We start from the raw sequence: 65,269 nt of genomic DNA, 5'->3' as shown, positions 1-65,269 counted from the left end.
ACCTGGGCCACGTAAAACCCCGTGTTCCAGAACTCACAAATCACCCTCAAGTGCATGCTGGGAGCACAGGAGATGTTGCAAAACAGCACCCTCTAGTGACGGCTACCCTGGTATTGCACCTAGAAAAGCTTCCCTCTCCACAGCATCTCGGCTCGCCTTTCCAGACTGGGCCGAGTGGAGGTGGGGGCTCACCTGGGTGGGGGAGGGGGAGGGGGCGACATACCTCATGGGTCGGGACAGGGTGGGGGGACTCACAGGGATGACCCTATGTAAACAGAACACTCTTAAAACATTTCAACAAAATGAAGGGGGACTCAGAAGGTCAGGGGAATCTGAAGGGGGACTCTGAGGGTCCATTTAACAGACTGAGCCACAGCAACGTGTGGCCAGGCCAGCTAGTGTGTGTGTGTGTGTGTGTGTGTGTGTGTGTGTGTGTGTGTGTATATACACACACACACAGTGTGGTACCTCAGTTTTCAAACATCTCTGTTGATGAATATTTCGGTGTTCAAACGCTGTAAACCCGGAAGTAAATGCTTCGATTTTCGAACACGCCTCAGAAGTTGAACATACCACGTGGCTTCCGTATTGAGTTTTCTGTATTGAGTTTTCCATAATGAAGCTTCCGTATTGAGTTTTCAGTTTTCAAACGTTTCAGGACTTGAACTGTCTTCCGGAATAGATTATGTTTGAAAACCGAGGGGTGTGTGTGTGTGTGTGTGTGTGTGTGTGTGTGTGTTATACAGAAAACAAGCAGCAACAACAGACAGCTGAAAGAAATTCTTACAAAAATACACAGTTGCATATAAAAATGTTACATTAATACAAAGTTGCTAATATATAAAAATCAATATCAATTCATTTTCCTTCTGACATACGCTCTCAGCCTCCGGTTTCTCAGCCAGTGTCCAAACAAACTCTCATCTCACTCACAAAAATCTCACGACAAGAAGAGTTCCTGGAAACAGCGGACATCACCCTAGTCTCCCACACCAGACTTGTTTTTGATGGACAGGCCCAAGGTGGATGGCACTTCCGCAGGCTGCCCACAGCTGTGGCCCATTCAGCTGCACTCTCCACACCCAGTTCCAGGGGCAGCAGGTTTGCTGAGCTTCCCAGAGGGTCCAAAGCATGGGGAAAGGCGGTCCCTCCACTCAGTGCTCTTTCTTCACCCTCTGCCCTTTCCACCTCCTCCATCTTCTTAGATACTGGCTGATGCTGTGACACAGGCATGCATTTCTCCCCATCCCTGCCAGATAGTCTTCTCCCTGCCCTCCAAATGTTTCTCGATAGGCAACTGGATGGCTAGGTTCATGCCCCACAGAGTTAGATGAGTTCTGGAAGACCTGCTTCCTGCCTTGCAGGGCTTTCCCCCACCTGGCCTGGTGAAGCCAAGGCCTGCCCCTGATTGACTCCAGCTACAAACTTGGTCTGGGGTATTGTTTAAGGAGTGTTGATGTTATAGATTTTTTTTTTTTTGGTATTTTTATTTTAGATGTCATGATTTATCTGGAAATGGTTTCAATTTGGCTGTGTATTTTTTGATGTTTTATTTATTGTTTATGACTACTTTTGTTATGATTGTAACTTTTTTCTCATATTGTAAGCTTCCTTGAGCAGCATGGCTTTAACTATGGGAAGGTGACGTGCAAATAAAATTATGTATTTATGTCTGTATGTATGGCACTAACTAAAACTTCCAGTTGCTCCAAGCAGCTGGTGGCCAACGCCTTTGACTGTTCTCCTACCTCACCCAAGGGAAACTGCTATCAAAACAGCCAAAAGAACACAGCATGGGGCAGGTGTACTGATGAGGTTAAAAGAATCATCTCCAAAAACACAAGAATAAATAGCCTTGCTGGATCAGGCCCAAAAAGGCATCTATTTCTGCCCTCCAGGTATCCCTCCCTCGAAAGAGCCAGTGTCAGATTTTAGAGAACAAGAGGTCATCATGACCGCTCCCAGAGCCACACCCCCAAGAAGAGTCCAAAAAATGCAGCTGTGTTGATCCATTAATACACACGCACACACCCAAAGAACAGAGATCCATGACATAATACTCATTCAAATCACGTGACTGCAGCCTTACACATAGAGACTAGGTGGTGCTTATTCCTGCGACCACACACTTTTAATTTGTTTTTTTTATTAAAAAAAACAACACCCTGAGGTTTAATGAAAGATCTTTAGCCAGCTAAAATGCAAGTTTTTGCTTTGAATTAGAATTGACTTCCTAGTCTATGTTTACCTGTTCATGAACAAATCTAAGCATCTCATATCACCCTAGTCCAGAGCTTTCCAAACCTAGTACTGTATCGCGACACGTTAGTTTGTCAGCTGCAGTGTGTAGGTATGTCATGCAAATGTTCCCTGTGCTTCTCTCAGGGCTGGAAAGGGGTTAGTTTAACGTCTGGTTTGCTAGTAAAAGTGAATTACTGTATTGTGAAATGCTGGAGGTCTAAAAAGCGTGTCACCAAAACGAAAAGTTTGGAAAACTCTGCCTTCCTCACTTGCCACAGCAAGGATGTTCTGTCAGTTACCCTGCACTTCAGCTTTTGACATCATCACTCTCGCTCTGAAAAGTCCTGGAGCTGTGTTCTCCCTTGCACCCCTGCTCCACTACACCATTGCAGGCACCACCTAACTTGGGGCCATTGTCAGTTGGTTTGTCTCCAGCTCCTGCTAGCCAAGAGGGAGACAGAAACTGTGTAGTTTCCATTTCATCATTATGCTGGAAAGCTGTCGATAGACAAATCCATGGCACCAAGGTCTAGTTTTGCAAGCTACTTTGGGTATAGTTTTCTATCAAGAAACATGTCCCAGGTTCATTTCCCAACATCCTCAGGTAGGAGACCCTTTTCTGAAACCCTAGAGAGCTGCTGTCCATCAGTGCCAACAGCACTGAGCTAGTTGAACCAATGGCCTGATCCAGGAAAAAGGAGATTCCTGTGGCCACCACTGCAGGCTTCTGGTGGGCAATTCAGTAAGCTTACTGCAGAGAAAGTGCTTTCCTTAGCCCATCCCTGAACCTTACAGTAAAGTGATTTGAACTGGGTGGCCAGTGTTGAACTACTGAATAAGTGAAAGTCAGGTGCGGAGTGTACACGCTTAAGAGGCCCTGCTGGATGTGACTGTGCAGGAGAAGTTTCCAAGATCTTGCACCTCCAATGTTTTCTAAACCACTTCCTCCATGCAATGCAAAAATAATAACCCTGGCCTACCTTATAAGGCAGGCATCCCCAAACTTCGGCCCTCCAGATGTTTTGGACTACAATTCCCATCTTCCCCGACCACTGGTCCTGTTAGCTAGGGATCATGGGAGTTGTAGGCCAAAACATCTGGAGGGCCGCAGTTTGGGGGTGCCTGTTATAAGGCTATTGAAAGGAAGTCCACATGTGTTTTAACCTGTCTTTATCTTATTGCTGACTTTTATTATTTTTAAAATGTTTTGAATGATTGTTTTTATTGATAATTTTATTGTTTCATTCTTTTTGTGAAGTGGTTTGAAGGGTGGGGCTTTTTCCCAATCTAGTGATATGTAGATTGTATTAAGGATGACTGCAAGACAGGCATCCTCCCTGTTTTACGCGCAATTGACTTTTGTGCATCCGCATAGATGTGCGGCACCGGGAAATAAGTAAATAATTCAATTCAAACCTGGAAATAGCAGGAGATAGGTGGGAAGTCCTTGCGGCTTGTGAGGAGACTCTCCCCGGAGCCTGAAGTTGACGACACTGAGCCAAAATTTTAGAAATACAGGTTTTAAAAGACTTTTTTTTAAAAAAAAAGGTTGCCCAAGAGCTCTTGCTGCTGCCACGTACCCCGCTCAACAGCTGTTGGGCGAGAAGCTGTATTGCTGCGGGTACAGAGGCAATGTTCCCTTTCTAGAGATCTGGAACTAAAGGTTCAGTATGGGTTGCTTTTTGTTATGTCGGGTTTGGAAGAGCTCTGACTTTTTGGTTGTAAAAGAAGAAGAAGAAATCACCCTCATTCCACACTCTGATGAGGCTCTCCACTTACACACATTTTGCTTATGCGCACAGGGGCCTGGAACATAACCCCCATGTCAATGGGGAGTCACCTGTAACGTGTACAAAAGGAAATAAGGAGAGTCTGCTGGATCAGGCCAATGCGCACCTAGTCCAGCATCTTGTTCTCCCAGCAACTGCCTGTGGGAAGCCAAGAAGGCGGAATCGAGCACAAGAGCCCTCGCTCCTGTGGTTTCTGGAGCTGGTATTGAGCAGCATTACTGCTTCAGTCCACGGAGGCAGAGCCATCTAGTAACCATCAATATCCGTCTCCTCCACAAATGTATACAATCCTCTTTGGCAGCCATCACTGCCTCCAATGGGAGCGAGTTCCATAGTTTAACCATGTGCTGCATGAAGATTTCCTTTCTTTTATCTGTCCCGAATCTTCTAACATTCAGCTTCAATGGATATCCACAAGTTCGAGTGTTCTAGTGCAACATTCTAAGAAGTCTTATTTACTCCTTTCCATCATCTCACCGCCATCAACCATGTGTTTGTATATAAGAATGAGTGTGTGTGTGTGTGTGTGTGTGTGTGTGTGAGAGAGAGAGAGAGAGAGAGAGAGAGAGAGAGAGAGAGAGAGAGAGAGAGAGAGAGAGAGAGAGAGAGATATGCAGGTGCCATTTTAGAATTACACTTCATGTGTCTGATGAAGTCAACTCTAATCCACAAAACGCATGCAAGACTCCTTGCTGATTTTGCTGCAGCAAATTTACGTGGCTACATCTCTGGGCGCAATATAAATTATTTTTACCAATGACAAGATACACCGTCTTACTAAGAGTTTCCACATACCAGTTTCTTCTCTTTGGGGCTGCTACTGTCTCCTCAATGCACTCAATGCAACCACATTAGTGGAAGCATGGTTGCTTAAAAGCATTGCTTCTTGCTGATCAATATTGCTAATGAGTTTTGTCTGGTGCCATTTAAAGCCTCCTGCTCTAGCCTGGGAATCAGGCTCTAGCCTGATCCAGCAGACATGGGTTGTGCCTCTACATGAACCCAGCTTGTTTGCTCCCTTATTTAGAGGCTTGTTTCCTCCCTTCTTTGGATGAATGGTGGGCATGTCATCCTTGCCAATGAGCATGCCAGTACCTGCAAAGACTCGCCTATGAAATGTTTTGAGCTTGCAACTCAGCATCTGTTGAAGAATTTATGATGATGTGGGTGTAGTTTTGATAAGAAAGATCCCTGAGCTGAGATGGGTGGGAGGCTCCCCCCCCCTGCCGAAGGAAGCACCCCAAGCCGACCAGTGCTTCATTTTTTACTGGTATTTGAAGAACTTGGACTTGGAGGGTAGGTCTGGCAAGGAGGAATGGAAGCATCAGGAACCCGTGCTTCTTGTGGTTGTGCTTCTTGTGGTTGGCATCTGGAATGATGAATGCAATCATCGTCTCAACAATCAGAGCCAGTTGTATCTCAATGCACGGAAAGCTATAATATCCACACAGTTATGCTCTCCCCTCCTGTCTGAAAAGATCCAAGGGTTTAGTGGTTATCTGACTTTTGTTTCTTCTGGAAGGAGGTCACTGGAGATTTACTGGCATTTTGTAATATCTGTATTTTATTTGCAAACACTGTATAGATGCTGAAAACAGATGGAGGCACAAAACTTACATCCTCCAACCTCCACTGCTTCTGCATCAAACCACCAGGGTGACAGGCAATACCTTTAAGATGCTTTCAGAGCCCTATCCTTAGCCCACCTCAAGTGCAGCCTGTGCATAATCCATTGGGATGACATCATCCCCAGCCAAGGAAAGTGGGGAGGGTAAGCCCAAATGGGGCTTTCCTTCCAGAACTATGGTTTATGACTAATTATTTAGTTCCCATCTACATATCTCCTGAATTTGCCTAGCAAAGAAAGATGCTAGGTCAGACCTGGCCAACCAGTTAGACAATATAGCAACCATAAAATTGTAGAGTTAGAAAGGACTTGTGATTTTCTAGTTCAGACCCTGAACTCATTATAGTTACTAATTACTGCTTTATTCCCAAAGGCTTTTGTTTTATGTGGTCCATAATGTTTTGTGTTTGGTTTATACTGCTGATTGTGTCTCTTTGTGCAGTTGCTTTGTACTGTAGAGGGTTTTGTGTTTTTTAAAATGAAGTTGTAATTTTAAATGTTGTAAATTGCACCAGGAATGCTGGATATTTAACTTTTAATAAATGACTAAAATAAATACAAGACACTACATTGAAGCACAGAAAAGGACTTACATCCTGCAGCATATTAAGGTGTGTCTGGCACCTTCATTGTACTGCTGGTGAATAATGAAAACATACCTCTTTGCCCTGGCTTTTGACACTAGAGAGGTATATTTTTAGGACCCACCTTATTTCTGTGCTTGTAAGTTGTTTTAAACTGTTTTCTTTTACTGTGGTAACCTGCCTTGGGACCTTAAAGGGCAGATTAATAAAAATAAGTAAATCACTCAGAGTCTTGCTGCTTTATTGCTGGGGTGGAGAACGCAGCACGTTTGGCCATATTGGGACTCTGAGTTTTGTCACTCTGCAAAGGATGGAAATAGTGGTGGGAGGAAGACATGACTGGCCAAGGCAGAAAAAAAGTGGAGAATAAAAACCAACACCACGTTCACTTAGAACTGTGGTGGCCAGGGTTGCCAAGGTCCCTTATAGGCAGAGTTGTGGCAGAACACCTGCTTGGCATGCAGAAGGTCCCATGTTCAATTCCCAGTGGCATCTCCAGTTAGAAGAATCAAGTAGAAAGTGATAGAAGAGAGCCTTTTACCTAGGCTGACAAATATTCCGACCTATAAGGCAGCTGCTTATGTCCCTATGTAGGCTTTTCTCCAGGATATAAGGACATAAGGAGAGTCCTGCAGGATTAGGCCAGTGGCCCATATCATCCACATCCTGTTCTCACCGTGGCCAAACAGATGCCTGTAGGAAACTTGCAAGCAGGACCTGAGCACAAGAGCCCTCTTCCCTCCCGTAGCTTCCAGCAACTGGTATTCAGAAGTATTACTGCTTCTGAACATGGAGCAGAGCATAGTCATTTGGGCTTGTAGCCTTCTCCTCCATTTATTTGTCCAATATTCTTTTGAAGCCATCCAGGTTGGTAGTCTTCACTCCTAAGGGCCTGAGTTCCATAGTTTAACAATGGCCAATATATCTAGCAGTGGATACAGGAGCTGTTTACAAGGGAATAGGTGTGGCTCTCCTTGAATAACACAAGACGCCTGTGATTGGTGAGGGAGCCAAAGTTGGCTGAGCAGATAGTCACCTCATTTGCCATCCAGTTTCCCCTGGCAGGCAAGGTGCAAAAGCTTGTTCTGGCAGTACCTAAGCTGATCTGCAAAAACAAAACAAGCATGCAGAGCTGTTGCCTAAAATCTGCACAAACCCAGGAAGGAAAACGTGGCACTTTACCACCCTATCGCCTCCATGAGTGATGGCCAAGCTGCTAGTTCTGGCCTTCACCCCATGAGTCTAGTCCTCATGCATTGCAGATAGTTGTGGCTGCCAAATCACACCCCACACTGCAGCTTTATGTAGCGGCCCCACTTGTATATGTCTGCAATGGTTCTATACCAGTTTAACTGTCGTGGCCACCTCCAAAGCATCATGGGAACTGTAGCTTGGTGGAAGTGTAGAAGATTCTGCTAGCCTTTGCCTCAACCTCAGAACTATGCTTTCTAGGCAAGGCAATTAAAACAGATCAAATCAGAGTATGTCCACAGTTTAGCTTGCTGACTAAAATCCTCAAACCTTTGGGTAAGCAAAGAAATAATCACGCATGTTTGGAAAGGAGCTGAGCCAGTTTATTTAGAATAAAAGAAGCATATCCTTTTGAGAGATTTACTGTTGCATTTATTGTCTCCAGCAATCGTTTAATCTCCAGTTTGTTTTTTGCCTGGGCTGAGTTGGAGGGAGATCAGAATCTTTTATTTTCTTAGCAGCCACTGCTGAACGTTCTGTCTACTATCCATTTGTTCATTCCTCATATGAAGGATCTCACTGAAAGGCAGCCATTGGGCCAAACTACGGTGTTTGATTTGGTTTGAGTTTTGCACTTTAGCACATTCCCCAAACATTTCATGAATGTTGTCTTTCCAGGGGCTTTGCTAAGGCGGAGATGAGTCTACATTTCCACCCATCTGGCACAGACCAGCTGTTTACTCCAACCTCCCAAACTGCCTATACAGAGTGAGTCATGACATTGGAAAATTAAATCGGGGAGAAACAATGGAACAGAGAACAATGTGACTGCTTCTCTGGAAAGGAAAATAAAACTCTGGCCATTGACACCTTCCCCCACTCACACACCACAGTCACTTTTCTGTGGATATTGGAGGCTTCTCCCTGTAACTCTCTGAGCCTGTGCAGGATCAGCCCTAAACTTGTTTAGTCGTTTAGTCGTGTCCGACTCTTCGTGACCCCATGGACCAGAGCACGCCAGGCACTCCTGTCTTGCACTGCCTCCCGCAGTTTGGTCAAACTCATGTTCGTAGCTTCGAGAACACTGTCCAACCATCTTGTCCTCTGTCGTCCCCTTCTCCTAGTGCCCTCAATCTTTCCCAACATCAGGGTCTTTTCCAAGGATTCTTCTCTTCTCATGAGGTGGCCAAAGTATTGGAGCCTCAGCTTCACGATCTGTCCTTCCAGGGAGCACTCAGGGCTGATTTCCTTAAGAATGGATAGGTTTGATCTTCTTGCAGTCCATGGGACTCTCAAGAGTCTCCTCCAGCACCATAATTCAAAAGCATCAATTCTTCGGCGATCAGCCTTCTTTATGGTCCAACTCTCACTTCCATACATCACTACTGGGAAAACCATAGCTTTAACTATACGGACCTTTGTCGGCAAGGTGATGTCTCTGCTTTTTAAGATGCTGTCTAGGTTTGTCATTGCTTTTCTCCCAAGAAGCAGGCGTCTTTTAATTTCGTGACTGCTGTCACCATCTGCAGTGATCAAGGAACCCAAGAAAGTAAAATCTCTCACTGCCTCCATTTCTTCCCCTTCTATTTGCCAGGAGGTGATGGGACCAGTGGCCATGATCTTGGTTTTTTTGATGTTGAGCTTCAGACCATATTTTGCGCTCTCCTCTTTCACCCTCATTAAAAGGTTCTTTAATTCCTCCTCGCTTTCTGCCATCAAGGTTGTGTCATCTGCATATCTGAGGTTGTTGATATTTCTTCCAGCAATCTTAATTCCGGCTTGGGATTCATCTAGTCCAGCCTTTCGCATGATGAATTCTGCATATAAGTTAAATAAGCAGGGAGACAATATACAACCTTGTCGTACTCCTTTCCCAATTTTGAACCAATCAGTTGTTCCATATCCAGTTCTAACTGTAGCTTCTTGTCCCACATAGAGATTTCTCAGGAGACAGATGAGGTGATCAGGCACTCCCATTTCTTTAAGAACTTGCCATAGTTTGCTGTGGTCGACACAGTCAAAGGCTTTTGCATAGTCAATGAAGCAGAAGTAGACGTTTTTCTGGAACTCTCTAGCTTTCTCCATAATCCAGCGCATGTTTGCTATTTGGTCTCTGGTTCCTCTGCCCTTTCGAAATCCAGCTTGCACTTCTGGGAGTTCTCGGTCCACATACTGCCTAAGCCTGCCTTGTAGAATTTTAAGCATAACCTTGCTAGCGTGTGAAATGAGCGCAATTGTGCGGTAGTTGCAGCATTCTTTGGCACTGCCCTTCTTTGGAATTGGGATGTAGACTGATCTTCTCCAATCCTCTGGCCATTGCTGAGTTTTCCAAACTTGCTGGCATATTGGGTGTAGCACCTTAACAGCATCATCTTTTAAAATTTTAAACAGTTCAGCTGGAATATCATCACTTCCACTGGCCTTGTTATTAGCAATGCTTTCTAAGGCCCATTTGACTTCACTCTCCAAGATGTCTGGCTCAAGGTCAGCAACCACACTACCTGAGGTGTACGAGACCTCCATATCTTTCTGGTATAATTCCTCTGTGTATTCTTGCCACCTCTTCTTGATGTCTTCTGCTTCTGTTAGGTCCTTACCACTTTTGTCCTTGATTATGGTAATCTTTGTACGAAATGTTCCTTTCATATCTCCAATTTTCTTGAACAGATCTCTGGTTTTCCCCATTCTATTGTTTTCCTCTATTTCTTTGCATTGCTCATTTAAGAAGACCCTCTTGTCTCTCCTTGCTGTTTTTTGGAAATCTGCATTCAGTTTCCTGTATCTTTCCCTATCTCCCTTGCATTTTGCTTGCCTCCTCTCCTCCGCTATTTGTAAGGCCTCGTTGGACAGCCATTTTGCTTTCTTGCATTTCCTTTTCCTTGGGATGGTTTTCATTGCTGCCTCCTGTATAATGTTACGAGCCTCCATCCATAGTTCTTCAGGCACTCTGTCCACCAAATCTAAATCCTTAAACCTGTTCCTCACTTCCACTGTGTATTCATAAGGGATTTGATTCAGATTGTATCTTACTGGCCCAGTGGTTTTTCCTACTTTCTTCAGTTTAAGCTGGAATTTTGCTATAAGAAGCTGATGATCTGAGTTACAGTCAGCTCCAGGTCTTGTTTTTGCTGACTGTATAGAGCTTCTCCATCTTTGGCTGCAGAGAATATAATCAATCTGATTTCGATGCTGTCCATTTGGTGATATCCATGTGTAGAGTCGTCTCTTGTGTTGTTGGAATAGAGTGTTTGTGATGACCAGCTTGTTCTCTTGACAGAACTCTATTAGCCTTTGCCCTGCTTCATTTTGAACTCCAAGGCCAAACTTGCCAGTTGTTCCTTTTATCTCTTGATTCCCTACTTTAGCATTCCAGTCCCCTGTAATGAGAAGAACATCCTTCTTTGGTGTCATTTCTAGAAGGTGTTGTAGGTCTTCATAGAATTGGTCAATTTCACTTTCTTCAGCACCGGTAGTTGGTGCATAAACTTGGATTACTGTGATGTTAAAAGGTCTGCCTTGGATTCGTATCGAGATCATTCTGTCATTTTTGAGATTGCATCCCATTACAGCTTTTGCCACTCTTTTGTTGACTATGAGGGCCACTCCATTTCTGCTACAGGATTCTTGCCCACAGTAGTAGATATGATAGTCATCCGAACTGAATTCGCCCATTCCCTTCCATTTTAGTTCACTGATGCCCAGGATGTCGATATTTATTCTTGTCATCTCATTTTTGACCACATCCAGCTTACCTCCACTCATGGTTCTTACATTCCAGGTTCCTATGCAATATTTTTCTTTACAGCATCGGACTTTCCTTTCGCTTCCAGGCATATCCGCAACTGAGCGTCCTTTCGGCTTTGGCCCAGCCGCTTCATCAGCTCTGAATCTACTTGTACTTGTCCTCCGCTCTTCCTCAGTAGCATGTTGGACGCCTTCCGACCTGAGGGGCTCATCTTCCAGCGTCATAACTTTTATATGCCTGTTGTCTTTGTCCATGGAGTTTTCTTGGCAGGGTTACTGGAGTGGCTTGCCAGTTCCTTCTCCAGGTGGATCACGTTTAGTCAAAACTCTCCACTATGACCTGTCCATCTTGGGTGGCCCTGCATGGCATAGCTCATAGCTTCTCTGAGTTATTCAAGCCCCTTCGCCACGACAAGGCATTGATCCATGAAGGGGCAGCCCTAAACTAGCCGCCTCCAACCAATCACCCTCCAGGTCCCATCAGCCCCACCCAGCATGGCCAATGGGCAGGGAAAGTTGCCGCCCAGTGTTTTGCAGTGTGAGGAGATCACTATTTGGTGGGCAATCTAAAAAATTCCTTCAGTAGCACCTTAAAGACCAACTAAGTTTATATTTTGGTATGAGCTTTGGTGTGCATGCACACTTCTTCAGATACACTAGAAACAGAAGTGTCAGACCCTATATATATACAGAGGGTGGTGGGGGTGGGTGGGAATGGGTGATGGGCTGATGGGAGTGGTAAACCTGTAGATGGCAGTTAAGGGCTGCTGATGGCTGCAATTAGTCCTGGGGGGGGGGGAGCAAGGGCTGAGGTGCACCACATTCAGCCACATGAAATGGAAGTCCATCAACCTCACCAAGAAACTTGCACAGGTACAAACTGATTCTTATCTCATTATGCATGATCAAGCTTTCTTTAGCACCTCAGCCCTTGCTTCCCCCCTCCCCCGACTAATTGCAGCCATCAGCAGCCGTTAACAGCCATCTACAGGTTTACCACTCCCATCAGCCCATCACCCATTCCCACCCACCCCCACCACCCTCTGTGTATATATATAGGGTCTGACACTTCTGTTTCTAGTGTATCTGAAGAAGTGTGCATGCACACGAAAGCTCATACCAAAATATAAACTTAGTTGGTCTTTAAGGTGCTACTGAAGGAATTTTTTTATTTTGCTTCGACTCAGACCAACACAGCTACCTACCTGTAACTAGAACTATGGTGGGCAATCTGTCTTTCTGGAAAAAATGTCCACCATTATTGATCTCCTTATTGAAGAATTTTGGATAAGCTTCCTTGGAAACCACTCTGTTGTAGTATTCTAGTTTTCCATACCATAGTTTCTTCCCTGTTTCTCCTCTTATGTTCATTAGATGGGAAGAGGCAACCCACAACGTTTTGCATAGCATCTGCAGGATGGCTTCTAACACGAGTGTCATTCGTCTTTGGGACTCCATTGCATTTGTTATTTATACATTTGAGGACTGCTTTTTCCTGCCCATCAGTTGTGATCATCTTCCATGCTGGTGGGAACTGCAATCCAAAATGTCCAGAGGGCACCACGTTGGGAAGGCTGCCCTAGACCAACAAAGAGTGTCCAAAGTGATGTGTGTTTCCATGGCCCAACTTTCAAAATCATAGATTCCACACTCATATATATGCTGCCCTGAAATCCATTTTCGAAGAAGGTGAGGTGCAGTTTATAAATTCTTTGAATCAGCAAATAAATTTCACCTTCATCCAAAAATATGAAAGATGTATATATAATGAATGAAAGATGAAAGTACCCAGCCATCTGAAAATATATGCCTGTGCAAAATAAAAAGATGTTAAGCTGGTGCTGAGAAAAAGACAATGTCAGTGCCCGTGGTTCTTCTCGGGGGTGGGGGGTGGGGGCATTCCACAGTTAGGGGGCCAAAACAGAAGAGGTTCTCTCTTGTGCAAATGAAATTTGCACTTCTCTAACAGATGCAACATGAAGAAAGACTTCCTTTGGTGATCTTTATTTAATACATATGTTGTCCATTTCACAACTTTAATGTATTGTTTGCATGCACAATTTCGCTCTGTCACACAAGGAGATCAATTTCCCTCACACATTGAACTGATCCCAATTTCTCTCAGGCACACTGTTTGATGAATGGGAACCAATACGGTACATTTCCTGTGAATGAAGCACAATAAATGTTGGCTCAGTGCTGGCCATGCAGGTGAGTGTTACCAACTTTACATGTGAACAAACTGCTGTTTTCAGCTGAATGGCTAGCAGATGACAGGGACCTGCCAAACCCAGCATCTCAGATGATTTACCTGTTCCTAAATTTGTTCCTGACTCTGGGAAGTGTAAGCTGGAGTTATGGCTGTGCTTCAGGAGCTGCTAACACCTATCGCAAGCACCAAATCAAGGTGCTGGGAGGGCCTTCAGCATTGGAACTCCTTCCATAGAATTTCTGCCAGATTCTTATCTCTGCTTTGTTAATGAGATCAGTTTAAACTAAAATTAAGGGGTGGGTCAATTTAAGCTCCCAAGTATTACTACTTGAAAAAGAATTTTAAATCCAAATGCAAACAGCCTGTCACATCTCATACATGCCTACTCAAAAGTAAGAGCTGCAGTGGCACTTACCCCCCCAGTCAGATAGGTTTGTAGATTGTGTTGTTGTTGTTTAGTCGTTTAGTCGTGTCCGACTCTTTGTGACCCCATGGACCAGAGCACGCCAGGCACTCCTATCTTGCACTGCCTCCCGCAGTTTGGTCAAACTCATGTTGGTAGCTTCGAGAACACTGTCCAACCATCTTGTCCTCTGTCGTCCGCTTCTCCTTGTGCCCTCAATCTTTCCCAACATCAGGGTCTTTCCCAAGGATTCTTCTCTTCTCATGAGGTGGCCAAAGTATTGGAGCCTCAGCTTCACGATCTGTCCTTCCAGGGAGCATTGTAGATTGTAGCCATAGCTAATTTACTATCTGGATTTTAACTGATAATTAAGTAATTAACGGATTAAGAATGCAAGAATCCATGGCACTGCTGGATCAGGCCAATGGTGTACGTAATCCAGCAACCTTTTCTCACAGGGGCCAACCAGACACCTGTGGGAAGTTGGAAAGGGTGACCTGAGCTCAAGAGCCCTGTTCTCCCCTCCTGCAGTTTCCAGCAGATGCGGTATTTGGCAGTAGGCTTTGGAATATGGAGTTGTCTGGTGTGTTCGAGGACTGGTTGTGGCCATCATCCAACCCTCCTCTTATAGGGGTACACCCTTAAGGGATCCGGCGGTCGTGGATCCCGTCCTACGCCCTGCTGGTGGCTAGGGCCATGGCACGACCCCGGTGGCACCAGGGGGAGCTTTCAGTTGTATTTGCATCAACAGGCTCTTTCCTTGGGGTGTTAACCTGATATGACCCCCCCCCCCGCCGAGCGGGGTGGAGTCACGCTTGCTAGCGAGTCCAATGCCTAAGCCAATACCTCTCACTTGCTTTAACCAATAAAGTTGTGGCCTTATTCTACCCATTAACCCTTATACCATGTGTCACTGTGTCTTTATTTCTTGCAGGGGGTGGGGTGGGTCCTCGAACCGCAAGAAGAGCTTTTCAAAATCATTAAGTCCTTAGTCTGCTGAAATTGTTGATTTCTAATCTTGCCTCCTGACGTCTGTGCATTTTGTCAAGTTTTTAAATGGTAAAACAAACAAACAAAAGCAAGTGTAAAGTTGGGTTTCCAAGTGCGGCTGACTCTGAAAACAGTTGAAGACGGCTGATTTTGTGGTCCTCACACAGTCAGAAAATAACCTGGTTCCTTTTTGTTTTTTGAATTGCATCAGGAAATAAGCTTGCCCTACGCTCCGGATGCTGGGTGAGTGTATATCCTGCAACTGTTTCATTGTCTTTGTTGACACACGTTTCATTCATGTAGTCAGCACTGAGTGGCTGGAAAGGTGTGCTATTTATCTCTCTTTGGTGGGTGTTCCTAGGCAACCTCTAATGCTAATAGCATAGTAGCTTGCATCAAATGTGGAGTTTATTTCTCTTTGCTAGGTGGCGCCCAGAATTTTGGCTACATGCTCATGGCTTACCAAAGACGTGAATGCTGCCTTTTCTGTGTTGGCCCCCAGATTTTAAGTACCATAGTTGTTTTCAACTGTTTTTTACATTTTATAGTAATTTCTTCAAAGACCGCTTTGAGCTGTTTTACAACCAAGCAGGGTATAAATTTTATGAAAGAAAGAAAGAAAGAAAGAAAGAAAGAAAGAAAGAAAGAAAGAAAGAAAGAAAGAAAGAAAGAAAGAAAGACACTGAAAGGTAACACTGTCTAGTGCAGGGTTTCCCAAACTTTGGTCTCCAGCTCTTGTTGGACTACAACTCCCAGCACCCCTAGTTAGCAGGACCACTGGTCAGGGATGATGGGAATTGTAGTCCAACAAGAGCCCGCGACCCAAGTTTGGGAAACCCTGGTCTAGTGTAACACAAATGGGCAGGAGGAAGGGAGCTCTCAGCTGGAGCACAGGTAGCTCTAGATATTGATTCGATGTAATGGGAACAATGTGGGTGTAGTTGAAAAAGTTTCCAGGGTGTATTTCATTTCCAGGCTCCATGGAATAATTTACACCCCTTTGAGTACCTTCTGATGCAGCAAGGTGGTGTTTAGAGGTCTTTTTTTAGATGCTTACAGAAACACGCACAGCTTGTCCAGGCTAGCGAACCCAGAGAGCTGCCTCCTGTTGCATCAGACCATTGAGCCATCTAGCTAAGTTACACTCTTCATCAACTGCCAGCAGTGCTCCAGGATCTCAGGAGGATGACTTCCCCCCCCACCTTGTCTGGAGGTGCCAGGGACCTTCTGCATGAAAAGGTGGTGCTCTGCCACTGAGCTGTAGCTCTGGTGGTTGGCTCAGCCAATGGTTCTGCTGCTCAGGCATCTTAAGACACAAGTAGATGCTATTAGTGGCAAGAGAACACATTGAGCTGCAGTTTATCACTTCAATGGCTGTGAGTTAATCAGAGAAGTAATGGACTCTTGCTCCACACAGACAATGCATAAATGGAATTAATTTGCTTACTAAAGAATAAAGTAGCAGTGTCATTTAACACCATTGCGATATTGCTGTGATGTGCTCTATGTTGGCTGCCCTTTTAGTAGCTTTGCCATATTTCAAACAGTTATTGAGTTGTTTTTAGTTTTGCCAAAAGTTGTTGAGCTTTTTTTTGGCAAATTCACACAAAAAAAGTTTCTGAGCTATCTTTAAGGAAAATTGCCGACATGGGTTGCCATATGTCCGAATTTTCCAGGGCATTTTTAAAAAGCGATTTCCGTCCAGACATCAATTAAAAATCACATTTCTAATTACAATGTTTAATAATAAACCACTCTTCCATGCTAAACGCTCAAAGGGATGTGCAAGATCAAAAGAAATCACAACCCCAAAGCAATAAGCATCACCATAGAACACTTAAAATATCAGCAAAGCACACGATAAATCAGATCCGAAATCCATTTACGCCAGCCTGGTCTCTCCAGATGCTTTAGGCCACAACTCACATCAGCCCCAGGCACCTGCTGAGAGTTATAGTCCAAAATCTCTATAGGGCTGCAGGCTGGCCAAGGCTGGTTTACACCAAGCTAGGGGATAGGGGTGGGAAACTGCTGCAACTGAATCATCCTAAACTTTGACAGAAGTAACTTCAAACCTCCGGTAGGCTGGTAACGGCAACTGAAATGGACAGTCTGATTTTTGGCTGTGTTGTTGCCACACTCTCCCCTTAGGATATGTTTATCTGTACAAAAGTGCAGCAGTTGTGTAACCACTATAAATGGGAGTCATGAGTGATACCAGTAATATTCCAGAGCGCTTACGTAACTCCTGCTTATGTGTCTATGAATGATAATTCTCGGACTGTGTATCACAGTTAATTATACATTCCAATTGCTCGTCTTTATCTGGGACAGCCCTAAAGTTCTGAAGGCTCCTCTTCCAATGTCCCTCCTTATGGTTTTGGGGTGGGGTTTTTTTTTGGGGGGGGTAGGGTGGGGTGTTAAAAAAGATGTTTGGGTGAATGGCCAGAGGTGCCATTCTACGAATCTCAGCTCTGTTTTGGGGACTCATTAACAAGGATGGGGAACCTGTGGCTCTCCAAATGTTATTGGATTCCAACTCTTGCCAGCCTCAGCCACCATGACCAGGAAAAGCCCCGGGAAGGCTCCCCATCTCTGTCCTGCAGAGTTAATGTAGGGTAGCAAGAGGCAGCACCTGGCCTCCAGCAGGGCACCACTGGCCAGGTCACATTCTCCAGTTGATTAAGTTTCATCTTGAACTGTTGATAGTATATCATATGCCATTCTGCACACCAGGGGAGGCCAGGCTTTTCTTGCTTATGGGGCATTTATGTGGGGCTTAACCTTGTTCCACAGCACAGTAGTGGGCTCCCCCATCTTTTAGCTGAACTACCACTTTGTTTTCCACCATGCACTGAATTGTGTCATTCCAGTGCATGAATGTTGGCATCTGTTTGTCTCGGAAGACAATGGTGGAGTGCACCTTTGGGGGGTCAAACTGTTGGAGAGTAACAGCACCTGCTGTGGCGAAAGAGGCTGATACAGGAGAGACATGTTTTGTTGCATCTGGGGCAGATGCAGATGTCAGCTTGTGCTGCTGCAGATCCACCATGGCGTTTCTTCTCCCTCTGCCTCTCCTAGTGGTCATTCCCCCTCTGGTCACTGCCATAAATGCACAACCTGTCTCCGGGTGCTGCAACCATCTGGCATGGCATGGTTGATGTTGCCAGCCTTCAGCCGTGTTTGCAGACATCTTTGAAATGCAGAGTTGGTCTGGCAATGGGCCTGGTTCCCCGTAGAGCAAGTCCTTGGATGTGCATGACAAGAAAAAGAAAATGGTGGCCACAACCAGATGTTGGCATGCAGGACTCAATGATTTGGGAGTGGAAGAGGCTACGGGCAGGCAAGAAGCAGTGTACTGAACATTGCCAAAAACAAAGAGGCTGACAGCTGCCTGAGAAAGCTGTATGCTGAGGCCAGGCCAATTGATACAGTTACCTCCAACTCCCAGCAAACCCATCCAGCATGGCTAGGGAGATTATGGGAGTTGCAGCCCAGCAACATCTCATAGAATCATAGAATCATAGAGTTGGAAGAGACCACAAGGGCCATCCAATCCAACCTCCTGCCGAGCAGGAAACACCATCAAAGCATTCCTGACATACAGCCGTCAAGCCTCCACTTAAAGACCTCCAAAGAAGGAGACTCCACCACACTCCTTGGCAGCAAATTCCACTGCCGAACAGCTCTTACTGTCAGGAAGTTCTTCCTAATGTTTACATGGAATCTTCTTTCTTGTAGTTTGAATCCATTGCTCCGTGTCTGGAGCAACAGAAAACAACCTTTCCCCCTCCTCTACATGACATCCTTTTATATATTTGAACATGGCTATCATATCACCCCTTAATCTTCTCTTCTCCAGGCTAAACATGCCCAGATCCCTAAGCCGTTCCTCATAAGACATCCTTACCAGGCCTCTGACCATTTCGGTTGCCATCTTCTGGACACGTTCCAGCTTGTCAATATCCTTCTTGAACTGTAGTGCCCAGAACTGGACACAGTACTCCAGGTGAGGTCTGACCAGAGCAGAATGCAGTGGTACTATTACTTCCCTTGATCTAGATGCTATACTCCTATTGATGCAGCCTAGAATTGCATTGGCTTTTTTAGCTACTGCATCACACTGTTGACTCATGTCAAGTTTGTGGTCTACCAAGACTCCTAGATCCTTTTCACATGTACTGCTCTCAAGCCAGGTGTCACCCATCCTGTATTTGTGCCTTTCATTTTTTTTTGCCCAAGTGTAGTACTTTACATTTCTCTCTGTTAAAATTCATCTTGTTTGCTTTGGCCCAGTTGTCTAATCTGTTAAGGTCATTTTGAAGTGTGAGCCTGTCCTCTGGGGTATTAGCCACCCCTCCCAATCTGCAAAGGCACTGGTCCTCCATCCTGTAGGAGGCCAGTCTTTGCCAACCTAGTGCTTTACAGCTGTTTTAGATTACAACTCCCATCAGTCCTAGCCAGCAGAGTCCTGTTCCCATCAGTCCCTGAACCACCCAGTTGCACAGTCTGGGAGTGATGGGGATTTTAGTCCCATACAGCAGGCAGGCACCAGGTTGATGAAAGCTTCAACAGGTAGAACTGAGTCTTTAGTGATATGTCCATTAGTGGACATTTAAGGAGCCTGGAAGTAATGTAAAAATTGAGTGTGGCAAGTATTCTCTTGCCCTGTTTCCTTCCCTTGTTCTAGAGAGAGATGAATATGCTTCAGACTAGGCCAGGGTGGATAAAAATCAATGATTTTTTAAAAAAAATCAAAAAAATCGGATTTTTTTGATTTAAATCGATTTTTTTGATTTAAATTGATTTTTTAAAAATAAAATGCTTTTTGAGGAAAATATATTACCATCCAAAGGTTATTCCATCATGAAATAAAGATTAGTTTTTTAATTATGTAGAATAAGGTTGTATATGTTTAATTTTTTGGGTAAATAAATTCCATTAATCCATTCACAATGTCATGCTCTTCCAGAGGTTTTTGTAAGATTATTGGGCAGTTTCTCTGCCTACAAGATGATATCACAGATGCTTGGTTTACTTTAGCAGTTCTCAAAACTGAATTTGACTCAACAGAGATCACATGCCTCTTCTTCACAGCAAAAATGTTATAACATGAACAGAGTTGAGAGAAAAGACCTTAATCCTATTGTTCTACAAACCTATGAATACAGAAACAACCCCTTCAGTGCTAAGTTTCAAGAAGTTCAGTGAATAGAACAGAAACAATATTTTTCTGATTGTTTGGAGTGGACAGTATTTAAGTTTTTCATGTGTAGGCTGGGCTGACAGTCTAAATTTCTTAAAATATATATATATTGTTTTTGTTTAGCCAAATTAGTTAACAAGCATGGATGTTTGTTTAAGCAAATAACATATGCTGTAATGTTATTGTTTCAGTTGAATAAATCTATTTAAATTGTTATTATTAAGGTAATGATTATTTTTCTCCTTCCTAAGTACAACAGTAAAGTTGTCCAAATATGAATGATTAACCTATTAAACTGGGGATAAAAAACTAATATGAAAAGTTGTTATTCTAAAAATCTTCATCTACTTGCATATTAAAGTTATACCAGCAAGAATTGGTGGAGTCTCCTTCTTTGGAGGTCTTTAAGCAGAGGCTTGACAGGCATATGTCAAGAATGCTCTGATGGTGTTTCCTGCTTGGCAGGGGGTTGGACTGGATGGCCCTTGTGATCTCTTCCAACTCTATGATTCTATGATTCTATGAATTAGTCTTTATGTAGAAAACTATGATTTAAATCAAGCCTTACTGACTAGTGATTTAAATCGTGATTTAAATCGTGATTTAAATCAGTTTGATTTAAATCAAATCCACCCTGGACTAGGCCTTGATCACGTTTGCATTTACACCCCAGAAGCACACTCAACTATGAAAATAAAACATTTGCAAGCAGTTTTTCCTCCCTCATGGGCGATGATGCTACTTTACAAAGGATTATGGAAAGCAAACAAAATTTTCCGGGGCATGCTGAGTGCTGGAATGCAAGTGTGTGTGTGTGTGTGTGTGTGTGTGTGTGTGTGTGTGTGTACATGGAAGTCCAACAGCAAAGAAATCCTTCATGCCAAGGATTAGTTTGCTAGGTGGAGCACCTAACAAGATCTGCTCTGTCTGCTGGATAAAGAGCTGCCTCACATTTCCTGATGTTGTACTTCTGGCACCTGATTCATGATGCAGACAGCCCAGGCCTTTTCACCTAAAGCTCTTCATTTTGCAAACTTCCTTCCTTTCTGTCTCTTAACAAATTTCATACCCACCAATATTCCTCAGATAAAATAGGGACATTTTCTTCTGAGGAATGTTGGAGGGTCTGCTGGCCCTTTGCCGTCTGCAGTTTCTCCCATCCCCAGGAGTTCTCACTCACCCCAACTGACCCTCCTCTATCCCCCATTTTTTGTCCCACCCCCTTGGAGCATTTCCTACCAGAAGAAGGGTGAATGCTGTCACCATTACATCAATGGGACACAGCACACGCTGTCGTGAGAAAAGCCCTTAATTCCGATTTTATTTTATTCTTTGGTGAATTTACAAAGAGAATAACACAAACCAATAAATATTTTTAGAAGGGGACAAGATTGGACGTGGATTTTTTGATTTTTGTTTTAAATGAAGACTCCTTGAGCTCCACTCCCCCTTTCCTCCCACCCAGGGTGGCCCTGCCCTCTGCCTGCATCTCAAGGCTGGTACGTCACACGGGGCTGGGCCTCTGGGGTGGCGGCCTCTCTTCCTCCTTGCCCACTCTCCAGCAGTCATTACAAGCTGCCCAAGAGAGGAGGCCAACAGCAGCGGCCATGGAGAGGCCATAGCTTGCTCTTTCGCAGCAGCCACTGCCGCTGCTGCTCAGAGCAAGCACCAGCTTATCTTCTTCTCTGAGCTCAGCGGAGGTGAGGGAAATTGGGACATTCCAGGATCAAATCGGAAGTCGGAATGGCTTCTGTAATTCTGAGACTATCCCTGGAAAATAGGGACACTGGAAGGGTATGAGACCAGTTCGTTGCACTGGTTCTGAAATATGTTTACTTGCACAGAGCTGGTTCCAAGGGTGTGGTTTGACCTTACCTGTATTTGCATACAGGGACCCAGGTGGCGCTGTGGGTTAAACCACAGAGTCTAGGGCTTGCCGATCAGAAGGTCGGTGGTTCGAATCCCTGCAATGGGGTAAGCTCCCGTTGCTCGGTCCCAGCTCATGCCCACCTAGCAGTTTGAAAGCACATCAGTAGATAAATAGGGACTGCTCTGGTGGGAAGGTAAACAGCGTTTCCGTGCGCTGCTCTGGTTCGCCAGAAGCCCCTTTACCTTTACCATCCCCAGAACACAAGATGCAAGTCCACTTTATATGAAAACCATTTCACATCCCACACAGATACTGACAGAGCCCACTAAGCAAAATATGGGGGTCACAGTACAGGGTTGGTGGCTGCAGGTCATGGCAGCCACCCCTGGGCAGTTCAACAGCACTTCCTTGACTGTTAACCTCAGATTAATTTGCGGGCAACTTTCCAAGTTCTCTCACTCCAGCCACAAAAATGTTCCTCATTAGTCATCTCTTGGCTCTGCTTTGTCCTTTGCTAAGCACATCTAGAAACAGTTCTCACTCTGCTTTAAAAAAAATCATTTAGAAAAGGGCACTGAAAAGAAGAAGAATGCATGTTGTTGTTTTCTCTTGCTGTGCACATCTGCTCAGAAGGAAGAAGGAAGCATTCTGTGGCACTTGCTCTCAGGTAAGTGTGTACAGGGTCACACCCTTCCAAGTCCAATGTAAATGTGCAGAGGACTGAAGCCCTTAAAATGCAACAAATCAGTGTGCTTGGTTTTACACTTTCCCCAACAAACCTATACAACTGAGTGCCGCCATTTTACTTACTGGTGCAGATGCACTGGTAGGTATGTAAATGGTTCAGCACACAGGCTCATGACACACATTTGCATAGAATTAACATGTGCTAATTTATATGCATTGGACAGGACTCTAAAGCAGTAAGACTCCTCTGGAGAGGATGAAGAGGGCTAACTTCAGAGTCAATCAGTCATTTTATTTGTATGCCTCTGTTCCAAAGTTAAAACCAGGGGTCAGCAAACTTTTTCAGCAGGGGGCCGGTCCACTGTCCCTTAGACCTTGTGGGGGGCCGGACTATATTTTGGAAAAAAATATGAACGAATTCCTATGCCCCACAAATAACCCAGAGATGCATTTTAAATAAAAGGACACATTCCACTCATGTAAAAACATGCTGATTCCCAGACCGTCCGCGGGCCGGATTTAGAAGACGATTGGGCTGCATCTGGCCCCCGGGCCTTAGTTTGGGAACCCCTGGTTAAAACCATGCTCAAGGCAGTTTACAACATACAGCAAATTCCATAACTACAAATATAACAAAAGTAGTAATAAACATCAAAAAGTACACAACCAAACCGAACAATTTCCACCTAAATCATAAGCTCCAAACTAAAGGTACAAAAAATTAACACCAACAACCCCACGAGCAACGACGACCCTTAAAAATGCTCCAGCCCAAGTTTAGCAGTATGTAGAAGGATCGGTGCCAGCTTGGAAATGGAAGAAACTTGCACTTTGGCAGGGTTATGTGGACTCTGGTTATTGCAGAGAAGATACAAATCATGTGTTTCTAAGAGCAATGAAGACCTGGAGCAGTTCTATGCTGTTTGGTGGGTTTTGTTTCCTACGCTCCAGATTTAGAGAAACAAATTTTTATCCCCCCCCCCCATCACAAAACCTGGCTAATTCAAGGCGTGTTTCGCTGCCTTTATTTTCCTACATTTCCTTTACTTATTTGGAAAATACAACCTTTGTACCTCTCTTTTTGTAACTTTGAGGTTTATTTTGTTTGTTTGTGATTTTAACAGCAGCAAAGAGCATCTGTGACTAAATTTTGGAAACTGTTTGATTTAAACATTATTAACAACCTAAAAGTGCAGCATTTTTTATTATTCTCAGGTCTGGCAAATGGCTGGGGTGGGAATCCCATAAAATAAAAGCTGCTAGAGGACGCAGTACAAGAGACGGATCATTTTTTGCAATATGGTGTGATTTTATTTAATTGACAAATAAAGTCCATCATGGCCAGGTGGCTTCTCCTACCTGTACCAAGGTGTGGATCTTGAGAGATTTTACTCTGGTGGGTTTATGCTTCTTTTAATTTGTTGGAATTGTCAATAGTATATGTGGAAACAGAGCTCTTAGCCTTTCTTTCTGCTTTTTTTGCAGGTAAATTGGTGAGTTTGAGGCAATAATTGCTTGCACAGCAAACATTGTAACCATCTTCATTTCCTTGCTGGAAGTTGCGATTTATTCACCTCTTGAGTGTAAAAAAAACAACAGCAAGTGCTTTGCAAAAAAAAGATAAAATTACCAACTATAATTTAAAACATTCAAAACATCAACATCAACAGTAATCAGAAGACAGATTAAAGCACGCATCAGGATTATATCTGGGTGGGTTCTGAGAGATTTCACTTGGGGTGTCCTTCCTTTGCTATAATTTAAAAATCAATTTAAAATGTTGCACTTTGGAGTTAAGAATGTAAAAAAAATACAATTTTTTTTCTAAAAAAACACTGAAACATTTATGGGGCGGAGGGAAGCTGTTTCAAAGCAGTCTGCAGGACCGTGGTTGGGGGGGGGGCTCCGGGCCCGCCCTCCAAGCTTCCCTTCCAGAGGCGAGGCTGAGTCAGGGGCGGGGCCGGGCTCGGTTGGCGCGGGAGGGCGGCGCCTGCCCGCGGCCGGAGACGAGCGGGGACCCGCGGCTGCTACAAAAACCCCACCCCGGACGCCTCTCGCTCGTGCTCAGCCGGACTCGGAGTCTGCCGCCGCCTGCTCGGTAAGTCTCCGGGGGCGCTGGATCCGGAGCGGCTCCGCCTGCCACACGGCGTTCCCCGTAATCTGGATTGACTCCGAAGTGAGGCAGCGGGAGAATTGCACTGCCTTGGTGCGCTTACATGAGAAGTATGTCCATAGCTGTCAAGTTTTCCCTTTTCTCGCGAGGAAGCCTATTCAGAATAAGGGAATTTCCCTTAAACAAAGGGAGAACTTGACAGCTATGAGTAAGTCCCGTTGAGTTCAGTGGGACTTACTCTCGCGTAAGCGCGCCCGACTCAGCGTCTCCTTTATTGGGGTGTGCGCGCGTGTGTCTGGTGGCTTTGCCCTGCAAAGGAACTCGGGGAGGATTGGGGCCGCCGTCCCTTCTGCACTTACCTGGGAGTAAGCCCAATTGGAACCGGCGGGGCTGACTTCGGAGGAGGGGTGCGACGGCTGGGACTGGGAGTGGCCCTCGGTGCGCTTCGGAGAAAGTCTCCATAGGATCGGGCGTTTAGGCTGACGCCCTACCAATCCTGACTTGTAGGGATGCCATGCGTCCTGGTTTTTCCGGACTTTAACGGGATTTCAAAGGCATAATTGACGTCCGGAGGGAATTCCCGAAAGGTGGCGCTTCTTTGGCCTGGATGTTAGGCAAGGCAATCGCCTTCCTGAAGAAAGCTCAAGAACTTTCCAGGTGCCCTGGTTTTCACTTTTTGAAATATGGTAACCCTATAACTTGGGAGTAAACCCAGAGTCGCATGTGTGTGAAGTGTGCAGGGACACCCAACTGTCAAAGCAGAAATGCAAAATGGAAAAGGTTTCTCCGCTGTTCAGAGTGGCAACAAGCTCCTTAAAAATAGTATATTCTAATCTAGAAAAGGGGGGGGAATCATTCTGCTGGGGTGAAGTGCAGGCTAGCAGAATGTGAGAAACATTTTCTAGTGTTGTCTTTCTGCTTACTAATCTCTTGCAATACATTTAATTTTAATTTTTGCTAATTCACATACCTGGCTGCATTCTCAGCCCTTTTCTGCATCCTTGCTCCCCAGGTCTTGGATGCCCAGCACCTGGCCTGTTGACTCCCCCAAGCAGAGTTGAGTCCTGTGTGTGAGTCTCTGCTTCTGTCCCTTCTTGGTGCTTTAGAATCCCAGAATGGTTGAGGTGGAAGGGACCCTGAAGGTCATCTAGTCCATCTCCCTGCGGTGCAGGAATTAAGTTTTGCCCAAGGGGAGGCTCTGGCAAAGAGTCTTTTGCTCTAGCTGGTGAGGCAGCATCCAAAGACGCCCAGGAGACATGATTTGCAAAATGGATAGCTTGGGGACCTTTGGAATGAGGGGCCGTTTGAAAATACTATTAATAATAAAGCTTCTGAGTGGTTAGGCCAGGCTTTAAGGCTTCTGTGTGAGCTGTAGCCTTGCATGCTTTGGGGACAGCTGAGAGAGAGCCACCTTCTTTTCTGGGTTGTCCTGCTGCAATAACAGTCGGTGTCCCAGAGAGAGCATTGCAGTGTCTTCATTTATTCACCACTCCTCTTTTTGGCCCTCCAACTCTAGGAGGCTAGGATCGAGTATCCAGGCTTGAGAGCTTTCCTTTAAAAGTTTCTGCCTTGTGTGTGAGCACAACCCCCCCCCCCCCCGCATGAGTGGTTTCCTTTCCCCAAGGCCCCTTTGTGCCCTCTCTGCCAGTGGTTCATTGCCAGCAAATCCCAAAGGGGGCAAGGACTGGAGCACAAATGGCCCGTTCCAGAGCCCATCCCTAGAGGACATAAGTGGTCATGATGACTGCTGGTGCTGTGTTAATTTCCCTGCTTGCCTTTGCTAGCTGTGGAGATTCCCGCTCTCTGCTATTAGTTTCAGTCCAAGCCTTGGGTGTGTCCCCCTTCTCCCCCCGAACGGCTCTCCTGTTGCGTCATTCTGTGAAATACGCTCTTCTCTCCCCACACTCCAGAGCTTGGCATGTTGCAGCAAGTTGTGCAGTAAGTAAAGATTTTCTGAGAAAGGGCCACACCCGTCCTGCATGCTCCGTTTGGGGGAATTATGGGTGAGTGCAGTAACAGGAGGCGGCTGCCCCTGAATGAAGTCCACAACCCCACAGCATCTCCCCAATTAGCCCCCTCCCATATATATATATATATATATATATATATATATATATATATATATTCTAAAACCAGTTGCTACCTCTGGCCCAACAGTAATCTAACATCTGGATGATTGTATAATCTTTCCAAGTTTCTTGTGAAATGGTTGCAGGGTGTGGTGTGTGTGTGTCCTGCAGATATTTGCTTGTTGTTTTTGTTTTCTAACAGGCTACAGTAAAAGCCTATTTGTAAATAATTTTAAGGCCACAATCCTAATTCTATTGACCTTGGATGAAGCCCCATTCAGTTCAAAGTGACTCGCAGTGCAATTCAGAAGTTAATTCACTGAACCAAAATTCTGCAGTTGCTCGGATAAATTAATAAAAGATTTAAACTAGCTGCATTTCTGAAGTATTTCTATCAATGCTTGTTTTGCCTGCAGTGGAACATTCCTCTTGTACAGATATATGGTGTTTTATAAATGTAGAAAATCACTCCCCAGTTTCCTGACTACTAGAATGTGCTTCTGACAAAGCAGGCTTGAGTCCAGCCCACTAAAACTCCTGCTGCAGTAAATCTGATGGTTGTAAAGGAGCCACAGGACTCCTGGTGCCAATACTCAGCAGATACTGGCCAGCCTCCCCCAACACTGTGCACTCTGTTTTGGACCATAGCTTCCATGTGGCTGGGGCTAATGTAAATTATGGCCCAACCTGGAGGACACAGAGTATATGTACCGCTAGTTAACAACATCTTTGGAGGCTTTGGGGACCCTGACTCTTCCCTCCCTCCAGGTCCAGAAAGTCAGCATAGTGTAGAGGGTAGAATGTCAGGCTGGTTCAGATCTTGACTCTGTGGTCAACCGAGTGACCCTGGCTCAGCTGAGTGACTTTGGGCCAGTCTCTGTTTCTCAGCCCAGCCTCCCATGCAGGGTGATCATAGAATGATAGAGAGCCATAGGGGCCATCTGGCCCAATCTCCTGCAAAGCAGGAGTCTCGACTAAAGCATCCATGACAGACGGCCACCAGCCTCTGTTTAAAAACCTACAATGGAGAATCCACCACAGTCTGTTCCACTGCCAAACAGTTCTTCCCATTGGAAGGTTAAGATAAAAATGGGTGTGGCGAAACCATGCATACGGTACTAGCCTGATCTCCTTGGAGGGAGAGAAATGTGGTAATTTTCTCTCTCTCCTTTGCCTCTAGAGTTGGGCAACTGACGTTTGGCCCAGGGGTTTCTTGTTGCTACCTTCTGATGCATATACCCTTTGATTCTGTGGGATGCCTTTGTAAAGAAACCACCGACCAGTGTAGTCATGTGAAGTTGCAAGCCACAATTGACGTGAAATATGGGTGGGAGGGAGGTGAAATCTACCCCAGGCTGGCTCATGAGCAGAGCTCTGTTGACTTGTAGGTGCTGGCACAGCCCATTGCCTCTCCTTCCAGCTAAATAACCAGCACTGCAAAAATTAAAAAGGTTCATTTTTTTAAATAGTGCTTTCAAACACTGAGTAGGAGAGCTGGCTTCTCTTCCTGCCTCCTCCCTGCTTTGAACTTAATTAAATTCTGCTGCAGAGTTTGGCATGATCTCATTCTGGCTTGCTGTATCTGTGGGTTCCGTTTGCAGCAGAGACTGCCTGCCTTTTCCTGCAATATACTTATCAAAACGAGAAAGCTTTCAGCAATCCTGTTTTGGTTTAGAGAAGGCCTCCCCCCTTCTCACCATTCCTGTCGAGGTAGACCTCTTGGGTGTATCCTTTGGGGCAGCTCTGTGCCACTCCTCTACCCCTTGCAGCCCCACATTCCTCCATGACCACTCCCAGCCTTCCTTGGAGACGTGGCTCACACAAGCTCAGGGTTTCCATTCTCTCATTCTGAAGACTTCTGAAACTTGTGCAACACCTTGCTTTTTGTTTTTCTGGTTTTTTTTGCCATCCACAGAGGGGCCACTCCCTTTCAGGCTAGCACAATGGCCCTGACCATGCCTGGTGAACAGTTGCCAGGAGCTCCTCTCTCTCTCTCCCTCCCTTTTCTTGGACTTTATCTGTGCATCCAGACAACACTCCGAACGCTGGTTCAAGAACTTGGCTGGGGCAGAAGGAAAGTGCTAAACGCAAGACAGGAGAGAGGATTGGGGCTTTTTTTTTTCTTTAAAAAAAAGGGTGGCAATGTTTAGTCAATTGATTGGTTACTTACTTCTTTCAAAAGATTTATACACTGCTCAATTGTTAAAACCCAAAGTGGTTTCCAAAAAAGGTAGAATAATAAAAGTGTCAATAAGAAGGATTAACAGCAATAATTTATGACTTTTCAAAAGTTAAAATAACAGTAAGCTGAAAACAGATTAAAACTTAAAACAGCTTTCTAAACATCTAGGGTAGGCTTGTCTAAACAGTATTGTTTTAGTAGGCACCAAAATGGGCACCGTGAAGGCCTGACATCAATTGGCAGGGAGTTCCAAAGTGGAGGTGGTGCCACATTAAGACGTTGAGTTCTTTAAAAATTCAGAGCATGTATTGTGTGGCACCTGAGCCAGGAGAAGGCGCCTCTTGCAAAGTATTCCAACTTGGATGGCTTTTTTAAAGGACTGGACAGATTCATGTAGGAGAAGGCTATCGATGGCTCTGCTGTGCCTACACCGTTGGCGTCGGAATCCCAGCTGCTTGAAGCCACAGGAGGGGAGAATGCTCTTTGCACAGACTCTGCTTGCAGGTCTAGTTGCCCACTGTGAGAACAGGATGTGGACGATATGGGCCATTGGCCTGATCCAGCAGGCTCTCCTTGCATTCTTTTGAAAGTTCCTTCTAAGGATTCTCTGCAGAGTTCTCCTTTGTGAATTAAACTGTATGGCTTCTTGTATGTAAGACAATAAATAGGCAAGCAGCTTATTCTGTGCTGCCCCTCATCTGCTTTAATGACACCAGGCTATTCAGGCATGCTCTGGTCAAGTTTTGAGCATGTGAGATCTGAATTTGAATCCATGTCCAGCTGTGATGCCGCCTTGAAATAATAATTTTACCTATTAACACACATTTTAAAAACTCAAGGAGAAACAGAAAGGGCATGATGATTATGCCTCTGATCTGTTTTGAGCTTTGAGGGTTATGGTGATTGGTGAATTTTCTGGAATTAAGTAGCTCTAAGTTTCGCCGTGGGTTAAACCACAGAGTCTAGGGCTTGCTGATCCAAAGGTCGGCGGTTCGAATCCCTGCGACGGGGTGAGCTCCCGTTGCTCAGTCCCAGCTCCTGCCAACCTAGCAGTTCGAAAGCATGTCAAAATGCAAGTAGATAAATAGGAACCGCTACAGTGGGAAGGTAAACGGCGTTTCCGTTTGCTGCTCTGGTTCGCCAGAAGCAGATTTGTCATGCTGGCCACATGACCCGGAAGCTGTCTGCGGACAAACACCGGCTCCCTCGGCCTATAGAGCGAGATGAGCGCCACAACCCCAGAGTCAGACACGACTGGACCTGATGGTCAGGGGCCCCTTTACCTTTACCTTTAAGTTTCACATGGCATCCTTGGAGTGGGGTAAATGAAGGCACTGTGGCTTGGGATGGAGATGTGTCTTACTCTTCAACACACTGGGCTAAACAACACAGCCTTTAGTTCCTTCTTCCATTAGGAGCCATGAGTTGTATCCAGCTTTGGCAACTTTCATACCATTCATTTTACGCATTATGATACCAACTTGAAACAGTCATGGCCTCCCCCACCCCAAATAATTATGGGAGATGCAGTGCGTTGAGTTCTGAGAGTCGTCAGACTGTTCCCCTCGCAGAGCTACAGTTCCCTGAGTGGCTTAACAGTTGATCTCTCTTCCCAGGGAACTCTGAGAATTGTAGCTCTGTGAGGGGAATAGGGATCTCTTAAAAACTCTCCGCCCTTTGTGGGAAGCCATAAGACGTGTTTAAAGTGCTTTAAACGGATGGTGTGAATGTTGCCTGAGTACTTCTCAGGGTCTACTCTGGGAAAACGTAGTTCCGGGGGTGGGCTATGATTAGCCCTCAGCCAGCCCCCAACTGCTGACCTCCTTGCTTACAACCAGTCCAGGGGGTGGCATGGCCTGTCAGCTGCCTCCCCCCCTTCATCTCTGTGTTAACCCATTTAGAGCTCAGCAGGGAGAAGGATGGGTTTGCCTGCCATTGGCTCTGGCTCCACCTTCCATGGGGCTGCCCCCCTTCCTCCCTGCCAGCATCAGCCGCTACTGCTTAGTTCAATACCACCAAATGGACGCTATGCCTTCCCTAATGGTTTGTGCATTTCCAACTCTTCACTGCACTCATGAGGACTAGAAGCCTCCTGCTGCAGTTGAAAAATGCAAGAGTCTGCAGCAGCTCCCAGATCCTGTGTAGTTAGCAGTCCACAGTTCACAGCATAGCCATGCAGTTCAAGATCTGTGACCTCATTTATCTTCTAACAAAGTAATCTTTGCAGCATTCCCATCTTCCTGCTCATTTTCTCTCTCTCCCCCATGACTGGGCTGCAATAACTTTTCTCTGATTGGCCTCCATTTACTACAGTGTTGTGTGGCAACTCAGCCGACATTCCAAGGGCGTGTCGGCTGAATCACTGGACTTGGTTCTCCCTCTGCCCTGCCTTTTTTCTGCCTTGTCTCAACAAGTCTGCTTGGCTGTGGTTTTCATTCAGTTTTGTAGCTGAAGCTCTTTTAAAAATCAGTTGGTGCTCTGGCCAAGGCTATTTTTATTGCAATGACTTTCAACTCTTGGTGTGACTGCTGGGCTAGGCCAGACAGTGGCATTTCCTTTAAATTATTATTATTATTATTATTATTATTATTAGTTAATTGGTGTAAGTTTAAGTGTGTCTCTTTGTGTGTGTCAGTGTGGTGCAGCGGTTAGCAGACCCTCCAAGTGGCTCTATTTTCCAGGGACAGTCCCAGATTTACAGATGTCGTTCTGGTTTCTGATTTGATCTCGGAATGTCCCACTTTTCCTTAGGACATCCCTATTTTCATTGGAAAAATGTTGGAGGGGATGGAGTTTTGTGACCCCCGAGCCAAGGAGATAATTAACTGTACCATCTTTAGAAGACATCTGAAGGCAGTCGTGTAGAGAGAAGTTTCTTTAATGTTTTATTATGTTTTTTATATATGTTGGAAGCTTCACAGAGTGGCTGGGGCAATAAATAATAAAATGATGATGATGGAATAGGACATCCCTATTTTCATCAGAGAAACATTGGAGGATATGGGTTAGAGTGTTGGATTAGGACCTAGGAGAGACCTGGATTCCAATCTGGATTTTGCCATGAAGTTCACCTGGGGGACTAGGTGCCAAGCACTGCCTCTCAACCTGATCCTATCTCAAAGGATTGTTGTGAGGATGAAATGCCGAAGGGGGGAGGGACCATGGGGGCCACATTGAGCTCCTTGAAGAAAAAGGTGGAATCGGGGCCGTCTTAAGCATACCCGGCACTGTGGTGCAAAGCTCTCTCCGGTGCCCCCCCCTTTCCAGAGTTGTCGACCTTTTTTTAGGGAGGACAGTGCTGCCAGCGGGGAAGAGGCGGAGGCTGGACGCGGCGCCTCCCAGCTCAGCTGGCCGCTTCATGCTGCGGTGGCCACGGCAGACGGAGGCTCCAGCCTCTGCCTCTTCCCTTGCGCCCTCCAGAACATGGCGCCCCGATGCCCCATGCCACTAGCCTCTATGGGTAAGACTCCCCTGGGTGGGATGCAGATGCAATAAATACAGGGCAGTCTTGAGCAGGTCGCACGCCCTGGCGCTGAGGGGCAGAGATCGCTCCGGCGCCCTCGGCCTCGCAGGGCGCAGCATGGCTTCCGCCCTGCCTACCAGCCCGGCGCCCCGCGCCACCACGACTCTACCTAGAGCCGGCCCTGAATAAATATATGCAGGACTTTTTTCCAGTCAGAATTGGGTGGAACTCAGTTCTGGCACCTCTCAGGTGGGCACCACTGCCATTATTAGAGAACAGGAGAGGCATTCATGGTGCGTTCCAGCACCTCTTTTTCTAGAAAAATCACACTGAATATATGAATGGTACCTTATAGCCTGATAAGCTTTGATTAATGAGTGAAACAGTGCCGGTATCAAATGCATCAGGGCGTCATAGCTGGGGGTGGGGTGGGGTCTCTGCATTGCTTAGGTGGTTTTTAAAGGAGACTGGGGAGAGTCACAGAGGAAGGGGGATCCCAAGATTCTTTGGAAGCACAACTATTTGTTTGAATTCTTTTAAAGCCACACCCTTTCCCCATTCTGGAGCACAAAGTGACTTAATGGGAACAGAACATTAAAGCAATAATACAGTACAAAGAATAAAGTCACAAGACGGCAATAAAATGGCAGAGATTAAAATATTGATGGGACCACAACCCAGCAGCAGTCTGCTCTGTAACCCAAATGCCTGGATTAATGGGAATGTCTTCAGCCTTAAAAGTTTTTTGTTTTTTTTAACGGTGTACATTTAAAGCACGTCCAATGCACATATAAATTGCATTACTTTCCCCAAAGAGCCCGGGAACTATAGTTTGTTAGGGGGGACTGAGAATTGCTGCTCTGTGAGGCAAAAACTACAGTTTCCACGATTCTTGGGGGGGAGTTGTGTTCTTTAAATGTGCATTGAATGTGCTTTAGATGTATGGCGTAGGTTCAATGTCACTGAGATCTGGGGCTATAAGGAGCCAGCAAGTTTGCATACTATTTGCTGGGGAGAAGTGTATCCCCATCGTGCCTTGCATGTGGGCTTCCTGCAGGTATCTGCTTGACTGCTGTAGGAAAATAAATGCTGGACTATTATAGCCTGTTGGAGGCTGCATTAGACCAATTATCTCTTCCTTTCCTCCTCCTGTTCTAATTTCACCACCTGCTCCGTCAACGAACGTTTCTGCAAGTTGCAGAAGCTCACAGGTCCTCTTCGAAAGTTGTTGTGCTAAAAACAGCATTTTCCATTTACAAAGTTCAATTCTCCCGTGTAACTAAAGAGTCCTCTGCTCTGCCGCCTGAGTTTGCTATTAGATGGAATTGCACCCTCAGCCTCCTTTAACAGAGGGATTAACTGTAACCCCGATAACCAGTGGATCCCTAACAGTAGCAGCAGTTATTGTGGCTAAAATGGCTCCCATCCCCTGAGATCGCTTGCGTTTCCTTCCTTCCTGTAGGAAATTGCCCCCCTTTATGTGTTGGGCTGCTCAGAACTACACATGCAGTCTTGAGGGGGGGGGAGGGAATAGGCAAGAGGCACATGGTCTTAAATTTGGTTTCCCCCTTTTCACATTGGGTTGTCCTAGTCATTTATATTTTAAGATGTCCCTACAAAAATCTCTACTCATTTTTCTGTTTATTTTCTCCAATATATTTGTTGAGTGTGAAATCATGATGATTTGGGGGATTCTTTGCACAAATATAAAACCTTTATACTTTATTTTTTATTGTAATGGTGTACACACTTTCCCCAAACATGTACATTTTTGCATGCATGTTTTGCTTGGAGAACGGTGTTGCAAAATTCGGAGGCATGTGAGATTTGAGAGATTGCTGTGTTTCCCTTGGCGCATTGCTTCAGGGACTTGGAATTAGACCAGCTCTTCTAGGTTGTTCTGAGGGTGGGGATATGGTGGTGGTTGGGGAGACCATGGGGTGGGCTGGATGACCTTCTGGTAGGTAACTGTTCAGAGCTGTGTGTTTCTACGAGTCATCGGTGCTTGAGCAAAAGGAAGGAAGCTGCTTATTGTCCACACACACACACACAACCCCTCCTGTAACTGTTGCACTGTTGTATGGTCACACAACAGATGCGCTCTCTCTCTCTCTCTCTCTCTCTCTCTCTCTCTCTCTCTCTCTCTCTCTCACACACACACACACACACACACACACACACACACACAACACAGTGCCAGTCCTCAGTATATTTGAAAAGTGAGCACAGCTGCTTCACACAGCGTGCCATTGTCAGATGCTGTTTGGCAGCTGAAATATTTGTCTAACCTGAGGAATTTGGGAGTTCTGTTCTCATGCCTAATTTCCAAGAATGCAATGGTGGGGCCTGAATTCTTCTCAACAACATGTTTTGTACAACAACTGCCCCTCCTTCCCAGATTTTTTCAGCTCCTCCCAGCCCAACAGAGCTACCGTATTTGTCTTGCAAAGGCATTGAAGGTACAAGGAGTTGGAAAAAAACTTGTTGGAAGAGAAGAAAGCAGGTTAAAATAAACACACTTCCCCCCTGGCTAGCTGCTATGTCCTCTTCAACATCTTTGTTACTTCAAGTTGCCAGCCTTTGTACTTCTGGGTTTTCTTTTCTTTCTTTCTTTTTTTAAAAAGACTCTTCCAAATCTTCAAGTTACTAGTCCACAAATGCTTCTCTGCCCTGCCTGCCTGCCTGCCTGCCTGCTACTCATTTGTAGTCTAGGTTCTAATACTGTACCAACAAAGGTTCTAAAGTTTTGTTTCCTGTTGAGTCTACCTATTGACAGCCCCAAAAGTGGCTAATGTAAAATTGAAATATTTCAATTAGTGCAGTAATTCCAGAACAGTGCTATGAGAGACCTGCTACTTTATTGCAAGAAGTAAATTGAATTAAATATTGTTATGAGTCTAAAGTATGAATAAAAAATGCCTGACGTGTCTCTGCTTCCACAGTATTTTCTGTTATTGGCTATCACTTGCAGGGGACAGAGCAAGGCTCTGTGTCAGGGGAAATTAAATTACCCAATCACTCCTGATGCAAAGTTGGAGTGGAATATCGTACTCGTTGGAGGAGGATTCTTGGTGCCTCTCTGTGTAATATGCTGCTCTCAGCTGGACTCCATCCACTGAAGGCGCACACACCCAGACAGCGTTGAACCATAAGGGATGGGATCCTTACCCCTGTAGTTTCCAATGGTCAATCTCCTTGGAGTGTGTTTCCAGTTTTAATCTGGAATGTGGTCTGTGTGTCTGTGTGTCATTTAACTGCTGGAAATTTTTGGAAACTTCCTTAAGATCAATTTTGGTATTTTAGCATCTGATATTTACTTTATGTCATGTGAGCGGAGAAGCCTATATTTTGGCAGTTAGGTGGAGATGGTTTCGTTTTGTTTTCCTCCTTGACTAGGCTCAGCCTGGGACTTCAAACCAAATACCGCTGCATTGCTCAAGTTCTAAGAAGCAAATGGCTAAGGGCACCTATAGACCTTCCCTATTTATGCTGGCCGAGGTCAATGGGAGCTGTAATCCAGAACCTCTGGAGGACACTGGGAGATGGGCAGGGTCCTCTGAACCTGGTTCACTCCCCCTTTGCACTGCTTTGTCCCCCTTTTCTTCTCTTTGAAAGCCTGGAGCTCCTTTTTCTTTAATGGGGCTTCTGGATGGGAGAGAGAGGAGTGGAACCATGAGCCTGTGAGTTTGGGCATTGGCCAAGCCTGTTCCTTGGCCAGGTCTCCTTCCCATGTTTCACTCGCAGCCACACCCCAAAACTGCCTTGTTCTCTTTGCCAGCTTTGTTAGCTGTTCCCTTGATTGGGAGCGCTTTATTCATTTATTTGTAAAAACCCTTAATGATGTTTTGACGTTAATCCCTGCATGCCAGCCCTTTCCCTGTTTGATTCACACTTCACAGCCATTAATGCAACTAGCCTTAACTTACCAGAACAAAAGAAAATTATATGATCCACTTCTTTGCTGCAGTCGGGTGTGATGTAGTGGTTTGGGTTTGGATCATCCAGTACATATGGAGAGCACCTGGTTGGCGAATTTAAATGAAATAAAAGAGCATGAAAATCTTGCAAATGAGGGAAAATCTCCCATTGACCACATTCTTTCCTGGGATATTTTTGGAGAATTGAAAGGTATTGAAGGAAGATCAGGGTGACGTTACAAATATCCTTCCTTCACCGCTGTCTAAAACATGTTTTCATTTGCCGCCTGACACCCTGTTGAAATGTTGCAACCGCATCCCCACTATGCCTTTAAAACACACCTCAACCACATTCTTTCCCTCAAAGAATTCTGGGCACTGCAGTTTTACCCCTCACAGATGACAGTTCTTAGAAACCATTAACAAACTACAGTGCCCAGAATCCTTTGAGAGAGAGAATGGCTTTTGAATGTGCCTTAAAGGGAAAGTGTGTACTCAGCCTCAGGGCCTCTGCAGACATTGGATGGTGAGCATGCTCAGGCAGATTGACTTGAACTCTTCTTACTTTCTTCCAGCCTTCTCTCAAGATGTCAACGGTCCATGAAATCTTATCCAAGCTCACCCTTGAGGGAGACGTAAGTATTGCTCCATTTACTCCCCCCGCTTCCCCCTGGCCCATCCCAGACTCCAAACACACCTGTGTGCATGTGGTGTATTTCTTTATTTATTGGGGAATGCCTCTTTTGAATGGCACTCAAAAGTTCAAGCCATGCATCTCTCAGGTGTTGTGAAAGTGTTGTGAAAGTTCCCTCTGGATACGCTGGAGGTGTTTGGGGGAAGTGGACCAGTGGCTTTATTTGACAGAGGGCAATGCCATGTGCTCAGAAATGCAGGCATTTCCCTGGACTGAGAATAGACTCTTTCGAAAGTTGTTGCACAGAATAAACCTTTTGAGGTGCAAGAGTGTGCAGCCCTGTTTCTAACTCAGGGCAGGGGAGAGAGGTAGGAATGCTTTGGCGTTCAGAGGTTTGGGAAATGCTCTTTAAAGAAATGTCCTCAGGCAGTCTTCTGAGTGAGACGCACCAGATCTGTTTTGTCTAGTGGGACCTGCCTGGCAGTGGTTTGTGCAGCTACCTGATCCTTTGAACTGTTAAGTGGAACAGATTGAGTTGAGGCCCTTCTGCAGGCCAGGCATCTGCTCCACTGCTGAGCTATGAAACCCATCCCAGACGTGTTCTGTTCGATGATAAGCTAAAGAATGTGCTTTTATTCTGAGTGTTGCCAGCTTCTCCGTGGTGCAATTAAACTTTTCCACTCGCTGCTTTTCTTGGCATCAGAAAGGAGCAGAATCTTCTGGAAAATCTGTGTCTGGTGCACATAGGCCGGCAAAAGGCCAGCTTCTACCTTGGCTGAGAGAGGTGGGAACAGCCAAGAGGTAGTACATACCGTAGCTGTTCAGTAAAACAAAAAGGGGAGGGGGAGAAAAGTGTTCACACCCTCCACCTGGAGTTTTATATTTTTAAAGAAGAGCCTCACCACAGCTGTGCTCGAATAACCTGTTTCACAAGCCTTGCTGGAGAGGAGGAATTATGGGTGGCAGTTCTGTGTTTGAAGGTTGCATTTATTTATTTATTTATGAATTGTGTATACTGTCCTTCATCCATCATTCTCGGGGTGGTTCACAACATAAAAACGCAAAATACCTAATACTTTCCTTTCACTCCATCTGATCATTGGCCCTTTTAGCTGCAATAGTCACAGGTGCTTTTGTGCTGGAGCAAAGCTTACGAAAGGAAAGGAACCTTCACTCGGGGATCTGGGCATTTTGGGGTGATGGCAGTTTCCTATTTTTGTGTTGCAATGCCTCATATTTTATGAAAAGAGCATGGCTCACCTCTTGCAGGTCTTGCTGGCCTCATTGCACCGTTTCTGCTTTTGATTTTTAAAGAAGCAGAATTTTTTAATTGCATGCATTTGTACACAGCTTTCTGGTTATTTTTTTAAAAAGTGGCCCACAGATAACAACTATTTGGAATTCTTAGTCTCTGCACATTAGAATATCACAGGACTCAAGGACAATATCCTGGTGTTGATAATTAAAACTTTTTTTAAAATAAAAAAATGTTACTTCTCTCTAACACCAATGAGAACAATTTTTTCCCAGGGAATGTGAATGAAACAACTCAAATTTGTACTTTGTATGTTAAATTTTTTAGTTTTCCTTTGGGTTTTTGTTGTTGTTTTAGTGTGTTGTTGAAGTGGGTGGTCTTGTTTAAATAAATATAAAGGGTGTTTTTTTTTTTTGTAAAAGACCCATAAGACAGCTCATAGGCAAAGTTCTTATATCAGGGAAGAGGAGACTGACTCCTATCACCACTGCCATCTGCTTTCTGGGGTTGATGGGAGTTGGAGTCCAAGAAGCACCAGGAAGGCCTCTGGTCTTGCCATTGTTTTATGCAGGCATCCCCAAACTGCGGCCCTCCAGATGTTTTGGCCTACAACTCCCATGACCCCTAGCTAACAGGACCAGTGGTCAGGGATGATGGGAATTGTAGTCCAAAACATCGGGAGGGCCGAAGTTTGGGGATGCCTGGTTTTATGCATTTGGTCTGTTCTTTGAGATAAGAAAGTAGCACTGTCAGGTGAGAAGACGGCGCCATTCCCCCCATGGATGTTAGGGTGTCTTTCCTCTTGCAAGAACAGAGTTGCTGATTTAATGGAGCCAGTTTGGAAGATCATTTCCCCCTCTCCTCTTCTCTCCCACAGCATGCTCTCCCTCCAAGTGCCTATGCCACAGTCAAGGCATATGGGAACTTTGATGCGGATCGCGATGCTGCAGCCCTCGAAACCGCAATCAAGACCAAAGGTAGGGCTGGGCAGAAGAGACCCTCTGTCTTACATTGGCAGCTACCATTTCCTTGACTTGCCACCATCAAGCATTACTTTATTATTATTGCTTATTAACTTTCATCCGTAGGTCACGGGGCGGTTCACAACATAAACATACACTATAAAAAACACAAAATACACAATACAATTAAGAATGGAAACAAACCAATGATCTCCTCTCCCACAACACAATTAAAAGGGTATCAGATGTTAATCAGTCAAAAGACCTGGTGGAAGAGGAATGGTTTTGCCTGGTGCCAAAAGGTGTATAATGAAGGATCTAGCCGAACCTATGTTACACCCTTAGATTAAACTGCTGGGTTGACATCCGTTTCTTTCCCAAGGAAGGTATTCAGGAGTTCGAAATCACCATGAAAGCAACTCTTCCTGGTAGATCAGAAGTCATTCCTGCAACAGCAAATGCTCTGCAGTGTTGAGGCTCTTGTTGTCCTACGTTGCAAATTTTCTTTAACTGCAGGAATGGGGAACCTGTGGCCTTCCAGATGTTGTTGGGCACCCAACTCACTCCAAATTCCTTGACCATGGGGTTGCTGGGAGTTGGAGTCCAACAATATCTGGGGCACCACAGGTCCCCCACCCCTGGTTTAGAGCCTGATCCCACCCAGAAGGAGCTCACTTTGGTAGCAAAACATACTTCTGGCCTACAAGGTAGGTTGAGATGAAAGAGGTTGGGTGATAGAGGCAAATGCCAATGTCCTCGTGGCCATGCACAGCATTCCCGTTTTCCAATCTGAGTTTGGGCATTGGCTTTAATGATGCCAGAACCCTTTCATCTCATGTCAGTTTCATAGGTAGCTGTGCTGTTTCGTTTTTCCCCCTGTCAGTACATGCCAGACTTTGCAAAGGCAGTGCCTGGGGTGTGACTTTGGGCTGTGGAGCCTCATTCTGTATGCATTACTATTGGGGGTGGGGGGGGCTGGACCCACCTGTATCGAGTTTCAGATTGCAAGCTTCTTGGGGCAAAGACCTGCCTTCTTCTACTTTGCAAAGCACAAAGCATACAGGTGGTGGTTTATACATACATATCAACAATATGTTGCAGGCAAAACCTGCAACAAAATCTTGCAGCTTCTCAGAACTCTCCATTGCATCCACCTAACCCAGGCACCCCCAAACTGCGGCCCTCCAGATGTTTTGGCCTACAACTCCCATGATCCCTAGCTAACAGGACCAGTAGTCAGGGATGATGGGAATTGTAGTCGAAAACATCTGGAGGGCCGAAGTTTGGGGATGCCTGACCTAACCCCAAACAATGAGTCACTGTGTATACTCAGTCCTTGTAGCAGTAGCATCCCAATCCATGATTTCTTTCAATAAATCCCTGGGATGCTACTGCTACAAGTCCTCACTGGCCAACTTTGGGGTCCCTCATCATATGTATGAGTGGCTTATTTATTACAGACTGCTACTGCAGTTACCTTTTGTATTTGTGATGATGCTCTCGCAGCTACCATGCTGGCTTAGTAACCTGTGAATTGGCATTGCAGAAATTAGTCCATTGCATTGCATCTTTGCTTGGCTTGAACGGGATTGGCCCTTAACTGATTAGCCTGTTTTCTGCAAAAAAACTGGTCATTCTTCCATTTGTGGGGCAGAAGGGAGATGATAAATGTGCAAAAAAGAAATTCACCTAGTTTGGAGAAATGGGGGGTGTCCTATGGACACAGCAGTTACTTCATGGAACATCTGGATCTTTCTCAGAGCAGTGGCGAGAAGCTCTTGCACATCTCTTCATGTTACTGAGAGCAAAAGCCTGAAGCAAAATAACTATTGGAAACACTTTGACCAGCCTAGCATGATTGGCAGGCCACACTTTAGTTTTTAAAAACTGGAGAGAGAGAAATGTTGGTGGAGTAAATCAAAGAGAGAGCACACCTGCTGTTCTCGCTCCTGGGCTTTGCACGTACCATGCATCTGCCAAGCACTCTGAGATGCCTTAAATTTCATTTAAAAAAGAAAGTACTGGTACATGCTTCTGGCCCTCAGTGTGGTGGAGGAGGAAAAATACTCGTTGGACCCCACAGCCCTAATCGTCATCTATTTTTCTTCTCCTATTCCTTGCTTCAGGTTCATTTTATTTTTTAGTGAAAGAGGAGAAAGTCTACAAACCTCCCTTTTTGTTCTTCTTTTGTTAAGAGTTTGGAGTTTGCTGTGGCATGCCTCTGGGCGTGGCAAGTGTAAGTTGCCCTTTTGCATGTGAGATGTCAAACGGAAATATCTCTCGTGAACCTTTTGATATAAAAGAGAAATCACCACGCAAGCAGCCACAAATTCGAGAGCTGGCTCCTCCTGAAGGAGGCACTGGAGGAGGAGGGGAGGGGCAAACCATCACGGTACAGGAGGTTGGCTAGTAGTTCATCTCACACCAGTGTCCTGAAAGGATGCTACAGCTCACAGCTGCAGGAGCTCTCCTCTTTGGAACTTTCCCTTTGCATGCCAGCTTCGTGCCTCAGCTTCATGCCTTCTGTTTGGCTGTGGCCCTGGACAGTAATTCCCACCACTGGTTACTAACCACATGGCTGTGCTCTGCCGCCACAGTTGGAGGCAGCAATGCTTCCAAATACCAATCTCTGGAAGCGGCGGGGGGGGGGGGGCAAGAGTGCCTTTGTGCTTGAATCCTGTTGTGGGTTTCCCACTGTAAGATCGCGATGCTGATCTTGGCCTGATCTAGTAGGACTCTTCATATCCTGAAGCCACAATGGACCACAGAGTAGCAAAGCAAGGCACATCTGTTACCAGTGAGCAAAAGTGTATTTTCTGCTTGCCAGATTGATCCGAGCATTGCAGCAGGAGATTAAGAACTCCCTCCTTCCCTTAAGACTGAAAAAGAAGAACTCTGAGCTCCATTCTTCACTGAACAGCTCACTGCCCCTCCCCTGTCTCGGCAGCTATGAGTCAGCATCCTGCTTCTGATATCCTCTTACCCTGAAATGCAAAGGGATTTTGCCAACCCTCACCTCCTCCTCCACCTAAGCCAGAAGAATGAACACAGCCTGTTCTGCTATCTCTGCAGACTTTGGAAGTGACACAATTCTGCATTCTTCCTTGAGGAGTTTGACTTTTCCTGTCCACCTGCTCTGTACTCCTCCTTAACTGCTTTTTGTCAGTACAGTGGTACCTCAAGTTACAAATTCCTCAGGATACAAACTCTTCAGGTTACAAACTCTGCTAGCCTGGAAGAGTTACCTCGAGTTGAGAACTTTGCCTCAGGATGGCTTTGCAACCAGCCACCAAGCCCCACGGCTCCGCCACCGCCACCCCCGCCTCGATTGGCGCACGCCCCTCCCCAACCCTCCTCGACCTGCCCCCCCCCCCGTGGGCAGGCGGGCGCGTTGGTGCTGCCGCCTCTGCCGCTCCCAGGCGGGCCACGAGCTGCCCACCTCACCTCCTGTCCCGTGCGGGGAGTCCCGAGGCGGCGGGACCGGGGCAGGCGGGCGGGGCAGGCAGGCGCGAGGGTCTACAACCGGAGCGCTGGGAGGGTGTGCAGAGTCCTGCGCCGCTGCAGCACCACGCCTCTCACCCCCCGCTTGCTCTCCCGCCGTCGCATGGGAGGTAGGCGGCTCGAGAGGCGGAGAGGCCTGCCAGGTCCCTTCCCCAGCCCTGGGTGGGGTGGCGCGGGTGGTAGGGTGTGGTGCTCCCAGCCTCCGCGAGAGCCTGTTGCAGCCCAGAGCTTCCGGGCACCACGGCAGGCGCTTTCCTGCCTGCCTGCAGCCCCGGTGGCGCGTTGCCGCACTCTTGCTCGCCGTGCTGGCGGAGAGGGAAGGTGCTGCCGGAGCCCTCGCTCTCCCTTCTGGGCACGGCGGGTGGGCAGGGGGCCGGCAGTGGGGGGGGGCCCGGGGGTGGGGGCCCCCTCCATTTTGGCGCCCTAGGTAACTGCCTAGTTCGCCCTAATGGACGCGCCGGCCCTGGGTGTATTCACTCAGAGATCATCTTTTGCAGTCCATTCTAATCTGTCTCTTTGTAGCAGCGTATGTGGGTACTTTTTTTCCTAAGGCATCATCAATAAACACCACCACCACCACTGACTTTCAAAAATGCCCCCAGTTTAAACTGGGGAGTAAACATTTAAAATACTGTACTTTTAATACAAGCACTTATGAAAGCTTCGGGTGCCCAGAGGCTTCCTATTTTTCTCTTGCCCAGGAGGGAAGCCTCTTTTGAAGCAGCACCTGATATGGCTCATATATGAGTAAACTAAAAACAGAAAATTCCTTCAGTAGCACCTTAAAGACCAACTAAGTTTATATTTTGGTATGAGCTTTCGTGTGCATGCACACTTCTTCAGATACACTAGAAACAGAAGTGTCAGACCCTATATATATATAACCTCACCAAGAAACTGGCACAGGTACAAACTGACATAATATTTCTGACCAGATGCAAGAACCTGGATATTGTTCCTAAGGGTCTTAGAATTAAGAACCCCCTTCAATCAACCTCACCAACAAACTAAAAACAGGTTATTGAGGTGTTTTTTTTAAACCCTCCTATTTAAATGTAATTGAGCTAATGACCGTATGAGTTTTAGTTGATTTATCAGTTCAGGTTTCAGCTCTTCTCCATGCACAACAGCCTTCTGAGGAGGTTAGGCTGAGAGTTTGTGGCTGGTTGAACAAACTACAAGGGGTTGCTCTGGCTGAAATCCAGTATTACGGTAATCATCACTTTGTGTGTCTCTCGTGCTTATTTTTACTGCACCCCTCAAATGCTCAGTGAGTCATCTTTTCTTCAATGATTCATATTGTGTGAAATGTCCCTGCAAGAACAGGCGGATCCTGTGAGCATCCACTGCCCACAGCCTTGCATGGACTGAAATCCAACACCAGGAAATGCCAGCTGATCAGTAAAGCCTGGCCCAATATATTTTGCTGCCACAAACAGTGAAGCCTAAATAACATCCTTCCTTCATGAGTTAACATTTGGCATAAAGCCCTCTGAAATGAATGGGAGCAACCAAACTGCATGGTAATAGTTCTTCTGTAGAGTGCGGGGATATTTTTCTAGACCTCGACAGTGGAAGCAGCCATTTAGGAAGACTGTGGTGGTGGCATCACACAACTTCTGTTCCTTCCAGAGGGCTTTTGCAATACAGCGATGTTTCCTGTTGGATGGTGCTCCACGGTTCCATCTTTGTTTCCCACTGGGCCACCTTTAATGGTACTCCCCTCTCACCTTGCCTCAAGGGGGATACCTCTGTATCTGGAACATTAGGTAAAGTGTTCGTGGTGCGTGCTAGGGGATGTACATAACGTGGACATGATATGGTCCTTGGACAATTTGCCTGAAGCCAGTTGCTAACCATGTATCCTCCCACTACAGTTCCCATTGATTGGCTGAGTTTGCTTATATGCCGCTTTTCCAAAAGGAGCTGTGCTCAAAGCGGCTTGCAGCCAGTGGCGTAGTTAGCTGCCTGGCTTCCCGGGGCGGCAAACCCGAAGGCACCCCACCGGGGGGCGGGGTGTCTGTCATGACGCACGATGCACGCGTTGTGATGCACAACACATGCACGCACAGGAGGTGGTCAGCCCCGCCCAGCCTGCCCCCCCCACCCATTACTACGCCACTGCTTGTAGCAGCCGTTCAAATCATTAAAACAGAGAACATTGGAAATACAAATATACAAAATACAGAACGTGTCAATTCAGTAAATTCAAAGTAAGAAAAACCAACAAAGCACAAATTTAATGTTATAAAACAAAAACAATCCCAATCTAGGCATAAATAAAAAGCAAAAATGAAAAATTGAAATGTTTGTCCCAGCCTGCATCTAGTGGAATGCTCTTTGAAGACAGTGTGGCACAGTGGTTGGTGTCTTAGACTACACACTGGCAGTGGAGGGGGAGTGCACTGCCCCCACCAGCGTGATCCTGGTGGGGTGCCATTGTGGTTGCCCACCCGCCCGCGCTGGGTGCCACACCGCCACACATGCCAGCCTCACCCCGCCTGCTCTCTGCCCCCCGGTGCCGTAGCATGAAGCTCCGCCACTGAGACTACGGAGACCCAAATTCAAATCTGCTCAGCCGTAAAGCTCATTGGGTAAGCTTGGGCCAGCTGCTTTTTTCTCAGACTAATCAACCCCACAGGGTCATTCTGAGGATTAAAAGGGTGGAGAACTTTTATATGTGCCCTCTCTCTGAGCTTTATAGATAAAGTGCAAACAGCCTTGAAGTTTCATTACTTTCAAGTGGTATATTAATTTTGTGAAACAAAAATAAATTTAAAAATGTAAATAACTTGTATTATACCCCTCATGATTATGTGTTCACCATGGACTGCAAAATATTTCAAGTTAGTTCTGGCTAGGTGAAGTTCAGCGCTAAGCTAGATGATATGTTAGCTACATAACTGTGCCATCAATTGCAGGTTGTCCTTTTTATACACATTGCTAGCTCAGAAGCCAAACCTGAACTGGAAATTTCCCCTGCTGTGGTCCTGATTTGATGAGGTGTGTGTGCCCCCACATATGTAATTTGAATTTGGAGATGGGACTCCCATTGAAGCAAATGGGATGCCCCCCCTCTCCCTAAGGTCAAATTGCAGGTAAAGCCTTCCTGATATGGATCAAGACCTAGTAGGGAACAAAAGGCTAAAACCATCCTGCCCACCATACTAAGGTTCTGATCCAGATCAGGGCACCTTCACTAGCACTGTGGGTGTGCGTATGTGTGCACGCATGTTCCTATAATTTTGCTTGCTTTCCTTATGACAGAATTGCTAAGTCATTTGTTGGACCTGTTTATGTGATTTTTGTAGGGTTTTTTATGTTGCTCTTCTCTGTTTATTTTTATCACTTTGTTCCCCAGTCTGGGATTGGAAATATTCAATAAATCAAGGCAACCCTTCTCAGAATCCTGGCAAATCTAGAACTATACTTGATAATCAGATAATGCTAGTATTCTTTACTTGGACTTTGTTATTTTAACCCATGCTCATTCTATATCCCTATTTTATAGTTTAAAATCTAAAATACATAGTGTTCTCTGTTTTATCTATATATATAAAATGTAAACTGGGCATGTGGGTGTGTTTCCACTTTTCACCAAAACCGCTTGACCGATTGAGGTGAAATTTTGACACAACATCACATGCGAATGTCCAAAGGCTATAGGAAAGTTTGCGTGACAGATGTCACACCTGCGCAATGTAAAATCCAAAAAACCCCGTGTTTCAGAACACACAACTCACCCAAAAGTGGATGCTGGGAAAAAGAAGCCAGAAGAGGTTGCAAAACAGCACCCTCTAGCGGCGGCTACACTGGTACTGCAGCTATAAAACCTTCGCCCTCTAGCGGTGGTTACACTGGTACTGCAGCTAGAAAACCTTCCCTCTCCACAGCAGCTCGACTCACCTTTACAGACTAGGTCGAATGGAGGTGGGGACTCGCCTGGGTGGGTGTTGGGGGGTGGAGGGGACGGAATAGGTCATGGATTGGGACAGGGTGGGGGGAATCACAGGGATGAACTGGGGGGTGGGGTGGGGAGACAGAATATGCCATGGATCGGTACAGGGTGGGGGGAAGCACAGGGATGAGCCACAGCAATGCATGGCCGGGCCAGCTAGTACACATTATAAAATGAAATTTCTAAAAATGCAAAAAGGAGAAGAAAATATTCAATGCAGAGTGGGCTATAAATATTGCAAATGAATGAATGAATGAATGAATGAATGTGCATTAGTTGCTTTTTTGTAATCTTCTGAAAGTTTTGAGGATTGGAACACTGTTTTTGAAAACCCAGCTGGCCCCGGGTTTGCCTTTTAAATCTTTTCAGAAATGATAACATCCAGACCACTTGCCAATTACCTGTTTGCTCTTCCTTCTCTCTCCCTATGCAGGTGTGGATGAAGTGACAATTGTCAACATCCTCACCAACCGCAGCAATGAGCAGCGTCAGGACATCGCCTTCGCTTACCAGAGGAGAACTAAGAAGGTACTGAAGGAGGCCAAAAGCTACACTATACAGCGAGAGGTAGACCTCTCCTTCTCCCATCAACTTGTCAGATCCCCTTTTAAGGACCTCTGAACCTGCGGCCATCACCATACCTTGTTGCAATGAATTCTACAAGCCACAATTTGGATGAGCTTGCCCAGAAAAGCAGCTTAAAAATAGTGTCCAGTGAATAAAATTAGATAGAATTTGAGCTTCCTTTTAAACCTGGTTTGGTGTGTTGTCACACAGAACTGAGCCCCACAGAAGAGATCACTAAAATAGTGGCATTAGTGCATTTTCTCTGAGAACCGCTGTGTCCTGACTCAGTAGCTCATAAGAAGAGCCTGGCTCCTGGATCAGACCAAGAGGCCAATCTGCTCTGTCGTTCTGGTCCTGCAGTGATTAACCTGATGCCCACAGGAAGCCCACAAGCACCTCCCTCCCAATGTTGCCCTGTGGGGACTGGTATCCAGTGGCACACTGCCTCCGGTACTGGAGAGCCTACAGCTGCCATGGCTTGTGGCCACTGTAGGGCTGTTAATACATTTCAGTGAAAGACTTGCATGGGAGAACTTGGTTTCAGCTACATTTAGAAAATGATCGTTTCCGCTTTCACAGTTGTTATCTGGTCTCTTGTGTTCCATCCTGGCTTTCCGCAATCGGAGCCAAACTTCCAATTAAGCCAGAGTGCCTAAACGCTAAAGGATTCTAAGAGACAGTGGAGGGGTGGCAACAGGCAACCATCCAATTCCTCAGTGGAAAAATATGAGTCAGGAGTAGAGGGAAAGGAAATAGATAGATTACTTTTCCTGGATGAGTTTCCTGGGGAAGAAATGTTTCCACTGGGTTTTCTTCACGACATTGCGAATGGCAAGTCAGTTAATGTTCTTTGGGATCAAAGAAGGTGGTCCTGTTTGTTTTGAAGGTTGGATGTTTCAAAAGCAAAGCACCCTTTGAAACTAAGTGTCAGGTATCCAAGGACTCAGCTAGATTGACACAGAAAAAGTGTTTTATATGTGTTGTATATGTGATATAACTGTGACTCCAGATGGCACTATGGAGTCCCGTCTTTCCCTACTGGATTTCCCTGTATGAGTTTACAAGGCGTTTAACTGAATCACTTCTTTGGTGTGTCTAGATCCAGCCCAAGTAGAGTGAGCTGCGTTTATACACAGTGTACACTCCCAAGTTTCTCCATTAAATCAGAACTCAGCAAATATGAAGACATGCCCACCTGTGTTGGTAATTACACTGATGATTGTTGCACATAAGAACCATGATGGAACAATTCCAATGTCCATCGAACTTGGGCACCCCCAACCTTCAGCCCTCCCGATGTTTTGGACTACAATTCCCATCATCCCTGACCACTGGTCCTGTTAGCTAGGGATCGTGGGAGTTGTAGGCCAAATAATCTGGAGGGCTGCAGGTTGGGGATGCCTGATCTAACCCATCATACTGTTTTCAACAATGGCAGCCAACATGCCACTGGGAAGCTGCCATGCAGGCTACAGCCTTCCCCTGTTATTCATACCCAGCGATAATGTTCAAAGATATACTGCCTGCAGGCATGGAGGTTCTATCTAGCTCTCATAGCAAACAGCCACTGATAGACCTTTGTCTATGAATATATCAAAGCCCATTGGATAGTCGTCTTTAAGCAGTGACGAATTCCATAAATGAACAATACGTTGTGAAGATGTCCTTCCTTTTTTCTGTTCTGAATCTCGTGCCAATTTCATGGGATGATCTCAAGTTACAGTACTGTGAGAGGAGTAGAAAAGCTGTTTAAGTGGCTCCTCCCTTAGTTCCCCACCTGAACTAAATGGTCTCAAATGCTGTAACTCTTACCTGTTGGAAAAATACTTTGATCCCTTGGATCGCACACACACTCATCCCAATTTGAGAAATGCCCATGAATTTCACCCACAGTTAATTTTTGAGACTTTGGGGATCTACATTTTATGAGAGAGAGAAAAGAGAGAGAAATGTCCCACCACTTAAATCGTCTTTGCCCCCCACAGAATCTTTTGTCTCTTTTAAATCTGTCCATTGCATGCTGAATGGGTTTATGAGTGTGAATTTAGTTTGTGTGCTCAAAATTACTTGTTCTCTTACACTTTTTTTAAATACAAAACTTCTTGGATGGTAGAATATAACAAGGTATTATTGGGTTGTCATTTACCTTTAGATGGAAAGATTTTGATGACTTCCAAAAAGAACCACTGTGTCTCCCCTGCAAATCAATAGGGAAAACCAACAGATTTAAATACTTCAGTCACTCAGGGGAGCAAGCATCCAGAAATCTGAAATAGGTACTAACTCTGTCACCCTCTTTCCTGTCTTTAGGAGCTCTCTGCAGCTCTGAAGTCTGCTCTGTCTGGGCACCTGGAGACTACTATCCTGGGTCTGCTGAAGACACCGGCTCAGTATGATGCTTCTGAACTGAAAGGGTCCATGAAGGTATGTGAAATGAGGAACCCCCAAAAGGTTTGTCTTTGATGCTTGTCTCCATCACTGAAACCCTTCTCAATCTCTCAGCTCTCACTGTCAAATATAACAAGGGTCATCTAGTCCAACCCCCTTCACAATACAGGAATCTTTTGCCCAAGATGGGGCTTGAATCCACAGCCCTGAGATTAAGAGCCTCATGCTCTACTGACTGAGCTCAGGATGCTGCCCTCGTTTCAGCGCCTAGATTGCCCATGTAATTCAGATCACTGTGTGTTATGGACACGGAACAGGATCCAGATGAGGAGCTTGGGGCCCATCGGATGTTACTGGGCTTCATCAGCATTTGTGGCCAATTCTAAAGGATGGTGGCAGTTGTCGTTAAGGTGGAGAGGAGAGCTGAAGGATCTGCCCTTGCAGAAAAGAGGCCTGACTTCCCCATGCCAACTCTTCCCTTGTCCCCACATCTTCAAACATTTTTTCAGTCCAGTAAGTCTCCACATCTGAGCTGGCTCCAGTTCCCCCCCCCCCCCCGCTCCAAAATGGCTCCAAATGCTGCTGAATCCACAACAGTCAGCGTTGGAGTTGCTGTTGAAATTAGTGTTTGAAATATTAGAATTTGTTCATCATGTTTATATCCCGCCTTTCCCCAATGAGCTCAAGGGGGCATGTGTGGTTTTCTTCTTCCCCACTTTATCCTCAACAACAACAACAACCCTGCAAGGTGGGTTAGACTTGAGAGATTTGTGACTTTCATGGCCGAGTGGGGATTTGAACCCTGGTCTCCCAGGTTAGTCCAACACTCTAACCGCTACAGCTTGCTGGCTCTTTAAAGATCTGTTGTTTCCCCATCACCACTCAGCTGCCAATGCCAGTAGGGAGGGGGGAGTGAGATTTTTGGTTCCCACTTAATTCACAGCCAGGGCCGTCTTAAGCAGGTTGGGCGCCGTGGCGCCGAGATCGCTCCAGCGCCCCTGCCCCGCCCCGTTTCTTATCGCGGCTGGTGGGTGGGTGCAGTGTGGTTTTCGCGCCCCCCTGCCAACCCGGTGCCCTGGCACCCCGCGCCACTAGGGTCAATGGGCAAGCTGCCCCTGTTCACAGCTCCCAAACTAGTAACTGAACTGAAATGTTTCAAAATTCACACTTCTCCTAATTTTGTAATGCTGTTCTCCAACCCCAAAATGTGTATGTTTGGGGAAAGTATGTATTAGTGAAGCTGACATGCAAAAATGGATTATGCTAGGGGAAATGACTTGCAAAAAGCCTGCGTATTGCACAAAAGTGTGCTCAAAATGGGTATCCTCAGAGAAATTATGCATGAAAACATACAATTTTTTTGTGCATTTTTTTTAAGATCTCAAAACTGATGCAGAAATGGGTCAAACTGAATTTAAACTTGGGGGAAATGAGAATCTGAAATGGAAGGGATTCCACCCCCCTCCCCTCATTCAAGCCCATCATATCAGCTAGGCACTTTTGGTCCTGTACTAGATTATGCAAGCAATTCTGGAACATTGGGTGGTACTCAGCCAAGTCCGATGCAGTGTAGATGCATTGAAATTCATAGGCATAACAAATGTAGGTTAATTAATTTCAGTGTCTCTGCTCTAAGCAGAACATACTGTAATTGAATGCCATCTTTTGTAAAAATAAAAAATCCTTCCAGTGATCTTTTGTAAAGATCAACTATTCATCTCTCCAGCCTGCGATCTGTTTCATGTAGAAGTGCTCAACTCCTCGGTCTCACAACATGGGCAGGGCGTTGATTTTCCTGTCCCCTAAACTTCACCCACACTCCCGGATTGCGCTAGTCAGTACAGAGTTCTGCCTTCTCTTTTTCTTTATCCAATGCTGCCCTCTACTGTCTCAGCTCAGCACTGTTGCCAAATGTAGCTTTTAACTTATTTCTTAATGGTTTGCCACACTGATTTCTGCCGTAGCCTGCTGTGTCTCAAAGCTTTGTTCAAATGCTTCCTAGCCTTTTTTCTACACATTTATCAGGGCTGGCACTTCTCTTTACGTTGTGGAGGGACCACTGCACACTCTTCTCCTGTGCCTGGAACAAGGTTTTAGGAAAGTCGGAAACACCCCCCCCCCAATTTTATCCTCACAGCAGCCTTGCAAAGTCGGGCAGATTGGGAGATACTGACAGGCTCATGACCACCCAGCGATTTAAACCTGGGCCTCCTTATCACCTGGATCACCATGTACCACACTGACTTTCTATTTGAGAAAGCTTCTCGAGTTGGACTGGAGAGCAAACAATGTAAAACATGTTTTCTGAAAAGCAAGAAGCCTTTGAAATCTGGGGGGAGCCGTGGCTCCCGTCTGCCCCTCCCTGGCTCGCTGTAAAGAGGCAAAGCAGCAGGAGCTGCTTACGGCGAGCTGGGGAGGGAGGAAAGCTGGGAGGGGCAGGATCCTCTGCTCACGGCTGCAGCCGCGAACAGAGGATCCTCTACATGTGGCTGCAGCGGTGCGATGGCTGCTCGCGCCGCCCTGGCGGGGTGCCGTCTTGTCACCCCTGGAGACGTGCCACTGGGAGCACATAGCCCCCCCCCGTTGCGACGCCACTGCCAACTCCACAATACTAGGATTATCTGCATGGCACATTGACATGAGCAAACGGACAGATCTCTGTCCCATGGAGCTTACAATTTAAACAGGGAGAACAGTCGAATGGAGAACTATCATGTCAGGGGGAGGGCAAGGCAACAGTTTTTCTCTCCAGCATCTGGTTTCCTACACACTAGAAATATATATGCAGGTAGCATTCTGCTGTTCATGCACCACCACCAACGGCACTACAATCCAGGAACAGTTTGAACATGTGGCAAGCTCAGTTTCTACAAGGGATGCAGAATGTGTGGCCTCCTCGCCATGGCTGGTTTCCCAATACTCCTGAACATCGGCTGTGACAGATGGGGGTTGGAGACCCACAGCATTGTGAGGGTCCACAGGGACTTCCCCGGTGTACGCTGCTCATCCTGGAGTTTGATTTTAAATATTTTGACATGGAACAGTATCTTGCGCCCCATCATTTCTAAAGGGCGTTCCCCTCCCCTTTTCTATTTCACTGCTGTCTTAATCCCTAGAGCCATGTTGCAGTAGAAAACCAAGGAAATTAAATGAGTAACATGGTTGAAAGCACTTCATTTATCAATTATGCATCTAATTCTGAAGTCAAAGGTTGCGTTATTCTTGTTTTTTGTTAAAGAGGCATATAAAATAAGTCTTTTTAATTATGCTCTTTTCCTAAAAGTTCTCCAACATCCTTGCAGCCAGAGCTGCTTTATAAATGATGCCTGATGGAACTGGAATGGAACAAAAATTAACAGTCTTGTTTCTAGGCCTTTGGCAGGGATTGTTTTGACTGAACTGTACCAGAGAGGGTCATTGAGTTCCCAAAGAGTTTAATTAACACCTGATCCCTTTTCATGTGGATTAGTAATTTTCTTATTGTATTAACAACTTCATAATTGATTTACACTTTACTCCCAGTTAATTCAACTTTTAGTTCAAAGCCGTATTTTTGTATTCAGTTTTATATGTTCAGCATGCAAGGGAGAGAAACCTGGTGATTAAATCTTGAACTTTGATCATTAAAAAAAACCCCTCACACTTTGAAATTTATATTTTATAATATATGTCCCTTGAACTCACTCAGATTGTTCAAAATGTATGAATTCTGAATATTGGTCTGTCATACAAAACGTATTTCTGTTCTTTGCTATTAGCAGGGATAATAAAATTTATTCATCTATTTTTAAAAGGTTACCCCATATATTGATTCCTTCTTCTTTTTTATAAAAACAATTTTGAGATGCAGTGTGTGTGTGTGTGTGGGGGGGGCATTGTGCTTGTTATAGAGTGAAAATCTTTCCTATTCATTTCTGCTTGTAATCCCAAGTTGTATGGGATCAATTTCAACCTACAAGGTTGTGGACAGGCTGCTTGGACGAGTGAAACCGACCACCTGTCTCCTCATAAAAGTGATCCCACAATGGGCTTTGTGGGGTGGTGAATGTTTCCCTCTGTGAGTGAGTCTTCCCAGACCCCCTTAAAAAAGCAGCTATTAAGCTGCTTCTTAAAAAACCATTGTTGGACCCAGCCATTTTGTCCAATTAGTACCCAATTTCAGACCTTCCATTCCTGGACAAGGCAATTGAGCAGGTGATTGCTGAACAACTCCAGGCGTGTCTGGAGGATGCGGACCATTTGGATCCCTTCCAGTCAGGATTCAGGCCCCATCATGGGACTGAAACCACTTTGGTCACACTGGTCAATGATCTCTGGCAGTCTAGTGACAGAGATGAAAGCTGTTTCCTAGTTCTGCTGGATCCCTCAGTGGCCTTTGACACCATCGACCATGGCATTCTTCTGGACCATCTAGAGGGGCTGGGAGCTAGGGACACTGTTATACAGTGGTTCCGCTCCTTCCTCCTGGGTCATGACCAGAAAGTGGTGATGGGGGATGAGTGTTCGGACCCCTGGGCTCTCACTTGTGGGGTGCCTCAGGGTTCTGTCCTCTCCCCCATGCTTTTTAACATCTATATGAAGCTGCTGGGAGAGATCATCAGGGGGTTTCGGCTTGGTGCTCACCAGTTTGCAGATGATACCCAGCTCTACTTCTCCTTTAAATTGGAACCAATGAAGGCAGTGAATGTCCGGTGTGAGTGCTCTGCTTCAGAATTTATTTTCAGCCTTGGACTAGATTTTTGTTGGTCTGTCTGAACAGGACACAATTCTGCAATGAAGGCAGCAACTAAGAGCAGTATTCTGAAACTGACTGTTAAAAGCAGTTTGAGTAGGATATTTTCCTCACACAGGGCCCTACCTTTAAGCAGAGTGAGGCAGCTGCCTCAGCCAGCATATATTGGGGGACCATATATTGGGGGACCAGAGAGCCTGCTGCCCTCAGATGCTGTGGAGAATGATATACTGTATGATGGTTGTTGTGGCAGTAACTGTCAACTGCCTCAGTCTAGCTGGCTTCTGTATGTGGAATGAGGGGAAGGTGCCATCTTGTAATTTGCCTCAGGCAGCAAAATGCCTTGGGCTGGCCCTACTCCCTCGTAACATTTTTATTTTGATAACAAGCGGAAGCCACACGTTTTTGTTAAAATCTCATCTCACTGAGTATGTGTACCTATCAAGATGTCCATTTCCGCTTGCATTTCAGGGTCTGGGAACTGATGAAGACACACTCATTGAGATAATCTGTTCGCGGACAAACCAGGAACTGAACTCAATCAACAGAGCCTACAGGGAAAGTAAGTTGACCAGGAGGGATGGGTGGGGGGCTGAGTTTATCCTTGGGGGGGGGCGGATCCACACCATAGATTTTAAAGCACATGCAACAGACATTTAAAGCACATGATTTCCCCCCCAAGAATCATGGGAACTGTAGTTTTGTAAGGATGCTGCAAATTCTAGCTCTTTGAGGGGGGAGACTACTTTCCATGATTCTTTGGGGGAAGTCATGCGCTTTGGCTGTATGGTGTGGATCTGCCCTTAGATAAATTGCCCTCAGAATGATTTGAGGATTGACCTGATGATACCTTGATTGATGGGTCCAGCAACACCAAGCATTTTGTGGTAATAGGTTCAGAAGCTCATTTGCAGTCACAGAGGTCTAGTACTCAGGGCATGTGACGCCACTCCCTTGTGGAAGCTAAGTGTCTGGTCAATTCCTGGATGGGTGACCTCCTGGGAACCAGATGTATGCTGCCTTAGGTTCCATGACAGAAGAAATGTACTGTACGGTATAAATGTCAGAAAACAGAGCTGGGGTAACTTATTTTTCAGGTCCAAATGTGAGGTGTAAAATGTCCCAAAGTATTTCAATTTTCGCACCAGATGCAGTGGTAGGGAAAGGGTGCCTAATTTGCTGGGCCATTCTTAGATATCATAAAAGTCCTTCCTTGTTTTAACGAAGCAAGAGTTAGGAGGAGGTGAGATTGTGCAAAGCTGGTGGTGGCTGCATTAATTGGCTTTTAAAATAAATATTTATGTGATGGTGTTGCTTCATAATGAGTAGTGCTTGGGGCTTTTAATGTCTTAGGAAATGGGTGGGGCACAAGTGAGTTGATGAAAGTTCTGTAGGCCGCTGCTTCTTTAGTTGGAAGGACTGTGAACCCCACAGAATTCTAGGGTCAGGAGGGTCCTGTGGAGTCCAGGGGGTGGTGGACACAAGAAGCCACTGGAAGGGACAGAGAGGTATATGTGTTACAGAAGCATGAATGCCTTCTTCAGTTTCTGAGACCTTCACAGACATGACCTGAGACAAACCCACCACCAGTGACAATCATGAGTGCTAGACACTTGGTTTTCGTTTTATACAAAGACTGGCTTCCACACAGGGCCAAATTCTACACTGGGATCTAGGATGAAGAAAACATGCCCATAGGTCTTAAGCCCAACTTTTCCTTTTGACAACTTGGCTTGAGCTTCCAGAGGATAAGTACCTGGGACTTGCTTCTGAGTGGATCTGGAGAGGATTGCTCTGTCAGTGAGAAGCAACAAAAGCAACCAGGGGTTCATGTGCTACTTTATGGGCTCTTAGTCTTTAGGGTACTATGAGACTTTATGCTGTCCTTTATTTTTGGTTGAGAGTTCCTTACTTCACGCTCTTCAAATATGAAGAACTTTGCAATGTCTCTTGCTGCCCTGCTTTCCAAGACCCTTACCATCCTTTCACGACCAGAGATCTCTGCTTAGCAAGTCTCAGTCCCTTAGAAAAAGGAAAGGAATGATCTCTTTGAAAACAATTAGAAAACGGAAATGAAAAGTCTGGGTCAGTCATAGTGACGGACCTGGTTTGCCACTGTAAAAACAAGCCTAAGTGGGCACCCAGCTTGCGTGATCTCTCACAGCTTGATTCTACTTTTGTTGTTGTTTAGTCGTTTAGTCATGTCCGACTCTTCGTGACCCCATGGACCATAGCACGCCAGGCATTCCTGTCTTGCACTGCCTCTCGCAGTTTGGTCAAACTCATGTTCGTAGATTCTACTTTAACAAACCGCAATTGGGACAAGCCACAGTTTCCAGAATTCATATGTAATGAGTTACTGTGGTTTGAAAGCAGAGGTTTTGCAGTTTCTTCCTATTCTGTGTGAAGGAGGGGAAGGTGAGAATTTCTGGTTTAATTTTTGAATTGCAGTTTCCTGTTTTGTCTGAACTCAGGAAACTTTTCTTCTAACTGTGGATAACTAAAAACTAGGATCGGGCTTGTTTTTGTAACAGCAGATCATGATTTTTCATTATGGCTGAACTGGGCTTCAGAAATGTTAGTAATAGAGCCTGCTTTGCCAATCTTCCTTGATTTATTTTTTCTTTAGTGTACAAGACTGAATTGGAGAAAGACATCATCTCAGATACATCTGGCGATTTCCGCAAGTTGATGGTGGCTTTAGCCAAGGTAAGACTCTTCTGGTCCAGCTGCCTTTTCCCTCTGGTTATTTTAACTTAACTGTTTGCTTCACGTCATGGTAAGAACTCGATATTTTAGTTTGGCAGCACTTGCACTTTGGAACTCCCTGCCTATTGACATCTCACAGGCACCTTCACTGTACCCTTTTCAGCACCTACTAAAAACATTTTTGTTCAGACAAGCCCATGGTGTTGTATGTTTTAATCTGTTTTTAGCTTATCACTGATGTTAATTATTTTTTGAATGTTTTAAATAGATGCTTTTAAATGTCTTCATTGACAATTGTATTGTTTTATGAACCAACCTGGACCCTTCAATCACCATCCAAGTCCCTTCTTCATGTGCCCCCTCTGCAAGAGGTCTAGAGAGTAAGAAGCTGAGAATGGGCCTTTTCTGCGGTGGCTCCCCACTTGTGAAATGCTCTCCCCAGCATAGCTGCCAAGTTTTCCCTTTTCTCGCGAGGAAGCCTATTCAGCATAATGGAAAATCCCTGAAAAAAAGGGATAACTTGGCAGCTATGCTCCCCAGGGAGGCTTGCCTGGCACCTTCATTACCCATCTTTAGGTACCAAGCAAAAACATTCCTCTTCTCTCAGGACTTTGGCTAATTAAACAATCTATGGCCTTTTAAACTGGGAGGAGTGTGTGTGTGTTACTGTTTCAGTAACAAACAAAAACAGTAACACACACACAGTTTAAATGGCTGTAGATTGTTTAATTAGCCAAAGGCCTGGGAGAATAGGAATGTTTTTGCCTGGCACCTAAAGATATGTAATGTTATGTATTTTTATATCATAAACCATTCTGTGATCCTTGGATGAAGGGCAGTGTAGAATTGTTAATTTAATTTTATTTATTTATTTATTTTATTACAAACCATTTTGAGGTTTTTTTCTTACACTCGAATGGCATATGAATTTCATAAAATAAATGACTGTGGCCTAAATGTGTAAGGGATGCCACACAGAATTTGAAATTAGCTCTTATGGCCAGGTCTTAAGGATCCACTTCACCCTTGAAAGCCAATAACCAAAACGTCAACCCCACCCCCACCCCACCCACTCCCCCGCCGACCAACCACCACTAACATTTTATTACCACAGTATGTGCTCTGAGAAACAAGCTCCAGTGATATGCAACAAATGGTACAAAAGTTGAAACACTGAAAATACAGGTGCTCCCACAGGTCCACAGCTCATAACTAGATATATCAAAGGCTGTAGTCCTCATGACTGTAAAGCTGTCCCCAGTCCATAAATCCAGGCAAGAGAGTTTGTAATATTGTGCATCCTTCTCTTCTCAATGAATCCTGGAGCAAGAAGTGTTCGGTGGTTGCATATCTGAAACAGGCGTTTGTTTTTCGTCTTTAAAAGGGAAGGAGAAATGAGGATGCTTCTGTGGTTGATTACGAGCTGATTGATCAAGACGCCAGGGTAAGTAATGCTGAATACTGACCTCTTTTCATCTCGTATGAGGGCCTGTTGAAAAGCTGCCTCCGGCCTCCCCATGTGCCCAAAGTGTCAACCGTTCCACAGTATCTGAGCAGACAAATGCACTTCCGCTGTTACCAGCTCACAACAGGCTCAGTCTGTCGCAGTGCTCACGCATTTCAGAAGTATTTGACCTGCTGTGAGCCCTTGGGATAGCCAGGTTATAGCTCAGGCTTCCTCAACCTTGGCCCTCCAGATGTTTTTGGCCTACAACTCCCATGATCCCTCCTAGCTAGCAGGACCAGTGGTCAGGGATGCTGGGAATTGTAGTCTCAAAACATCTGGAGGGAGGGCCGAGGTTGAGGAAGCCTGTTATAGATCCAACAGCACCCCAGCAATATTCTCAATACAATGAAGTGAAACTATCCGTAAGTGGGTGGGGTGCTTTGGTAAGAAAAGTGCTGGGAGTCTTGTAACTCTGCTGCCATGGCAGTGGCCAGGTACCTGACACAAAACGTTTTCATCCCAACTGCAGGACTTGTATGATGCTGGTGTGAAGAGAAAGGGAACAGACGTGCCCAAGTGGATCAACATCATGACTGAAAGGAGTGTCCCCCACCTCCAGAAAGGTAACATGCAAATCCAGGCCACTGCAGAGGGGTGGGTGGGGGAAGCCCTCATGTGTTCAGGTCTGGTTGTGGCTCTTTCTGCTGGCCAGGTAACGACTGGAGGAGAAGCAACTGATCTTTGGTTTCATAACTGCACCCATAGCTCAGAGGTAGAACACATGCTTTGCATGCAGATTAAGAACATACAAGAAGCCTGCTGGATCAGGCCAAAGGGGCCAGTCTAGCCCAGCATCCTGTTCTCACAGAGACCAACCATATCCCTGTAAGAAACCCGCAAGCAGGATCTGAGCTCAAGGGTCATTCTCCCCTCCTGTGGCTTCCAGCAACTGGTATTCAGAAGCATGACATTCAGAGCATGTCCATCCTGGCTTGTAGTCTTCTCCTGCATGAATGTGTCCAATCCTCTTCAATCATGGAGGCAGAGCATAGCTAGCAGCCATTTATAGTTCTCTTCTCCACAAGTTCACCCAGTCCTCTCTCAATGTCATCCCAGTTGGTGGCCCTTGTTGCCTCCTGTGGGAGTGAGTTCCATAGTTTAATTCTGTGCTGCGTGAAGAAGAGCTTTCTTTTCTCCTGACCCTTCTGTTTCCATTGGCTAAACTTTGCAGTGTTTGAGAGGTACAAGAGCTACAGCCCTTACGATATGCTGGAGAGCATCAAGAAGGAAGTGAAAGGAGACCTGGAAAATGCCTTCATTAATCTTGGTGAGTACATGGACAGAGGCAAGAGGAGTTGACCATCCCAAAGGATGTTGAGGAAGGTTAGGAGTTGGGTGCTTCTGGTTTGCCCTGGACAGAGGTGTCCCTAGGGTCCCTTGTGCCCTTGGCAAGGAGCTTTATTGGTGCCCCACCCCCCAAAACATCTGGGGGTTGCCTGGACAGGAGGATCGCGCCACCTCAGGGCTGGACAAGGCGCCTGTATGCCTGGAAGCTTCTCTGAGAACCCCTTTCTGTTCGCCTCCTCCAGCAGTTTTTTTAAAAAGGACTGGGGAAGGGCAGGGGGCTATATACAATTAAACTTTTAATACTTTGATTACAGGTGTATATTTTAACCCTGTGTCCATCTTTTTCCTCACAGTTCAGTGCATTCAGAACAAACAGCTGTATTTTGCGGACCGATTGTACGACTCAATGAAGGTAAAGTATCCGAACACAAGTCAGGGGCACGATTCACGAAAGCACCCTCCTGTGCAATCACCATTAAGATGAATGCTGTTTAAGAGCTCTCCTGCTCAGTGATCCTGTGTGCCTCCCACTCATCTGAGGGGGATTTCTCTTGGAGCACCCCAGAGGCCTGTGCCCGCTTCCTGCACCAAACGTCCATAACATTGTTGCCATTTCATTAAATCACTCCCAGAATCCTTGCCTATTTTCATTCTGGGTTCTGAGATGGGTCAGGACTCAAGTGGGGCTTGATCATTCCGTTTGCAACTTAAGGGTTAATTCATTTGAAGTAAGCATTGGAAGTGTTGCTTAGAAACTAAGGAGGCTGCATGATCCTTGGTGAGGATGCATATGCTCTGGCTGTGTAGCTGTGAGAGAATTTCTCCCTGGATGTTAAGTTGAACCTAACCCTGCTTTTAACAAGGCCTGCCCTTAAAAAAGAAAGAAAGCTCTGTTTTTTCTCTCCTCAAGTGTTATCAGGATTTCTTTTCTCTCTGGACTCCATCTGTGTTATTTTACTGACTGCTAACAATTCCCCCCCCCCCAAAATGCACTGCAAACAATAAAGTTTGATTTAAACAATAAAGTTTAATTGTGGGAAATAATTGGTTTTTTTTAGGGCAAAGGAACCCGAGACAAGGTCCTGATCAGGATTATGGTCTCCCGCAGTGAGGTGGACATGCTGAAAATTAAGAGTGAATTCAAGAGGAAATATGGGAAGTCCCTGTATTACTTCATCCAGGTGAGTGGCCATGTTGCAGCAGATCTCCTGTCAGTCACAGCAGAGCAGACAGTATCAGATCACCCCACGGAGAGCTCAGTTGTGTTGAGCATGGTGCTGATAATGCCAAGGTTGCAGGTTTGATTCCTGTAAGGGACAGGTGCATATTCCTGCATTGCAGAGGGTTAGACTAGATGATCTTTGGGTACCTTCCAACTCTATGATTCTATGCTGGCCGTGTGGCGTGCTTCTGCTCAGAATCCCAGCCACTCCATTTCTTCCACTTCCCCCAAACTCCCCATTTCTCTCCCCGCTGTCCCAAGCCAGGCTTCTGTGACCACTGAGAATACTCAGTATTCATTCTGCTGTTTTGGGTAATCCACCCCCACAAAACATTCCCCCCTTTTGTACATTGCAAGCCTTGGAATCCCTCCCCCACCCCAACTTGCTGGTATGCCCTGAAATTCTTGGCGTTGGGCAAGAACACACACATGGGGCATTTTGAAAAACGCAGCAGGACAATTTCTGGCTGCCTGCATGGAGTGGCACAGAATGGAAGCCTCCCTTCTTTTTTGTATCGTTTTGGGAATTCTGATGATCCTGACACTATAAGGAGAGTCAGGGCCAGGTTGGCCCTGAGGAGAGTTTTGGCTTAATGTCTCTCTTTCCCTCTGTTCCCCTTACAGCAAGACACAAAGGGCGATTACCAGCGGGCACTCCTGAACCTGTGCGGAGGAGAAGATTGAAAACTGTGATGGGAATGGAAAGAGTTCCAGCTCCGAGATATGCTCCCCCCCTTTTTTTACCCCGCTTCAGCCCAGCCCTGATCTCCTTTGCAGAACTAGAGCCATTGGCACAATAGCCTTTGCTAACTCATCTTCCCTATCCGGTCTACTCCAGGCGGATGCTGTTGGTTGCTTTTGTATCATTCCCTCCCTTGGCTCAGGCTTTGCTTGGCTTTTACCCAAGTAGCTAATCTCAGCAGAAGTAATCAGGCCAAAGGAGTTAACATTCCAAAGAGAGGGAGAAGGAGAGGAGGGAGGCAATCCTTACATGCACAGTGGAAGATTCTGCCTCTTTTTGTGTGCAATGTTCTTGTTGGAAAGCCAAATAAAATGGAATTTTTACTTTAAGAAAAACACAATTTGCTCTTGTGCATTCTTCCAGAGGAGGAAAGTGTCGGCTTCCTGGTGTAACAGCAATTACCGGTACCTTGTGGTATTCAGACCCCCCCCCTTCTGCCTTTATATATACATATTTTAAAAAATTGCTTCACATCCCTCCCTTTTGGTGTAGCCTCCCATCTGACAGTAACAGACAGTAAGAGCTGTTTGACAGTGGAATGGACAACCTCAGAAGGTGGTGGAGTCTCCTTCATTGGAAGTTTTTGAACAGAGGTTGGATGGCCACCTATCAGGGTTCAGCTGTGATTCCTGCACTGCAGGGGGTTGGACTAGATGACCCTTTGGTGTAATTTCCAACGCTGCGATTCCAAGAAACTAATCCAAACCACTCCTGCTTTGCTTTAGATGAAAGTTACATTATTGTAGACTAGCGGGGAGTGCCTGGTGCTGCCCAGGAATTTGTAGAAACCCCAAAATGCTATGTTTTTAAAATGGATGGTGAATTTGTGAGTTTGGACTTGTCATGTAAATGAGTGGGTAGCTCAGTTGGTTATAGCGTGGTGCTGATAATGCCAAGGTCACAGGTTCAATCCCCATATGGGACAGCTGTATATTCCTGCATTGTAGGAGGTGGAACTAGATGATAAGACAGAAGTACTTTTGGGGGGGGACAGGGGGCGGGTGGGTGTGGGGGACTGGGAGTGGCTGCCGGGACCACATAACACCAGTCCTGAGATATCTACACTGGCTCCTTGTACGTTTCCGAGCACAATTCAAAGTGTTGCTACTGACCTTTAAAGGCTTAAACGGCCTCGGTCCACAATACCTGAAGGAGCGTCTCCACCCCCACCATTCAGCCTGGACACTGAGATCCAGCACCGAGGGCCTTCTGGCGGTTCCCTCATTGCGAGAAGTGAGGTTACAAGGGAACCAGACAGAGGGCCTTCTCGGTAGTGGCACCTGCCCAGCAGATGTCAAGGCAATAAGCAACTATTTTACTTTTAGAAGACAACTAAAGGCGGCCCTGTTTAGGGAAGTTTTTAATGTTTGATGCTGTACTGTTTTTAATCAGTTGGAAGCCGCCCAGAGTGGCTGAGGAAACCCAGCCAGATGGGCGGGGTATAAATGAATAAATAAATAAATAAATAAATAATAATAATAATTTATTATCCTCAGGCTTACTTCCAATTCTATGATTCTATGCCAAACATTGGGTGAAATCATGTTTTGGTCTGCCATCTGGATTCAGCATTGTGCCTGGTACCCAAACATTGATGTAGATCCTCACCCCCTTCTCAGGAACCCCCATGCCAAGTTTGATGAAGATACCTTGACAGGCAACTAACCCTATGCCCCCAGACAGGTGGAATCATGGAAATGTAACATTTTGGTCCACCATCTTGATTCAAAATGGTGCCTGGCATCCAAATGGCAATGAGGCTCTCCACCCCCACCTCAGGAACCCTTATGCAGAGTTTGGCAATGAAAACACAAGAGACTTCTGAACCTATGCCCCCAAATGGGCATAGTCATGCCAAACTCACATTTCGATCCGTTATCTTGGTTCAAAATGGCAGCCAGCTTCCAAATGCCAATAAAAACTGCTGCTCCCATATTGGGAACGCTCGTGTCAAGTTTGGTAAGGGTATCTCAAGATGTGTCCAAACCTATGGACCAGATCAGTAGCATTTATGACAGCAGGGGTGGGGAAACTCAAACCCAGTGGGCCGAGTAGGACCCTTCAACCCTTTCTAGCTTGTCAGTCAGGACTCTTCCCTTGATCACACTTCTCATTGGGCTTGCCCTCGTACCCTCTTTGGGGGTGCGTTTGCCTGGCTGGGATGTGTCTTGAACTTGGATGATGCTACTTGCTTGCCTGGGTGGAGGGATGTGGGCAGTGCTAGCATTCACCATGAAGTTGTTACAGTAAGCATCACACTTCTAACATGGGGTGTGGGGGGGGGGTGGAGTGCTGGCATTGCATACCCTTGCATACCCCCAGAAAAAGCACTGGGGGTAGGGGTGGGGGTAGCAGTCTTTGGCTTTCCCATGGCTGGGCTGCCACCCAGAGGGGAGCTGCATTCATGGCCCCACCCACTTTTGTCTCTGCCCTCAGTTTCTCCCCTGCCCCAGCTTTGCAACAGAATATAATAATCTATAAAACTCTACATGTTTCTCGTGCCAACCTTGCCCACCATCATCTGCTTTTTGGTCAGGGTGCAACACTAGCAAATATTGTATTGAAAGTAGACCCATTCACTCATTCATTTCCATTCATTTCCATAGGTCTAGTTTAACATTGAACACAACACTGTGTAAATAAAAGTACATCCAGCTTCAACGCTAACTCTGGTAACTGAAATCACAGAACAGCCTACAGAGTTCTAGCAATAAAACTACCTAAAATCTAACAACCTACAGATGGCTGGGTGAACATGCAAATTTTTAGCAGGCACTGAAGTAATGAAAGAATCACCAACCAACATATCTCAAAGGTCGTCATTCCTCCTCTGACATTACTCTTATGTCCAGTGAACTTTTTAAAACAAGGAAAATGGAGGAAAGAAATGGAACAAGGACTTGGATGTTCTGATTATCAACCCACCAGTCAGAATGGGTATTAGGAGCAGGTCAGAAATGGCTCACAATACACCAGTGAACTATTCAAAGAAACAAAACAGCTCAGGCCTAGTGAGCACACAACAACTCTGCCCAGTAGGTCTTGCTCCAATGAGGCAGTTGCAAGACCTTCCTCCAGCTCTCTTAAGTCTCCCGCTCCCCCACGTCCTTCTCAAGCAATCTGAGACTCCAACACCTTGTCTCTGCTCTGCCCTCTTCATAGCTCTGCAGGTTCAGGGAGACCAGTGGGGAGGGAAGCTAGTCACCACAGGAAGCGGGGAGGGGGGAAAAATCCCTGGCTTCTTCAGCAGCCTGACTCCACTCTGCCTCTTGCCCCCACCCTCCTCTCCAGCTTCCACTGCTGCCTCTGAATCTGAACTGCCCTCTGACAGAGCCTCTTCCTGATCACTAAACCATGTTACCTCTTCAGCTTCTGACACCTCCTCCTCCCAGTCTGCTCCCTCTTCTCCCTCTGACCACTTATCGTGCCCAATTCCCCAGGCTCTAGCCTTCTTCCCTGGGGGGGGGGTTCCCCCAGCTGGTTCATCCCACCACTCCTCCACATCCAGCCAGTCCA

At 45.8% G+C, this 65,269-nt stretch overlaps 1 protein-coding gene across 2 annotated transcripts; it reads left to right on the top strand.

Moving 5' to 3' along the window:
* The first annotated feature begins 24,504 nt into the window (after positions 1 to 24,504).
* On the top strand, positions 24,505 to 62,093 carry ANXA2 (annexin A2). Of its 2 annotated transcripts, none has more exons than XM_035132137.2 (13): positions 24,505 to 24,643; positions 36,865 to 36,924; positions 39,056 to 39,155; positions 47,033 to 47,166; positions 49,477 to 49,590; positions 54,758 to 54,848; positions 56,916 to 56,995; positions 58,380 to 58,439; positions 58,972 to 59,065; positions 59,674 to 59,769; positions 60,143 to 60,201; positions 60,848 to 60,970; positions 61,636 to 62,093. In XM_035132137.2, exons 2-13 carry the CDS (start codon positions 36,877 to 36,879, stop codon positions 61,693 to 61,695), a joined length of 1,059 nt encoding a protein of 352 aa, XP_034988028.1. In that variant the 5' UTR covers positions 24,505 to 24,643; positions 36,865 to 36,876; the 3' UTR covers positions 61,696 to 62,093. The 2 variants fall into 2 exon arrangements, with proteins under 2 accessions (XP_034988028.1, XP_034988027.1); XM_035132136.2 differs by having other exon boundaries at positions 24,506 to 24,643; positions 47,033 to 47,127.
* The last annotated feature ends 3,176 nt before the right edge of the window (positions 62,094 to 65,269 follow it).

The sequence above is a fragment of the Zootoca vivipara genome, chromosome 14, assembly GCF_963506605.1.
Source record: "Zootoca vivipara chromosome 14, rZooViv1.1, whole genome shotgun sequence".
Taxonomy (NCBI): domain Eukaryota; kingdom Metazoa; phylum Chordata; class Lepidosauria; order Squamata; family Lacertidae; genus Zootoca; species Zootoca vivipara.
This window is presented reverse-complemented; position numbering and strand designations above follow the sequence as displayed.

Coding starts and splice junctions, on each gene's coding strand:
- ANXA2 (XM_035132137.2), top strand. CDS start 36,877: ATGTCAACGGTCCATGAAATCTTATCCAAGCTCACCCTTGAGGGAGAC. Junction 49,591..54,757: donor AACTGAAAGGGTCCATGAAG/GTATGTGAAATG, acceptor CTTGCATTTCAG/GGTCTGGGAACTGATGAAGA. Junction 60,971..61,635: donor CCCTGTATTACTTCATCCAG/GTGAGTGGCCAT, acceptor TTCCCCTTACAG/CAAGACACAAAGGGCGATTA.